This window comes from Mesoplodon bidens (assembly GCF_964165515.1).
Source record: "Mesoplodon bidens genome assembly, chromosome: 14".
Taxonomy (NCBI): domain Eukaryota; kingdom Metazoa; phylum Chordata; class Mammalia; order Artiodactyla; family Ziphiidae; genus Mesoplodon; species Mesoplodon bidens.
Window position 1 is genome coordinate 12,210,368 of NC_138170.1, and position 63,169 is coordinate 12,273,536.

The 63,169-nt window shown below is 48.6% G+C and overlaps 2 protein-coding genes, 1 long non-coding RNA gene and 3 pseudogenes across 8 annotated transcripts in view; 3 read left to right on the top strand and 3 right to left on the bottom strand.

Moving 5' to 3' along the window:
- Nucleotides 1–1,907, bottom strand: part of SLC20A1 (solute carrier family 20 member 1) — a 15,039-nt gene extending 13,132 nt beyond the window's left edge. Inside the window, exons 1-4 of one of the 3 annotated variants that reach the window (XM_081253546.1) lie at nt 1,737–1,897; nt 594–1,209; nt 285–425; nt 13–98 (exon numbers count right to left, since the gene is read on the bottom strand). In XM_081253546.1, coding sequence (XP_081109672.1) covers nt 13–98; nt 285–425; nt 594–939 — 573 coding nt within the window. In that variant the 5' untranslated portion in view covers nt 940–1,209; nt 1,737–1,897. Of the gene's footprint in view, nt 1–12; nt 99–284; nt 426–593; nt 1,210–1,662 lie in introns of all 3 variants that reach the window. The other 2 variants (XM_081253545.1, XM_081253548.1) reach the window with 2 other exon arrangements.
- Nucleotides 1,908–2,379: 472 nt separating this feature from the next.
- LOC308627421 lies at nt 2,380–10,899 on the top strand. Its single transcript, XR_014017404.1, has 3 exons — nt 2,380–2,465; nt 5,456–5,525; nt 10,741–10,899. It is a non-coding gene; the product is annotated as an uncharacterized lncRNA (long non-coding RNA).
- A 10,696-nt stretch (nt 10,900–21,595) lies between these two features.
- LOC308628050 (cleavage and polyadenylation specificity factor subunit 5-like) lies at nt 21,596–33,138 on the top strand (annotated as a pseudogene). Its single transcript has 4 exons — nt 21,596–21,625; nt 21,739–21,800; nt 31,402–31,626; nt 32,611–33,138. The product of its transcript is annotated as a cleavage and polyadenylation specificity factor subunit 5-like (transcript).
- On the top strand, nt 31,581–32,503 carry LOC308628007 (large ribosomal subunit protein eL21-like; annotated as a pseudogene). Its single transcript has 2 exons — nt 31,581–32,120; nt 32,498–32,503. The product of its transcript is annotated as a large ribosomal subunit protein eL21-like (transcript).
- A 7,763-nt stretch (nt 33,139–40,901) lies between the features above and the next one.
- Nucleotides 40,902–43,986, bottom strand: LOC308628247 (axin interactor, dorsalization-associated protein-like; annotated as a pseudogene). Its single transcript has one exon. The product of its transcript is annotated as an axin interactor, dorsalization-associated protein-like (transcript).
- Nucleotides 43,987–47,357: 3,371 nt separating this feature from the next.
- Nucleotides 47,358–52,322, bottom strand: CHCHD5 (coiled-coil-helix-coiled-coil-helix domain containing 5). The gene is made up of 4 exons (XM_081255055.1): nt 51,793–52,322; nt 50,521–50,661; nt 50,257–50,422; nt 47,358–47,755 (listed from the first exon to the last, which is right to left on the bottom strand). Coding segments are annotated over exons 1-4 (333 nt in total). The 5' UTR covers nt 51,795–52,322; the 3' UTR covers nt 47,358–47,731.
- Nucleotides 52,323–63,169: the final 10,847 nt, after the last annotated feature.

Sequence of the window (63,169 nt, forward strand, 5' to 3'; positions counted from 1 at the left end):
GAGAAAGATTACCTTACGGAGGATGAATGCACGAACAAGGAAGAATAAAATTCCAGACATAATACCAGAAAGCAGCGGTGAGACGAACCAAGACAGCACTGGAATAGAACACATTAAGAAAAAATGTCAACTAATGGAAATCAGGAACCAAAACACACTTTAAATGTTAGTTCTCTCTTTTCAAAACTTTAGCCCACCCCTCCAATTTGACACCATATTCTCCCATACACAACGCCATGGTAACACGACAAGAAGAATAAAAAGCCATTTAGAATTAAACGCACCAATTTTTATCAGTTCTGACCACTTGACCCCCTCCTGCCCCTTCGCCACCAGGGAGAAACCAATGGTTGCACCAACGATACAATGGGTTCCAGAAATGGGAAGCTTCAAAAACGAAGCCGCTAGTTGCCACACAGCAGAACCTGAAACACATCAAGTTTTATTAAGTACGTGACAAATGCCGCTATGTACGAAGTGCATTATTACTGAATGTAATCATCTGAATCAAGGCAGAGCACAAGAATGGAACTACCCACGATTAAGAATTCCCTCACCCGCCACTATCAGGACAATACAAATAAAAAACTTACCAAACATCGCACTGACAGAGCCGGCCATCAGCAGCTCTTGGGTCGAGTTGTACATCTCCACGTCAATCAAGCCCTTCCTGATGGTTTCGCTCACTTTGGCCCCCAGCAGGACGGAGCCCACTGTCTCAAAGATACTAGCTAGGATGCAGGCTTGCTTCAGGGTCACTACACCTGATCCCACGGCTGTACCAAACGAATTTGCTACATCATTGGCTCCCACGGAGAATGCCAGGACAAACGCAATAACGAAGCCCAGGATGAGCATCCATAGGTAGTCCACCAATGGACCAGAAGCGGCAGTAGCAGCAATAGTAGTGGCAAACAGCGTTGCCATGGTAGATGCCATTCTCTAGAGTAGTGGTTCTTTAATTAATCAGAGAATTACTGAGCGGTTTTCGAGATGTGTAAACAGAATATGAGGTATCAAAAATGCTATAATAAATAATATATATTATATAAAATTAAATACTGTAAACTACGGCACAGAAACCGAGCTGGGGAGTTACTGCTATACGCTGCGTATGGGCATCTGTTGTCTGGGGTTTCTTTGGCTCTGGAGGGCTAGAAGCACGGAGCAGAATTCCATGGCGGAGAAGAGAAAGGACGCAAGTTCATCCTGGAAGGGGGATGGATAACAATAGCAGCGCGCCCTTGCGGTCCCGCACCCCGCGACGGCCCACCGGGGGAACTGGGGGCCCCGGCCGTGCCCGCCGCCCGCGATCCGGTGTCCCGCGCCCCAAGCAGGAACGCGCCGGGCGGCGGGCACGTGGCGCAGGGGACCACCTCGGCCCGCGCGCGCCCAGCCCGGCCCCCGCGCCGCCGGCCCGCGCGCGCCCTCCCCGCGAAAACCGGAAAAGGGCCGTTCCCGCGCGCGCCTCTCGGGGACCGCCAAAAAGGCCCGCGGGCGGGCGGACGGGGTGGCATGGGGTGGGGGGGGGGAGGGTAGCGCCGAAAGCAGAACCCCACCGCGCCGCCGGCCCCGGCCCAGCCGGCCAGCCCCCGCGCCGCCGCGTCCGCGCCGGGCCCCGGGGAGAAGAAAGAGCCTTTCCAAGGTGGCGCCGCCACTCACCAAAGGAAACGAGGGGCCGAGCGGGAGACGAGGTCCAGGCTGCAGCGGCGGGCTGCGGCCACGGACGCACGCACCTGCGGTCGGCGAGCACACGGCCTGGCCTGGGGCGGCGGCTCTGGGGATGGCTCGGCGGGGCTGGCAACCCACCCAAGAAGCAGCCGCGGACGCCTCAGCAGCCGAGAAGGAAAAAGCACTCAGCACGCGCCGGCAGCCATCACTCCAGCAACGCACTCCGCCGGCCTCTACTTATAGCCGGCGCCTCGCACCGCGTGACCGGCCGCGCCTCGCGCCGCCCAGGAGCCCCGCCCCCGGGATGACGTAGCCCCAGCCAACCCGGCGGCCCGGCCGGATGAGCCCGACCGCGGCGATCATTGGCCCGCCCAGCGCCGACGGCCACGCCCCCAGAGGGGAGTCTGTCCACGTGGGGAGGGCCAGCCCCCTCCCTGCGGCCTTGCCCTGGCGTACTGGCACCTTCTGGCCGCGCCTGCTGGTTAGCGGCGGAGGCCTCGGGGCGCCCTCACCCTGCCGCTGGAGGTCGTCAAGCGGGGGTTGTAGACGCCGCGACCAAGGTCATAGTTCCTCCCGCGCGAGCCCAGTTTTACGGAGCTGGCCGCGCCTCAAGCCGCACTTTCAGCGCACTTGTGACCTGCCGCATCCGGAGGCCACACCTGGCCGAGTTCCCTCCCTCCCGTCCTCCCGGTGACGCTGCAGGAGAGCCCGCGCCTCGGGGCTCCGAATGCAGTCCCGGCACGTTGTCGCACCTGTGACTTGCCCTTGGCCAGACAGGCACTGTCCCTCGCCGGGTAAGGGAAAGGGCTCACGTGGTCGCTTTACTCCAGCAGTCATGCACTTGGGTGAAAACAGACTGAGCAGTCACGAGAACCAGGTCGTCTCCCAGTTATGGCGCAGAGCCCCAGGGCGGCTGCGAGTCGTCAGTTTCCCCATGGCAGACCGTTTTCTGCGCCGCAGCTGTGGCGCGTGGGGAAGGACACTGCTCCGGATTCAAATCCTGACTCCTGCTCGCTGCAGCGTGTCACCTTGAGCGACTTCCAGATCTCTCTGACTGCACTCTCAGGAATGTAAATTGTTAACAATCCCTACCTACCTGGTAGCGGGGATTAAGTGAGTTAACGTGTGTGAATGTGACTAGAGCTCAGTAGGAGTTCAGTGAATGCTAATTTCCATCTTGCTCTTTCCGTGAATATTCCTGTTTTAGAATGTAGAAGGTTGTAAGGGTGTTCTCTTTGCATCCCGGAAGCTTTCCTATTTTGAGACAGATTGATTTCTGCTCCCCCTACATGGTATATAATGTAGTTTTGACATTAGTAAGATTTGCTCTGCACATTTAGGGGCATTTCACTATTTGGCTTAAGTTCAAGACGAACCAATCATGCCAAGGGAGATTAAGGTCATGGTCTCTTGTCAGGGTTGTAGTGAGATTAAAGAATTCCCAGCAGAAATATTTACCAGGCTTAGAATGTTCTGGAGCCCTCCCGACCTTTTGCCATCTCTAGCAGCTGGGCACTGATTAGCAGGAACGAAGACGTTGTAAATCGTTCCTATGTCCGGGTCATCTGTGGAGGCTTAAACTCTACCGGAGTATCCTCTGACCTGCCTAGAAAATCTGGTGGAGTTATATGAGTAACTTACAAAGCTCTAAGTCCCAAGGTCATGTCCAAAAAAAAAGAAAGTGCGTGTCCGGGAGCACTGACCCTGGGGTGCAAATCTGATGTAATTCTGACACCTTAAATTGTACTCCTCCCTCCACCTTTACTTCATTTCAAGGTTATGAAAAAAAAATAAAGAACTGGTCTGTTAAAGGTCCTTAGAGTTATGCCACTGAAAACGATAATTTTCAAAGCAGTCATTAAGGCAATTGCCTGGAACTTTTCCCAGTGTGTGTTTTTTGCATTCTGTCTACTTTTGCTGGTCTGTGGCACTAGCTCTTTCAGTTGGCAGACACTTGCTGGACCATGTCTATTGAAGGCCGTGGGGCAGCCATGGTGCATATCTATGAAGGCAAGAGCACAGTCCAGGCCTCCTGGGGTGGGTTGAGGAGAGTGCTAGGGCAGAGATTCAGGAGATACCCCTTGCGACACAAATGAATTCTGTGAACATCTTCAGGCTCTAGAAGGGTTCTACTCTTCCTCCTTAGGAAGACACTCAGAGTGAACCAGGCTGTAAAGGGACGTGGGGGGTGGGGTCCTGGCTGCCTCACCTGGGGAGAGAGGATCTGTGGGGTACAGCCCTTAGAGACCTGGACTTACCATGGTTGGGACGCCTCATCCTCCCATTAGGGAGGAGAGCTAGGGCTCTGCCTAGGGAGAGAAGTTACAGTGCCTTGGAAATGGAAAAGGATGGAAAAAATGAGGACCGCCAATTCACACACAAATGGTGCTGGTTCTGACCTTACAGCTGAACACAGGAAAGAGGGCAGAGATCCCAATGATAACATCTCTCTGTTAGAATCAAGGCGTTGGACACACTCTCTTGGACCCTAGCGAAGCCAGTTGGTCTAGTGGTTAAACGTATGGACAATAAAGCCAAACTGCCTGCTCTGCTACTCACTAGTCACATGACCATGGGCAAGTACCTTCTATGCCTCAGTTTCCTCATCTGTAAAGGGGAGAGGTTAAGAGTTGCTACTTCCTAGGCCTGTTGTGAGGACTCAATCAATGTCCATAAAGTCCTTTGAAAGGATGTCTACTCCGTGGCTGGTGTGATCTCGGCGCTCTTACTGAATTCAGTATCTAGCTGAAGGCCTACTGTGCAGAGCTCATGTTTAAAAGGAACTGTGTGTCACATGTCAGAGTTGCCATCCAAGCCAAGCTCTTTCAGACTTCTCCCATTGCTGATAAAGAATGGGGGGCCACGAGAAACTGGGTCCCTCTGCCGGGGCCCTGGCGGGGTGGGATGGGGTATAGTGTGTGCCTCAGGGCACATGAGTGGGCTTGCTGGCCTAGGAGTGAGAGGCCTGGCCTGGCTCAGACCCTGACTGCCCCCAGAATCTTTGGTGAGTCCCTGCCACAGAGCCCAGGAGCTTAAGGGTCCTTTACCCACCCTCACCTCAAAGAGAATTGAACAGGGAATTCCCTGGCAGTCCAGTAGTTAGGATTCTGGGCTCTCACTGCCGAGGGCCCAGGTTCGATCCCCGGTCAGGGAGCTAAGATCCCACAAGCCATGCAGTGCAGCCAAAAAAATAAAAAAGAATTGAACAAGACAGCCTGCCGTGTGCCGCTGAACACCAACCTGGGCACTATGGGTTTGGAGTTTTCTTGGAGATGCTTCCATCTCTCACTGACTCCATGGGTGGAGTCAGCCCCTCCAGACCTGCAGAAGCATGGACAAAAGGAAGAGGCAGTACCACTTCTGCACTTTCTGAGCTCAGAGACGCTTGCAGTCGGAGCAATGCATCTGAGGTCACCATTCACTGAGCAGGAAGGAAGCATCCTGGAAAGGGTCTGCTTGGAGGAGGGGGGACTGCAGTGGGGAATGGGAACACTGTGGAGCCAGACCGGGATCCAAGGAAGTGTCAGAGGCCATCCATTAGGACTTGGATGGGAGAGGGGAGAGGAACATTCAGGGAGAAGAAGGTGGGAGCCTTTGAGTAAAGGAAAACCACCTCTTCTCTACCCACCACTCCCCTCCGCTTGACTGCAGTCACAAACGAGTGAAGTAGTGGTAACATCTCCCACGGTTACTCTGCGCCAGGCAGTGTCAGATGCACTACATGCGTTAGCTCACGTGATGCTCTAATAAACCTCTCTTGACCTACTTTTACCTTATTTTACAGACGAAGAAACTGAGGCACAGAGAATGAAGCAACAGTTAAACCAGTGAAGAACCCCACAAACTTCGAGTCTGTAAGTGCTTTTTCCCTGGCTGGCAGTAAGGGCGGAGGCAAATAGGGTGCCCTTAGGTGGTAACTCTTCTTTGCACTTAACCCGTTTACTTCCCCCGTCTTTCCTCTTTATTTTTGTTAATTCCGTTGCTTTTACAGCCTGTATTTTAAGCCTCTTCCAACCCTGTCAGAATAGAAAAGGGCATTTCTAGGAGACCTGACTTCAAGATTGCCTTCCCTTTCTCCAGAGTAAGAGGCAGGAAGTCAGAGCACATGTTCTTCCCAAAAAGAAAGTTGATGCAATGGCCTGACCATAGCTTAGAGTTGCTGACAACTCTGTTCTCTTCAGACTTCTCAAGAAAGGAAACGTGGGGGAGTTCCCTGGTGGCCTGGTGGTTCAGATTCTGGGCTTTCGCTGCTGTGGCCTGGGTGCAATCCTTGATCGGGAAACTGAGATCTCATGCAAAAAAGAGAGAGAAGAGAAAGAAAGGGAACCTGTCTTGTACCCAGCTGTAGTCAATGCCTACAGAAATAGGTTCAAAATAATGATTCAAGTAAGGACCACACATCACCATCCCGCCACCACACTCCCACCTGCTCTGGATGTGGCTGGCTTCCGTCGTCAAATACTTCCTCACTCCCCGTCAAACAGGACTGGCCACCCAGTATCCATGGCTCTGCCCCCACGAGGTCCAGGGCCAGTTCTGGAGAGAGAGGGAATGTAGGGGAGGGACGCTTTCAAGCACCCACACAGACAAGCTCTGACGTGGAGAGCTGCCTCAGGCCAGCATCCCACAGCCATAAAGAGCTGGATTTTGTTTGGCCCAGACGAACGGGTCAGTCTGTTCCTCTGCCAACACCAGGGGTGGGGGACTAGTCCACCCACTCCAGACTTTATGTGCCTCCTTCCGACTGCTCATCCCTGGTCTCTTCCCTTTGGTTTTGAGTTCACACACTTGGTCGTGATGTGGCATAGGACCCAGACAGAGCGGGCAGCCCCGAAGACCCAACGCAGCCAAAAAAAAAAACCAAAACGAAACAAACAAAAAAAAGAATTCATATTTATCAGATCTGCATTCTATTTAGTTCACAAACCGCGGTCACTAAAAAAACGATCAAGCCCGTTGTTCCTGGACACGTCTTCAGAAAGGCCTCTCCGGAGACCTCAACCGGGACTCCGTTTTCCCCAAGGCCCAACTTTCTCAGCTCTTATCAGGAAAGCTCGGAAGAAAGGCAACTTGCTGGAAACTCAGGAACTGTGTGTAATGACACTCCTGTGGCAGAAGGGACAAGGGGTCAGCTCGCTGTCACTATGCCCCCGGACACATGGCTTTAGGCTGAGAAAGTGAGTGGGCGGCAGGGTGTGAGTCATCCCCACAGCCCTCCCACACACTGGGCAGAGGGCAACGGCCTCAGGCGCTCCACTGCTTCCCCGGCTCTTCAATCTTTCACTCGTTGAAGAAACGTCTAGTACGGACCTGGCAGAGCAACAAGATTGACCAGCCCTCGCCCGCACAAAACACAAGCTCCTCACACCCAGAATGTCACACCGGGGACCAGCCCTGAGCACAACAGCCAAGAAGGCAAAGTCGACCTTCCACCCGCTTCAGACCTCCCACCCCTGTTCCGGCCCACACAGCTCATCATCCAGGTCACTCTGATTCATCGCTCTTCTCTCAGCAAACATTTCCAGAGCACAGGAGGCTGCCCCCGGCTCTCCATGGGCGTCCCCCAGCTGGCTCAGGGTCCCTCACTCATCCCCTCGGCAAGAGAAAACTCCCCAAGAAGAGCCTGCCAGGGCTCAGTGGGTAAAGCTGGAGAAAAAGCTGTCTGTTAGGGGAGCGACCGGCCCCGCAGGCCCAGAAATACAGATGTTTGGGGGCTCGGAGGGGCTTCAGCTGTAGGGAACTGCCTCACGGGAGACTGAGGTTCTAACAAAGCCCAGTTTCTTCATTTTCAGTGGGGAGATCCATTTCCAATTTCCCTCTTGCCCTCTGCCTAGAGCCTTGCTTCTCCAGGTGTGGTCTGCAGACCGGCAACAAGGGAGCTGGCAGAAAACCTCAGGCCCACCCCAGACCTGCAGAATCAGATTCTGCGTTTTAAAAAGTTTGTTATTGAAGTGTAGTTGATTTACAACGTTGTGTTGATTTCTGCTAAACAGCAAAGTGATTCATTTATACATACACATACATTTTTCATATTCTTTTCCATTATGGTTTATCACAAGTTATTGAATATAGTTCCTTGTGCTATACAGAAGGACCCTGTTCTTTATCCATCCTATATATACTAGTTTGCATCTATTAATCCCAAACTCCCAATTCTCCTCCCACCCCGCTTGGCAACCACAAGTCTGTTCTCTATGTAGAATCTGCATTTTTAACAAGGTCCACATGGGACTCATAGGCACGTTACAGTTTGAGAAGCAATTACAAGAAGTATAATGATTCTTGTTATCTGGACAGTTTAGAAACAATATGTTAATACCTTCTTTTTCAGCCGGATGTTGAAAAGCCACCACTACTTTCTACTTCAAATCTGATCTTCCTGAGCAAGCACTCCGAGCATTTTAGCTACGCAGTAGTTCAGCACCTAGGCTGACTATCTGAAATGAGAATCCTGCTCTACCATTTCCCTGCTATGACCTTAGGCAAATTACCTCACTTCCCTGTGCCTCACATTCCTCCTCTGTAAAGTGGAGATAATAGGGTTGATACAAGGATTAAATAAGTAAAGTGCTTGGCTCATACCTTGCATTTAGCACTCAATGCACTTGGATACTAATTGGATTTGGGTGTCCCCCAATTTTCTATATACTGCACTTACCATCTGTTAAGATGAAATGCTTCTGGAGTTGGTGGTCTCATCCACTATGCACAGATGCTTCCCAGTTTTCTTTCTTTTTAAAAAAAATTTTTATTTATTTATTTATTTATTTTGGCTGCACTGGGTCTTTGTCGCGGCTCGCGGGATCTTCATTGCAGCCTACAGGATCTTTTAGTAGCATGTGGATTCCGTTGCGGCATGCATGTGGAAATCTAGTTCCCCGACCAGGGATCGAACCCAGGACCCCTGCATCAGGAGCACGGAGTCTTACCCATTGGACCACCAGGAAAGTCCCTGCTTCCCAGTTTTCTTTTCTAAAAGTGACTTTATTCCTGCAGGCAACCTACTGTTACCCCCGAATATATTCATTTCAGGACTGTCCATTTAATTTGTTCCATACCCTCCATCTGCAGGGAATTGAACTTTTTCACCGTGACCTTGGATAATGCCTCTGACGATGATTTCTGAAAACCTTGAATATTTGTGTAGGGCTCTTACCCTCCAGGTACCTTCAAAAACATTGTTTCATCTTCACAACTGTGTCATGTAGGCAGAACGAGTATTATTACCCTACTGTACAGGGAAATGAGAATCGGAGAGCCCATGGCCACACGGTAAGTGGCGGAGCAGGGCCTGGAATGCTGGCTGTTACAGGATGCCGTGGCAGGCCCTGGATGAATGACTCAAAACCCAGCGTTCTTCCCACCACCCAGGGTTGCCTCCAATGTAAACCAGAGGAGCGATTTTCAGGGGTGAGGCTTTCAGGCCAGATAAGGGAGAGAGAGCAAAAGGAGAGACCTCAATTTCAAATACTCTGTTCCATTGTCCCCATAAGAATTCATATTTGGACTTCCCTGGTGGCGCAGTGGTTAAGAATCCACCTGCCAATGCAGGGGACACGGGTTCCATCCCTGGTCCAGGAAGATCCCACATGCCGCGGAGCAAGTAACCCCGTGCACCACAACTACTGAAGCCCGTGTGCCACAACTACTGAAGCCCGCATGCCTAGAGCCCGTGCTCTGCAACAAGAGAAGCCACTGCATTGAGAAGCCCGTGCACCACAACAAAGAGTAGCCCCCGCTCACCGCAACTAGAGAAAGCCCGCCGCATAGCAACGAAGGCCCAAAGCAGCCAAAAAAAAAAAGAATTCATATTCATATTTATCAGATTTTCCTTCTGACTATTTAATTCACAAACTGTGTCACTAAAAAAACGATCAAGCTAAATAATACGTTCAGATGTTAAAAACTACACTGTACATGGTGGGAGTGTAAATTGGTGCAGCCACTGTGGAGAACAGTATGGAGGTTCCTTAAAAAACTAAAAATAGAGCTACCATATGATCCAGCAATCCCACTCCTGGGCATATATCGAGAGAAAACCATGGTTCGAAAGGATACATGCACCCCAATGTTCATTGCAGCACTGTTTACAACAGCCAAGACATGGAAGCAGCTTAAATGTCCATGACAGATGAATAGATAAAGAAAATGTGGTACATGTATACAATAGGATATTACTCAGCCACTAAAAAAAATGAAATAATGCCATTTGCAGCAACATGGATACCTGAGATTATCATACTAAGAGAAGTAAGTCAGACAGAGAAAGACATATCATATGATTTCACTTATATGCAGAATCTAAAAAAAAAAAAAAGTGGTACAAATAAGCTTATTTACAAAACAGAAACAGACTCACAGACTTAGAGACTGAACTTATGTTTACCAAGGGGGAAGGATGGGGGAAAGGGATAGCTTGGGAGGTTGGGATTGACATATACACATTGCTATATTTAAAATAGATAACCAACAAGGACCTACTGTATAGCACAGGGAACTCTACTCAATACTCTGTAATAACCTAAATGGGAAAAGAACTTGTAAAAGAATAGATACACATATATGTATAACTGAATCACTTTGCTGTACGAATACAACATTGTTAATCAACTATATTCCAATATAAAATAAATTTTTTTTAATTTTTAAAAATTAAATTTAAAAAAATACACCATACAGAAGAGTTTCAAGTTAAAAGTGCCCCTACTTAGAACCCCAATTTTCTAATCTAACCCCCAAAATAACTGCTATTAACAGTTCCTTGTGAACTCATGACATCATTTAATATAATTAAATATGTACAGATTTTTGTATGTCAGTCATACCTCAACAAAGTGGTTTCTTAAAAAATTCCTGTGATACACACATAGAAAGTATTTATGTTTTTCTATAATATAAAATACATACCATGTTTCTTTTTTTAATCAAGTGAAATCCTACCACGCAGTTATACAACTGGTTGTTTTCACTTAACATTTTTAGATACCTTTGCATCTTTTCTCTTAACATTTTTAGATATCTTTGCATATAGAGCTCCCTGATTCTTTTCTCTTAAAATCTGCATAATAGGGCTACCCTGGTGGCGCAGTGGTTGAGAGTCCGCCTGCCGATGCGGGGGACACGGGTTCGTGCCCCGGTCCGGGAGGATCCCACATGCCGCGGAGCGGCTGGGCCCGTGAGCCATGGCCGCTGGGCCTGCACGTCCGGAGCCTGTGCTCCGCAGCGGGAGAGGCCACAACAGTGAGAGGTCCACGTACCGCAAAAAAAAAAAAAAAATCTGCAAAATAGTCCATCATAAGGTGTATGTGTCCGTGCGTGTGTGTCCTAGCATGCGTGGAGTAGCTGGATCATAGGCTATGTGAGTGTTCTCATTTATAGGGTACTGCGAAACTACGAGTTAGGTGCCCACCTGTAAGCCTATAAGAGAAAATGCCAGTTTCAAGGCTCAGGATGTTTTAGATCTCCTTCAGGTCACACGTGGTCAGTGGCCTAATGGCCCACCTACGTCTCCTTCATCAATATCAACCTCCCTCTTTAGCATCTCTGAACTCTCTGTCAGAATGAGACCTTTTTTTTGGGGGGGGGGTTCCCAGTGCACCTAGTCATGTTTACGCTATACTGTAGTCCATTAAGTGTGCAATAGCACTGTGTCTAAAAAACAATGTACATACTTTAATTAAAAAAATACTTTAGGGCTTCCCTGGTGGCACAGTGGTTGAGAGTCCGCCTGCCGATGCAGGGGACATGGGTTCGTGCCCCGGTCCGGGAAGATCCCTCATGCCACGGAGCGGCTGGGCCCGTGAGAGCCATGGCCGCTGAGCCTGCGCGTCCGGAGCCTGTGCTCCGCAGCGGGAGAGGCCACAACAGTGAGAGGCCCGTGTACCGCAAAAAAAAAAAAAAAAAAAAAAAAAAAAAAGAAAGTTCAAAAAAATACTTTATTGCTAAAAAATTCTAACCATCATCTGATCCTTCAGCAAGTCATAATCTTTTTGCTGGTTGAAGGTCTTGCCTTGATGTTGGTGGCTTTTGACTGATCAGGGTCGTGGCTACTGAAGTTTGGTGTGGCTGCAGCAGTTTCTTAAAATAAGAAGACAATGAAGTTGGCCGCATCTATCAACTCTTCTGTCCAAGAACAGTTTCTCTGTAGCGTGCAGTACCGTTTGATAACATTTTACCCACAGTCAGAACTGCTTTCAGAATGAGACCTTTGGACCCTCATCCCCAGCAAGTAGGCTTTTTTTTTTTCTCCTTCCAGCTCTTTACTTGTCATTCCTGCCGTGCCTCGCAGTGTAGACCAAGACCCCTCTCCCTCATCCATCCGTCTTCCCTTCCTGCCCTGCGGTCTCTAGAGCCGCCTCTCCAGCCCAGCTGTGAACACGCACTGCCTTCCCCCCTGGGGGTGGATGTTTGCTTTTCCAGTGAGGTCATCCTCGAAGTCACCTCCGTGCTTGTTGATGTTCCTATATCCACAGGGCCTGTTGGCCTGGTGCTCGTCATGGGGTCAGCGTGGGTAACCAGATCCTGAGGAGACAGACTCTGCCACTGAGCGAACTTGAAATCTGTAGTTACTCGCCACCTCAGCAAAGGCTGGCTGAGAACTTGATGCCAAGAACTCTGATGATTAACCCAGGCCTCACCCCGCCCCCACTTCCTCGTGGTTACCCACTTTTACTTCCTGTCTGTCTGCTTGTGCCTGAGGAGCCTAAAATGGGGGCCCATCACAGGGCTTCACGGACGTTTCCAACCCTCTGGACAAGAGCTACCAGTTCTCATGGGGGCCTCTGATAGAGAAAGGAGAGTGGAATCCAGGGCCAGAGGGACAAGGAATTGATGCTGGTGCTCTGGGTCCCAGTGCTGAGCTAAGAACACCCTCGCCTTTCCCCAAAAGTGCCTCACCTGGCCAGCTGCCTGACTTCCCTCTGCTGCCCAAGCCCGAGCGTGAGGGGCACAGACAGTTGCGGGGACCCAGGACCGGGCCCGAGATGAGGGGTGAGGGCACGCAGCCCGTTGTGAAATCCAGGCTTGGCATCTCCATCCACCCCCTCCACTGCGTCTGAGCCCTTTCTTCATTTTATCATCTCTCCGTAGCAGATTCAATACTTTTCTCACCATTATCTCCTGCCTTCAAACTTCCAGGACTCCCCTTTTGTTCTTACTGTCACCGAAACCGAGCAGGACCCTATGGGGCCCTCCCAGATTCAAAAGCCCCTCTGTGTCCCCCACTTCTTGTTTGTAGAAAAAGGCTTTAGTCTCCTAGAACTTGCCCGAGTTCCAGAGCAGGAACAAGGAGTTACTTAGCAGGGAAGTGAGGGAATGCAGAAACGAAGGAAAAGCAGTTAAACAAGAAAAGTAATGACAACAGTTCAGCGAAAAAAACAGAGTGCTGGTTCTATATCCCAGTCCTAGCCCTATATCCCAGAGTCCTCAAGGGATATACATCTCAGTGTGACACTATCTTCCGCTGAAACTAAGACCTCCACCGCCCACTCCCCCTGCCACCCAGGTGGAGGATGGTGGCTACGTGCTGAGCCCAGGCAGTAGACCCCAGACTGGTTGGAACCTGAAGGTTGACGATTAAGATTCCCGAAACATCCCCCTGTTACCTCACCACCAGCCAATCAGAAGAAAGTCATGCCCCCGGCAGTTCTCATCCCAAATGTTGCCTTTCAGAATCCTACCGTGAAATCCAAGGGATGGGGGGAGTTGAGGTCTCTTGAGCACAAGTCGCCAGTACTTCGCTTGGCGCCCTGCACATGAACGCTGTTCCTTCCTTCACCACGAGCCGCTGTCGGTATCGGCGACATCACTTGTATCTACCACGAGCTCCGGCGCTGTCTCTCTGATTGTGACATATGTGGCCGTCTTCTCCACACCTGCCCAAACCTCTGCCACTCCCTGGCTCCGAACCCCAGCTTTTGCTCTGCCCTGCCTTTCCTGAATCCTCTGCGCTTGATGATGTCAGTGGACCTCTTTCTTAAGGTTGTCCTCTCTGCTGACATCTGTGTGCTCTCCCTCTCCGGTTCCACGCCCGTCTTCTTCCCCAATGCCTCTCCCTCTCTCTTCTCTCTCTTTTTTTTTTTCCCCCCTCCACATCTCCCTTGGGATTCTTGCTCTAACCCCCTGCCGCCCTAAATCACCACCTCCGTCTCTGGGTCCACGGTTCTAAATGCCTGCTACCTACGTCATCCATCAAATGTAACACATTTCAATCAAAATTTCTCAACTTCTCACCCCACCCCAGGCAGCTGCCTTCTCACGACTTCCCCATCTCCAGGATTCAAGAGCTTTGTCTCTGTGATGCTCTGAAGCTTCAAGCTTAGTGTCCTTGGGTCCTTCAGCTTGCACACCGCCCAGTCTTTACATCCTTCAAACTTCCTCCCAAATTGGTACTCGTATAGGCTCCCACCCCTATCCCCACCCCTGCTACCCTCCTTGGATTGTTCTGTGCCTTCATCATTGCTCCCTTATGCAAACACCTCAGAGGTGCCCCCTGCTGCGTGTGGAATGAAGCCCAGCCAGGTGAAACTTCTCCAGGCGGTCCCCTCCTGTCCTTCCCCTTCCTGGAACATTCCTCCCTAGTCTCCATCCCAACATTCCTCTTCCAGCGAGGCTCAGTGTGCAACTCACCTCCGTACATTCCTCTGTCATGACCTCCGTGGGAGATCTCTCGTCTAAACTGCAAAAGTAGGATGGCTGTCCCACACACTGGGTCTGGCACGCTCAGTCCTCTTGGCCTGTATGTTTGTCTTATTTTCCCAGCCATGTCAGAAGCTCCTGGAGCATCTTTGTGTTTCTTAGGATGGGGTTGGTAAATGAATAAGCTCAGTGGCGAGACAAGGAAGGCAAATACAGGAGACAGAGAGGGGACAAGGGAGATGTGTAATAGAGTGAGAGGGCCTGTGTGGGCCAAACAAAAGCCATCTGCAGGGGGGATGGCCCTGTGGGCCACCAGTTTGAGACCCTCACCCAGGTACCTTGCCCTGGCCAGCTAGTCCATGAATATTTCTTTGATGCCCCAGAGGCAGCCGTCGGTGCCTCAGCATCTAGCAGAGGGAAGAGGGGCAGGTGACCTGATTTCCTTGGCCCTGGGTAGAAGGAGCCACCGGCCTCAGCAGCCCAGAGGCGTCACCTCCCCGTGTCACCTCCCCTTCTCACCCAGCCGGCTGTGCTGCACCTGATGTCAGGTGCTACCCTTTGGCTCGAGCTTCCTGTGAGGTGTGGCCAGCATGCGCTCTTCTCACTCACAGACTAAGAAAGGGTGGCATGCCCCTCCCGCTCATGACCCAGTCAGAGCCAGCCTGGCCCCCTGCACCCAGGGAGCACCCACTGGGCAGCAGCTGCATTGTCTGAAGCGCTGGCTGAGCCTCACGTACGCACTGACCTGGGTGGTAGGAGGACACACAGGGCGGATGTGGGGAGTAGGGGTGGCGTGGAGACAGAAGGACCCGGAGGGGGACTTCTCTGGTGGTCCAGTGGTTAAGACTCTGCGCTCGCAATGCAGGGGGCTGGGTTCGATCCCTGATCCGGGAACTAGATCCCGCATGCCACAACTAAAAGATCCTGCGTGCCACAACTAAGACCCGGTGCAGCCAAATAAATAAATAAATGAATAGTTAAAAAAAAAAAAAAAAAGAAGGACCTGGAGGAGAAGGGCAAAGACAGAGAACAAGACTTGGAGGGGGGGAGGGGGCTGACAAAGAGCACAGGGAAACCCAGTTTTGAGTCCTCCCCATGGCCACTCTCACACCTGCCCCTCCCCTCACTCTCTCCCCGCTCAGTGCAGCCACTCGCCCCTACTCCCCAGCCCCCAGCGTCACCCCACGTCCAGCCGAGCTACACAGGTGCCCAGACTAATCTGTTAGGCCATGACTTTCACGAAGGCTCCCCGCACGACCAATGCCAGGACACACTCCGGACGGTTCTGGCTGGCCGGGGCCCTTCTCTGTCCATCCAGCTCTCTTTTCCACTGATTCACCACGGGAAGAATCCAGTCGGCCCAGTCTGGCTCTTCGCTACCACCTTGCTTCCGCACTCGGAAGGCAACGGGCTCCAAGGTCACCTGAGAAAGTTACCGACTTCTCACAAACCTCAGCTGCTGCTACCTGTATCCCCTCGTTTCCCTCCTGCCAGCAGGCCTGTGGGCAGTACAGTCATCCTAATTCCAAGGCCGAGAAGAAACGGGGGCTCAGAAGGTGTCAATCCCTTCCCGAAACCACGGGGCTGAGACCCCTCTGTGCCCCTCCCCTGGAGGCCTTCCCACTTTACCTGTCCTAAAGGAACACCACGAGCTCCTGAGGAACGAGGGCCAGGTTCTCTTTTTTGTGTGACAGACAAGGCAACAACGAGAGGACGGAGCTAGGTAAACAGTTGAGAGGAACAGTCATTAGTTCTGTGTCTGTTTTTAATCTATCCTGTTGCTGAAATTCATTTCAAAAAAACCTGAACTTCGTCCCCCTTGGCAGACGGCACGATGCTGTCCTCCTAAAAGGCACTGAAAGAGCAAAGACACAAAGCAAGTGAGGCCCAGACGCAGGCAGCAGCCAGCTGGAATGTTCTGGGATGTGGTCACCCCGGTTCCTTCCTGAGGTGGCGAAGCCTCTGCGGAGTGGAGCTCTGTGTTTGTTGTTTCTTTCTGCGTGGAAGATGTGTGCTTACCACCAGCACAGGACCAGCAGAACCGTGACTTACGTTTTCCGACATAATGTGATTGATGTATTATTTATGTTTCATGATCTGTGTCATTCCTGACAGTCCCCAAAACACTTTCTACCCGGAATATGGGTACATTGGCATGGGAGGTGGAGACACAGCACTGACTGCCCTCCCGCACAGTTTTATACGCATCATCTGCTCAGAGCGAGGCACAGCAAGAGAGAAGAGGAAGCTCCAAGGCCCCGGGGTTGACCTTACAACAGCGAGTGACCTGGGTCACATTCAGACTCTCAGTGCCAGGCCCTGAATTGGTCACCCGCCATTGTAATCAGGACTCCAGGAACCCCAGTCCTCAGAGCCTGCCTCAGCACCAAAGCTCACCCTAAGCCCAGATTTATCGTCTTGATTTCTTAAGTTGCGAGCTTTCTGGACAAAGTGAAGAGATAACCGAGTTTTGGAAATTCACTGTTTTTTGTTGTTGTTGTTTTTTGTGGTACGCGGGCCTCTCACTGTCGTGGCCTCTCCCGTTGCGGAGCACAGGCTCCGGACCCGCAGGCTCAGCGGCCATGGCTCACGGGCCCAGCCGCTCCGCGGCATGTGGGATCTTCCCGGACTGGGGCACGAACCCGTGTCCCCCGCATCGGCAGGCGGACTCTCAACCTCTGCGCCACCAGGAAAGCCCGGAACTTCACTGTTGAATTCCAGTCGCTGCCCATAGCAGCCTGCGCCGGCCTGCCCTTCCTGCAGCAGCTCGGAGCCTTCGGCCACTCCCGACCCAGCAGCCGTGAGGAAGAGGTGACACCTGCGGACCCCCTGAGAGCAGTCCTTCATCTCTCCTCATTCACACAAGGCAGTCCTGTTGGGTGGCTTTCCCAGGCCAGGAGCCCTCCAGGCACTCAGCTGAGCAGCCAGCCGCGTGAAAAGGAATTGCATCACAGGCCAGTGTGATAAGACCAATCACAGAGGTATGCACGAAATATAGGTGATGCCCCAAGCCTAGTGAGAGGAAGTCTTTGTGAGGTGGAGGTGGCCCTCTTGAAGGAATGAAGGAAAGATAGAAAAGACTGAACGAGAAAGCTGCAAAGGGCACGCCCAGGCCCAGGTACTGCCTGGACGTCCAGCATGGATCCACTAACCCTACCTGGGCCTCTGCTTCATAATGAGGCCAAGACCCTGGTCTGCACATCAGAGCTGGCTGAGGCCCTCATTTGTTTACACTTTAATCCTAATCTGATCCTGGCTGGAAGGGAAGCTCTTCTCCTTTCATGCTTTCGGACAGTGGCTTTCCACCTGCCGAGTCTCAACAAAGCATTTAGGAATAGAATGAAATAAAAGAGCAAATATCAGAGCGCATCTAACATAGTATTATTTCTTGAAACTCTTGTTGCAGTTATATACATGTATGGATGAGTGTGTAAATTGGATCATAATGTAAAAAATATTTCTTACTGAGGTGGTGGTTTTAAGTTTAAGAAACATTGCTTTGAGGGAAAACATCCATCAACTATTAAACAAAAAGTCTCAAAAACTGTATCTTGTTCTAGGGTAGAGAAAAAAAGCAAGGCTTGGTTCCTGCACTTAAGCTCTGGATCCGGGGGTGAAAAGACAAACACACCACTAGGACAGGATGTGAAAAACCACACTGACAGAGGGGTGTGCCCAGCGCCTGCCGAGCCACCGCCTTGCCCAGGGTCCCAGTGCTCCCAGCTGGGTGTTGGGGTGTGAATACAGAGCTGCAGGGGTTGGTGTGGCGACCCGGGGCCAGGGGCTTCTCAGCAGGTGCTGGGGAAGGACTCAGGGGCAGTGGTGCCAGGCAGGAGTGGAGAGCTCAGAAGCGGCCGCTGAGGATGTACCCCTGTGGGAGGTGTGGGATTATTCCTATTGTTTCAAAAAGGGGATGACATGGGGCAGGGGCCCAGGCGGGGTTGGGGGAGGGCAGGCAGCAGCTTGAGGACCAGACGTTGCATTTGTCCCTGGTTCAAGGATTCTTCAGGTTTGAACGTTGGTCCTGATGAAAACTTAGAAATACAGTTAACTGTTCATAAGTCTGATAGGAATATCCATATTTTGCTTCTCTTCACGTTTCTGCCTTGCTGTCCAGCTAGACCCAGGGTTGGTGTCTGCCCACCAGGCTCATTACCAGCCTGCTTTCCTCTCATTGTCCCTGCTGAGCACCAGGCCCTCCAGCCAGGGAGGGGACAGGTACAGAGAGAAGTGCCTTCCCCTGATACCTCTCCTTACACACCTCGAGGGCTGCCTGCAAGCTGGCCGAGAAAGATACAGCAGGGCCGACAGGTCTGATTTTCAGCTCAGCAAACAGGGAGTGACCTCTCTTTCTGCTTGTAAAAGTGGAAATGGAAGAGAAAAGAAAAGCAACTGAAAGAGCTAAGATTTTATTTCCCCTTTATGCAAAAACAGTTTTTGTCTGTAGACCCAGAATATAGTGTCTGCCTTTTCCTAGTAATCTCTCTGAGCCCAATAATTGGAAAGGGACTAGGCAAATACCAATATGCAGCTAACCGAAGGGCTAACTTTTTTTTTTTCTTGGAGTATAGTTGATTAACAATTCAGAGGGCTAACTTTTAGAGGCTGGGAATCTGCTTGCTTTCCATGATATTCACCTTGACTTTGAACTCTTTTATTTATTTATTTTTTGGCTGCACCGCTTGGCACGCGGGATCTTAGTTCCCTGAACAGGCATTGAACCCGTGCCCCCTGCAGTGGAAGCATGGAGTCTTAACCACTGGATGGCCAGGGAAGTCCCTGAACTCTTTTTAAGATGTACCCAAGAGAGTTATAATGTGTCCTGCTGTGTTGTCCATTCTTCTGCAAAGGCTCGTCTCCTTGGCTCTCCATACACCAAGCCCCTCTCTACACCTCTGCTACCAGTGTGTTCTGCTGCCTGGAATTCCTTTACCCATGTACTACACCTACCTGAATCCTACCTACAAGATGTGGTTCAAATCTCATCTCCAGGAAGCCAACCCACAAGGAGGACTTAGAATTCCTAAAATCTTTATCCTTTCAAATTGTTGTGAATAAGGGACTCATTCATTTCCCGATTTTTATAGCCTCATCGTGTTAAGTGTTTATCACTGAGATTGTAGATTCCTGGAACCCAGGGACACTAACTCATACTTCTGTGCCTGGCATGGAGCTGAGTACATAATAGGATCTCAGGATTGATCTAATGCAAATATGATACAAAATATGAGTTCAAGTCTCTGGGACCTTGGGAGGTTCCTTAATGCCGCTGGGCTATAACTTCCTCTCTTGTAAGACTAGGATAGTAATAGTACCTACAATTTAGAGATGTTGCAGAGGTTAAATGAAACTATAGGAAAATGTTTAACACACAGCACAGGGATCAATTATTTACTATAAATTGGTAAGACAGAAGTCAAAGGACATTCTTTTTTATTTGCTTGTTTCTATATCTATTTAATTTCAGGGTTTTCCCCATCTTTGGGAGTTTTATTATATTTTTACTTATTTTTGAAATTTGAGATGTTACAATGGTTCCAAAGGCAAGTCAGAACAAAAAGCTATTTCAGAGAAGTGTCATTCCCCCCATTTCCTTTATTCTTTCAATCCTGTTCCCACTATGCCATGCAGGTAACTAATCTCATTAGGGTTTTTTTGTTTGTTTGTTCCTTTTTCTGGTTCTTTTTCCTTGAATAAATAGGTTATTGAAAGTTATTTGAGTGGAGGTTATTTCCTCCACTCAGGTGATATTCTTAAGACCATGTTCTTTTGAGACCAGATTCTCAGGACCCTAGTCATCTTCAGTTTGGGAGGTGTTGCAAGCAGGAGCTCCATGACAATGGGGTTAGTTGGTGCTAATCCTCAAGGGATTAGTCATGGTGAGAAGGAGGTGGCGTAAATCCTTGCCCCAGGTCCCAAAGGTATCTCTATGGCTGATAATGGGGCCACAGCCCCCATTCCTGCTACTTGGGAGTTCCTGCTACTCGGAGGCTGAAGCGAAAGGTTTGTGCCCTAATGAAGCATCCCCACCGAGCCCACTTGGCCTGCCGATTCTCCTGAGAGGGCAGCAATGCCAGGTTGCCTGAATAAAAATATAGAAGATTGGGGCTTCCCTGGTGGCGCAGTGGTTGAGAGTCCGCCTGCCGATGCAGGGGACACGGGTTCGTGCCCAGGTCTGGGAAGATCCCACATGCTGCCGAGCGGCTGGGCCCGTGAGCCATGGCCGCTGAGCCTGCGCGTCCGGAGCCTGTGCTCCGCAACGGGAGAGGCCACAACAGTGAGAGGCCCGCGTACCGCAAAAAAAAAAAAAAAAATAGAAGATTGGATTTTTAGAAAATCACACTCAGTGGTTTGCTTGCAAAACCACACCAAGCAAGTGCAGCATCCCTGGGGCCTTAGCTCTTGATGGGAAAACAGCACTTTATGCTTCTAATTCTTATTTCTCGGTGAGATCTGAGGAATCAAGGTTGGAAGGTCCCTGGATACTTCTCCGTAGGACCTCATGTCAAGGAGTAAAACCGGAGTAAATAAAAGTGCACAGCCAGAGGGAGATGGCCAGAGGAAGCGAACGCCACAGCTGGAGGTATTCTTTGCAAAAAGCAGTAGGAGGAGAGGATCCTGACTCGGGAGTCAGGCTGTCTGCAAGTCAGCTCCGAGGCTGTGACTCACCGCGAGGAAAAGGAGTGCCCTGTATTCCAGGGCGAGGCTGCTTGCTCCAAACGGGATCGGTGGCCAAGGAAGGAAATGAAGCAATCCAAGGCTAATCAGCAGCCGCGGGGCAGGGCGAGCTGGAAGCCCAAGCCATCCCCAACTTCTATAGCTTGATATTGACCCTGTGCCTCCAAGGGACAAACAACACGAAAGAGATGGGTGAGAAAGGGAGTCGGGCCCTATCCTGGGCAAGTAGTTCCCCCCTCTCTGCGCCCCTGAGTTTCTCACTGTAAGATGGAGGGGCAGACCTGGCAGTCAGGACCCCACCTCAGCCCAGGGCCATATTTTATTTTTTCCCAATTAGAAAAACAAGTGAACGGAGGCGCTTTTGCACAAGGCTGGGCTTCCGGTTCACCATCGCCGCTCTAATCCCCCACCGTCTCGCCCTAAATCGGCATCACAACTTGAGGCTCACCGCCTGCCTCTGAAGTTATTTGAAATGGCAACTGCTGGACAAGCAGCCCCCCGAGTTTTTTTTTCCAGCTCTGGGGCTCTAGGATTCTATGTCCTGGAAAAAACAGATTTTTGAATAGTAAATAGATACGGGGCAAGCAGGCTGCCCTGGGATGAGAAGGAAATGACCCTTCGCCCCAGCGTGCTAGAGCGGGTGAGTGTGGCAGGGCGCCAGGGCTGAGCATACGCCAGGCAGAAGCGACACAGCTTAGAGAGAATTCAAAACAGCATTTTTTTAGAGCCTCCTGGTGCATCCTGTTTCTCTAGGGCTGCCACCGCCGCCAGCAAGTGGGCATCACGCCCAAACTGCAGTGGGCAGTGAGGGATAGGTACCCATCTGTCCGGTTTCCTGAGCAGGTGGCTGGGATCCTGGTGCCCAGGCTCCGGCTGCCCTCTGCTGGGCAAGCACAGAAGCTGCTTCCCAAGGGAAGGAGACGCCCCTCTCCTGGAGTCCCCGCATCTGGGAGGTGGGAAAGGTCTTCCGCTTTTCTGCCACCTTCCCAGGAAGGCTGGGGAAAGTATCAGTGCCTCCTACAAAGTCTCCAGTAAGACAGTCTCAGGTCACTTAAGTCTTCTGCATTTAATGAGAATGATTTTTCTGACATAGGGTCTGACCCAATGATGTGCCCAATAAATATTAACGGAATAAATAACTAGCTCAGCAGTTACCCAAGGTAGAAACCGCTCCTGGCTTTGTTCGGGAGAACAGTTCCAGTTTATTGTCCCTCTTTGTGAAATTCCGGTCTCTAGTAGGTCCTTCTACCTGGCTCTTCCAGTTCCAAGCTGCTTCTACTGGAGATCCAACCTGGCCTTCTTCCTTCGGGATCCTGGAGGCTTCTCTCTTCTAATCCCTTAACCCAGCTCCCGGTTCCCAGCGGAGATGCTTACGAATCACGTCGGATCTCGTTCACAGCTTCTCCCCTTTCTCTCTCTCTTTAAATGTTTCCTTCTGTGTCCCTTTTAGACACCGAGATTCTCATCTGGCCTATAGTTCCTTGGACTTAGAGATTTTCTCTTTTTCCCGAAGCAGCCCCAGGCCGGGTTCTCTTTCCCTCATTAATTATTAACTGTTGTTACTTGACACTTGCAAATAATGTGGGCCTGGAGAAAGGTCTGGAAAGGAACTGTGGGACCCCCTGGAGTGAGCCTGGGAGAGGGCCTGGGGTAGGGCCTCAGGTCCAGGCCACTTAAGAGTATGATCAGTGAACACTGAACTTTTCTTCAAGCCTGTCTCAGGTGTTAACTAACCAAACCATACTCAAGTGTGTGTGTGTGTGTGTGTGTTCCTTAAGTTTTTTCCTATTATGCCTATTTCTCTTACAACTTGTTCTTCCTAATCAATAATAGGGATCTAACTTTTTTTTAAGCTAGGTGACATATGTGGTGTTAAAAAATAAACTGAGGCATATTACAATTTTTAAGAATTTATTTGAGCAAAACTCGATTCAAATCAGGCAGCACCCAATGTGGCAGATAGAAAGGAGCCCCAAGTAGCTGTACAAAATGAAAAACTTGTATAGGCTCAAAGGAGCAGGAACAAGAAGTTATATCGGGCAAAAAAGCAGATTGGTTATTGCAAGGTTACTTCCCTTTAGGGGTCGGCAGAGGTCAACTAGGCAGCTGACTTCCCTAGTGCTGGTCAGGCAATTCCTGGTTGGCTGGGCTAAGATTCCATTTCAGGGAAAGCCAAAAGTATAAATAAGTTTCAGTTTGGTGACGTGGGGTTTAGCATGAGCAACTCCATCTTGGGCATGTCATATTGTTTTGTTTTGTTTTGTTTTGCGGTACACGGGCCTCTCACTGCTGTGGCCTCTCCTGTTGAGGAGCACAGGCTCCGGACGCGCAGGCTCAGCGGCCATGGCTCACGGGCCCAGCCGCTCCGCGAGCATGTGGGATCTTCCCGGACCGGGGCACGAACCCGCGTCCCCTGCATCGGCAGGCGGACTCTCAACCACTGCGCCACCAGGGAAGCCCATCATCTTGTTTTTTTTTTTTTTTTTCTTTTTGCGGTATGCGGGCCTCTCACTGTTGTGGCCTCTCCCGTTGCGGAGCACAGGCTCCGGACGCGCAGGCCCAGAGGCCATGGCTCACGGGCCCAGCCGCTCCGCGGCATATGGGATCCTCCCAGACCGGGGCACGAACCCGTATCCCCTGCATCGGCAGGCGGACTCTCAACCACTGCGCCACCAGGGAGGCCCCATCATCTTGTTTTTAACAGTTGGTAGGAAAAATTCAAAGGACTGAACAGAGTCAGTAGAAAGTTGTGCTCACTCCCACTCCTTTCCCCATGTCCCTTGCCCACAGAAAACCTGCTGCCATTTTCTTGTGCATCCTTATAGAAATAGTACTATGAACATACAGACATATGAGTATAGTCAGTATTTACTGAGGACCTGCTATGATCCAAACACTGTTGTTGTCCAAAATATACAAAAATTCTTGCTCTAGGGAACTTGCATTCTGATGAGAGGTGAGGGGATCAGGCAACAAATGCAATAAAACAGTCAAATCTATGATATGTCATATGTTGATAAGTGCAATAGAAAAAACGTAAGCAGGATCAGAGAGCTGGGATGTGGTCCTGACTGCCCTTCTCCTCTGCTGCCCCGGCCACACCCTGAGAACCTGGGGCTGCCCTGGGTGGGTCATGCCTTCACCACACTCCTCGGTGCTGGGGGGTGTGCCCTGCATGACCAGGTGGGGCTGTAGCAGGTCCTGGGGGGTCAGCTGGAGAGCCTCCAAAGCAGGTGATGGGCTGGGGGCTGCTCATCTTCATTTATCCTGGGTCACAGTTTATGAATATTTTTCTGGCTTTAAGTAAATGTTACCAGAATTCTCTACATCAGTAGTTCTCAAAGTGTGGTCTATGGACCAGCAGCTTCAGGACCAGCATCATCTGGGAACTTGTCAGAAATGCAAATTCTTCAGCCCCCTCCCCCAGTCCCACTGGATCATATACTCTAAGGTTGCAGTCCCGAAATCTGTGGGGTTTTTGTTGTTGTTTTGTTTTGTTCTTTGGCCACATCACACGGCTTGTGGGATCTTAGTTACCCAACCAGGGACTGAACCCAGGTCCTCAGCAGTGAGAGCTCGGAATCCTAACCACTGGACCACCAGGGAATTCCCAATGAAATCTGTTTTAAATAGCCATAACATCTGCTCTACAGAAATGCTTTACCAATTCACATTCCTAACAGCTATGGTCATAAGCACACATTTTCTAGAGTTATGCATTTTTTTAAATTTATTTATTTTATTGATTTATTTTTGGCTGCATTGGGTCTTCATTGCTGCACGCGGGCTTTCTCTAGTTGTTGGTGGGGGGGCTAGTCTTCGTTGCAGTGCGCAGGCTTGTCATTGCGGTGGCTTCTCTTGTTGCCAAGCACGGGCTCTAGGTGTGCGGGCTTCAGTAGTTGTGGCATGTGGGCTCTAGAGCGCAGGCTCAGTAGCTGTGATGTACAGGCTTAGTTGCTCCACGGCATGTGGGATCTTCCCGGACCGGGGCTCGAACCCGTGCCCCTTGCATTGGCAGGCGGATTCTCAACCACTGCGCCACGAGGGAAGCCCAAGTTATGCATTTAAAAAAAAATCTTTTCCAAATTAAATCCTAGGCTAGGGATAGAGATGATATATTAACAAGTAAAAGATAAATCTACTTTAAATGGAGTATAATCTATAAAAATTTTGAATCATAAACATAGGAGTAAAAGATAAATCTTATAGCTCAATTATTTGAAAATAAGGATCAATTCATTTGCTTCTTGAGGACTTAATCTATCCAATCTGTCATGTAAGAAAATTCCTTCAACTTGATGGGTGACCTAGTCCTAAATTCCTATCCCTAAATTCTATGTTATTAAAAAACAACAGAAGTTGGAAATAAATGAGGAATAATTAAAAACTGACAATGTGGGTTATTAAAATACAAATAAATATAATATACATTTCTATTCCTCTTTACACTTTCCAGAAGAATAAGCGAATGGTATTGATGGTCGTTAGGCTATATTCTAGGCAGTGTGGAAAGCACTTGGTATGTAATTTTATCACAGCAGCACAAACAAGAAACTATCAGGCTTCCCTGGTGGCGCAGTGGTTGAGAGTCCGCCTGCCGATGCAGGGGACATGGGTTCGTGCCCCGGTCCGGGAAGATCCCACGTGCCGCGGAGCGGCTGGGCCCGTGAGCCCTGGCCGCTGAGCCTGCGCTCCGCAACGGGAGAGGCCACAACAGTGAGAAGCCCGCGTACCGCAAAAAAAAGAAAAAAAGAAACTATCAGAAGAATATTTTTGGCTTTAGTTTACAGATGAGCAAACAGGCTCAGGAAGCTTAAGGATCTTGCCTGGTGTACACCTAGCAAATGAGAGGATCTGGAATTGGATTATTTAATCTCAGTCTGGGCTCATTTTACTGAAAGCCACATTTGTAGATAATGGTGCTTATCTGAGCCTAATCCCTGGAGTACTAGGATTCTTTGGACAGAGAGGCTTAGGGAGGTCAGGAGGAAGATAAGTCTTGGCCAGAGTCCATCTCACAGAGGGTCAAGTGGGATCCCAGACACACCCTGTGGCTATTTTGCCAGTCTTGCTTCCCTTACCAGAGGAATAATGTCTATTATGGCAGGAATGGCCAATTGGAGTCCTGGAAAGGGCCTCCTACAGCCAAGATAATAACCTAAAAACATTTCTGTGCCCTGGAGGACATTGCAGAAATTAGTTCCATAAAGATCTGAAAGATACAGGGCTAGTGATTTCTACAGTATATGCATTTACCTTACCTGTCTGGTCAGTGTCACAGGCCAGCGGTGGTGGGGAATAAAGATAAGTCAACACAGACATCCTCTGGGTGTGGAATTGCCTACTCTGCCCACAGCACTTCTGCCAGCAGAGAGGGCACCCACACTCAAGGGGAGGGAGTTACACAGGGAAGGCATGTACAGCAGAGGGTGGACTCTTGGGGGCCACCTTGGAATTCTGCCTGCCACCCCTCCTCCCGCTCAGAGTGCGGCTGCCAGCTCTAAGCTGTTTAGCTGCGTCACAGCCTGGGCACCAGACATTATCCATGGTGCCACGCTGGACCCCTTTTGTCTTGGTATTGCCCTGCACAAGGACCACAAGGATCTGGCACCTCTGACTTTTCACGTTCACTCTCTGTGTGAGTAATAAACTGCCTAATCTGAAAATGGGCTCGTTCTTTCTTTTTTTTAATTCTTATTGGCCAGAGGCCATCTCACAGAGGGTCAGGTGGGATCCCAGACACACCTTATGGCTAACATTTACAATGTTGTGTTAGCTTCTGCTGCACAGCAAAGTGAATCAGTTATGCATATACATATATCCACCCTTTTTTAGATTCTTTTCCCGTATAGGTTATTACAGAGCGTTGAGTAGACTTCCCTGTGCTATACAGTAGGTCCTTGTTAGTGGTTTGTTCTTTAAGCCAGGCCTGATGCTTCAAAACTGCTTAGGGACGGCTCGCCACTTGACAAGAAAATACTGGGCCTGCAGAGGGGGGAAGGAATTGTCCACCAAAGGAACTGCAGGTCATGGCCAAAGTGTCCAGCAGGGGCTGGGGAACAGACACGGGACTGGATTAGTCTTGTGCTGCATCAGGTGTGACAAAACATAAAGCTGGATAAAGGAGAGCTCATTGATTTGGGAGCACTGCTGTATGGTACAGAACTTACACCCTAGCAAGGAGCTAGAGAGGGTGCTGACACTCTATTTCATTGGTTCATGGAAGCTTAGAAAAGCCATGGCTCCCAGTAAGTGAAATACAACTGCCAGAACCACCATGGCAAATAACAGGTGAAGGGCTCAAAGGCTCAGAGAAGTGGGCATGCTGGAGTAGATATACTACCGAGGACACAACACCCACAGGAGGACCTGGAGGACATCCTATTTAGCCAAGCGAAAAGGATGCGTTAGTGAGAAGGGCCACCAGCATCGGGGAGTAGCTCAGGTGGCTGCCCTCTCTAGGCGGGGCTGGTAGTGGGAGATGCTGTTACAGACGGAACTGCGCTTCTCTGCTAGTGGGGGTGATGGAATCCTGAAATAGAGGCCAGGTGACAACACTCCACCGCCAGAAGCAAGGTGGTGAGATGACTGAAACACATGACAAGAACAGACATAATACATGACAGCCGGAGGAGTCTCTTCCCAGAGAGAATTGCAGAGATGGTAATAGAGCATAGTATTCCCACGGGGCAGGATAGAGCCTACTTTACACAACTAAACGGAATCAGGGTGGATGATAAAGGCTCAAAGCAGCCGTCCCAATAAAAAAAAAAGTGATCTCCTGCCCAGTTTTCAGACCTTTGATCGAAAGGGAGGCCGGACTGCTTATGGAAGGATCCTACAGTATCATGGCAAATGTATACAGTAATGATCCCCTGGTCCTTCTCCAAAGGGACCTGGGGGTCATGTGCTTAAGCCACTAGAAGCTGAGGATAGGGGCATAACCAGATATTTCAAGGACTGTGGGATACAGGATCTGAGTTAACACTGAAATCCTGAGGTTTGGGATTTTACGATTGTGCTGTGGTTATCTAGGAGAATGTCTTTGTTCTTACTATACATATACTGAAGTATTTAGGAGTGATGAGTCATGATATCATCAGCTCACTCTCAAATGGTTCTGAAAAAGTCATGATTACATTAATATGTGCATATTTATGGAGAGAAATTATATGCGTAAAATGTTAACAATTATTGAATCTAGATGAAACATATAGGTATTCATTGCCTTATTCTGTTTTTTTTGTACTTAAAAAAAATTCAAAATAAAACACTAAACTATAAAAGAAAGAAAGAAAGAAATCCCGAGGTTTAGGAGTTCCCTGGCGGTCCAATCATTAGGACTTGGCGCTTTCACTGCCATGGGCCCAGGTTCAGTCCCTGGTTGGGGAACTAAGATCCCACAAGCCTCGAGTTGCAGCCAAAAAAAAAAAAAAAAAAAAAAAAAATCCCGAGGCTTTAAGTATCATCATTACAGGGGCCAGGTAATAACGGAGTCCTGGACCAGGCCTCCTTAGTGAGTCTACCATGTCCATGGATCCACCTGATGGTCATTTCCCCAATCCACAAATACAGAATTGCAATGGACATGCTTGACAGTTGGAAGAACCCCTACATGGTCCTTAGCCTGTGGGGAAGAGCTATGGCAGTGGGCAAGGTCAAGTGGAAACCTCGGAACCTGCTTCCCCTGACCAAAATCATAACTCACAAATAATCCCACATCCTGCGGGGGAGGGGAGTTGGGCCACCTATAAAGATGAAGGAATGCAGAGGTGGAGGTGCCTCTCAGACCCCTCTTAATCACATCCACTTCAAGCACAAACCAGATGTATCCTAGCAGAAGACGGTGGACAACCGCAAAGGCGGCCAAAGAACAGCCCCAGTGTTTACAGCAGCCTCCCACGAAGAGGTACCCAGGTGTCTTTCTTAGGCAGAGGAACAGCATATCAGGTATGCAGTATGGGTCAGTGATCTGGCAAATTGCTCTTTTGCATCTTTATCAGAGCCATTTGTAGTCTTGCCCCAAGGCCTAAATCTCCCACCTTCTGGTTCTGGTCAAAGAGGGCTTGGGGTGAAATTAGGGTCCCTGAGAGCACATCAGGGTTAGGTTAAAAAAATATATATCATGCAGTGCCATGAGCAGGAGTAGAACAACCAGAAGTGTTTACAAGGAATTGCATTCACATGCAACGCTTTTGGAACACAAACTCTGGGAATTTGTGTTCACTTCTGGCACCCCTTCTCCTCCCTCAGGATGGACTGGGCAAGAGACCATAACGACAATGAAAGGAGTTAATTCTGCAGGCCTTTCAGTCTATCTCCCAAGACCCAGCTTTCTCTCCTGCCCTGGGGCCTGATCACATCCTGTAGATATTTGCATTTATAATGTAAACCTTCCTCCCCAGCCTTTCCAAACAGGAAACCTGTTCCTTCCAGCCTAAAATTAAGCTGGGACCTCCAGCCTTTTCCTGTCTCCCCACCTGTTGGCCCTTAAGCTCCCCTCCCAGCACCGCCAGCATTCCAGGCGTCCTTGACCCTCAGCCTCTGAGGTTCAGCCTGTGCCTCCCACATTTAACCTGCCCTGAGGCATTAATGTGAGTCCAGCAGACACAGGCAGATGCTTCAGAGCTGCCCAGTTTCCTCTAAAGAATATTTTAACTTTTCCTCCTGGAGACAGCTTCTTGCTCATTTTCAGGCGTGAGTAATCTTTCAGGCAGTCGGGTCATGAGTTATAATAAGCAGGAAAGTCTCTGGTTGTTTGACAACCTAAGGTCTCCTCTTACTGTGTATTCTCGTTCTCCATCGTCTGTGCACAAGTACTTCGATCGGCAGTTAAGTCTGCCCATACGGGAGTCGACTGTATTCCTTGTAATACACCATTTTATATAAGGGACTTGAGCATCCCCAGGGGCTCCTAGATAGAACCAGTCCCCTCAGGACACCGAGGAAGGACTACAGAGGGTGTGCCCCCAACAGAACTTCAGGAAATTCTAAAGAATGTACTTTGGACAGGAGGAAAGCAATCCAGGGAAAAGATCCGGAGATGCAGGAAAGAATGAAGAACATTGACAGTGTCAAACACTAATAGTGTCCGCTGGGCTTAAAACAGCAAGATGAACACGGAAGAGGGAGAGGAAGTGGGGTTCATATATTCAGATATCCTTGTGTGGTTTGAAGGACCGTAAAGCTATTCCTTTTAGATTTTACTAAGTTAAATATGAATGTCAAAATATCAGGGTAAAAATTATTAAGCTAAAAATATGTCCCATACTTGTAAAAATTAAGGAAGTAATTAGAAAAAATATTTAATTGATCCAAAAAAAGCCAGAGAGGAATAAAAATAGAAAAGAAAGCAATATAAAGCACAAAATAAGATGGACAAAATAATCCAAAGAGAGTGCTGATTACCATGTAAATGGTAAAAGAGTATATAAAATACAAATAACTAAAAATATTAATTTGAAAAGGACAAAGAGGGAACTCCCTGGAGGTCCAGTGGTTAGGACTCGGTACTGTCACTGCAGGGACCGGGTTCGATCCCTGGTCAGGGAACTAAGATCCCACAAGCCACTCGGCCAAAAAAAAAAACAAACAAACGAAAAACAGACTGTCAGAATGGCTTATAGAAATCGTTATACTGCTGACAAGAAATATCTAAAGGTTTAATTTTCAGAAAGATCTAAAGTAGAGGAATGCAAAAGGATATACTTGTATTTAGACAAACTAAGGGAAAGAAAGCAGATGTAGCCATGCTATTATCAGGCAAAATAGAATTTAATGCAAAAAGCATTACTAGAGATAAAGAGGATCACTCCATTATGATAAAAGGTTTATCAGCCCAGGAAAATAAAACAAATACAAACGTGTGTGAACCTAACTAAATAGCCAAAATACTGTATATAAGTGAAAATGGAGAGAACTACAAAGAGAAATTCACAATGCTACTCTCCATGGGTTTTTTTTTTTTTTTTTAATTTGGCTGCCCTGCCTGGCTTGTGAGATCTTAGTTCCCCGACCAGGGATTGAACCTGTGCCCTGGGCAGTGAAAGCGGGAGTCCTAACCATTGGACTTCCAGGGAATTCCCTCCATGGGATATTTTACACATTACTTTCTCCAATATTCAGATCAAGACGTTACTCTATTGACTAAACTCTGCAACCAAGAAGCTTAACTTCTGGGCAGAAATAGAACAACAGTGACTCTCATAGGGAACTCTTATGAAAAAAGATCCCACAAGGTTATTTTCCTCAGATCTCAAAAGACTGATTCACTCTCTGATTCAATTAAATTAGAAAGTATTAACCAGCTCTTGCGCTCTCCTGTTAGTGAAGGCCGGCGGCTGTTCCGTGGAATGCAGATAACCTCTGCCGGCACAGGGAACACCTCTCTGTCTCTCCCTTTCCCCTTGTCTCCAGTGCCCGAGCTCGCCAGCATGTCCGTAGTGCCACAAATCACTCGCAGACCCGCTGGCCCCGGCGGGGGGATCAACCAGGTCAGCAACAAGTACATCCAGCAGACCAAGCCCCTCACCCTAGAGCACACCATCAACCTCTACCCTCTTACCGATTACATTTTGGTACAAAAGAGCCCCTTTATGAGAAGGACAGCTCAGGCCTTTTGGTCGGAACCACCCTCTTCCAGTAATTCGCCAAAATGACCAACACAAAGGGAAAGAGTAGGAGCACCTGCTACATGTTCTCTAGGCCTTTTAGAAAACATGGAGTTAGTGGTTCCTTTGGCCACATACATGCAAATCTACAAGAAGGGTGATGTCGACATTAAGGGACTGGGCACTGTTCAAAAAGGAATATCCCATTGGTATCCCAATATACCATGGCAAAACTGGAAGAGTCTTCAGGGTTACCCAGCATGCTGTTGGCATCGTTGTAAATGAACAAGGGCAAGATTCCTGCCAAGAGAATTAACGTGCCTAGCAAGCATATTAAGCACTCTAAGAGCCGAGATTGCTTCCTGAAATGTGTGAAGGAAAATTATCAGAAAAAGAAGGAAGCCAAAGAGAAGGGTACTTGTGTTCAACTGAAGCACCAGCCGTCTCCACCCAGAGAAGCACACGTCGTGAGAACCAATGGAAAGGAGTCAACTGTTGGAGCCCATTCCCTTTGAATTCATGGGTGTAAAGAAAATAAAAGACTTGGACTCTACAGTGCTTCTCTTAATTGACTGGAAATGTTGTGTCCCCTCCCCCAAAGAAATATTTAAAGCACTTTTTTTTTTTTTTTTGCGGTACGCAGGCCTCTCACTGCTGTGGCCTCTCCCGTTGCGGAGCACAGCTCCGGATGCACAGGCTCAGCGGCCATGGCTCACGGGCCCAGCCGCTCCGTGGCATGTGGGATCCTCCCGGACCGGGGCACGAACCCATGTACCCCGCATCGGCAGGCGGACTCTCAACCACTGCGCCACCAGGGAAGCCCTAAAGCACATTTTAATTGTGTTCAAATTCAGTGGGTGACGTCTTTAATTTTCAGATGTGGTGGTTTTGCTTCCTGAAAGATGTGAGGTAGTTTGTTGTGCAATATACTCCACTGGTTAATAAACGGCCAGATATTATTTATAAAATAAAATAATAATCATAAAAAAAAGAAGTACCGCTCTGTTGCAGCCAGATTTCAGCGCATGAGGGAGGAACTTGATAAAATTGGCAAAAGGAGGACTGTAGAAGGGGTTTTGACTGTCCCTGAGCACTGGCTACCCCATGTGTTGCTGCTACAGCGGGAACAACTCTCTTCAAATTAACTGGTGGTAGCTTAACCCAGGAGAAGATGAAGTCGACGGACAAAAATGCTTAATGACAGAGCTATTGGGTGGTCAAGATGGAGTCCTGCAAGGCTGGAACATTGATGACTGCACTAGTAACTGGTGGAGACCAAATTTTGAACCTGCTCAGTACCCATATATTCCTGCACATATTACAAAACCTAAGGAACATAAGAAGTTGTTTTTGGTTCAACTTCAAGAGAAAGCCTTGTTTGCAGTCCTTAAAGATTACGAGCTGGTAGCGGCCCCACTGTTTGAACTGTATGACAATACACCCAGATATGGACCCATCATATCTAGTCTCCCCCAGCTTTTGAGCAGGTTCAATTTTATACACAACTGAATTCCTGCACAGCAGAGAAGTAAGAGAAGCCGTCTTGGTGGGGAGGGATAAACTGGGAGATTGAGATTGACATATACACATTATTATATAAAAAATCGATAACTGGGTTTCCCTGGTGGCACAGTGGTTAAGAATCCGCCTGCCAATGCAGGGGACACGGGTTTGATCCCTGGTCCGGGAAGATCCCACATGCTGCGGAGCAACGAAGCCCGTGCGCCACAACTACTGAGCCCGTGCACCACAACTGCTGAAACCCACGCACCTAGAGCCTGTGCTCCGCAACAAGACAAGCCACCACAATGAAAAGCCTACACACCACAAGGAAGACCCAAAGCAGCCAAAACAAAAAAAGATAACTAATAAGGACCTACTGTATAGCACAGGGAACTTATTTGTTTGTTTGTTTGTTTGCACCGGGTCTTACTTGTGGCAGGTGGGCTTCTTAGGGAACTCTTCTCAATACTCTGTAATAACCTATATGGGAAAAGAATCTAAAGAAGAGTAGATATATGTATATGTATAACTGATTCACTTTGCTGTACAGCAGAAACTAACACAACATTGTAAATCAACTATACTCCAATAAAAAAATAAAATAAATTTAAAAAAAGGGAGAGAAGCTGTCTTTGCGAGCACAGCTATACACAGTGTAGAATAAACATGCTAGAAAAGATTTTTTGGTTTTATCTCTTTCCCAATCCCTAAATTACCACCTACTTTCTGTTGTTTGAATAGTAAAGTTAATATGAAAAACTAGATTGTGGTGTAAACAAATGTGATAATGTTTATTTTTGGTTCTACACATACTTTCTGTACAACATTAAAGAGAGTGGACTTCTTTCTTAAGAAGAGAAAAGAAAAGAATTAACCAAAAGAAAATTAGAAAAATACCATATTTGGAAATTCATGAAATACGTTCTAAATAACTGATGTGTTAAAGAAGAAACTCTTGTGGAAATCACTTAGTATGCAGAAATGCAAAATAATGGCAATATACTACCATGTCACAAACACTCTTTAGATATTTATAGCCTTAAATGGTCGTGTTAGAGAGAAATAAAGGCTGAAGATTAAAGATCCAACCTTTTGCAACTTAAGTTGCAAAAAGGACAAAAGAAATCCAAAGAAGCTGAAACCTTACTTCATGCGCTGGAACAAGCATTCATTTTCCGTGAACCAGGCCCTTGGATCCAGTAGAGCCTCAAGTTGCAAGTTGGCAACCCGCTCATTGTGAGTCAACGTGAGAAAAGGCACTCTTCATTCTACCCCTTGATTCCAGAACCTGTATATTCTGGTTATTGGTACAATGCATAGACTGCATCCCCAGAGGAAGAAGAATGTCCTGTCCCTGAATGTTGTTCCCAAGATGGTGCCAGGGCTGAGGTTTTAATGGGGCATTCCAAACATTTACCTGGCTGACTACTTTTGGATGGTCTGGTATATGGTAGAACTAGTGGATTCCGTTATTAGGTACCCACGGTTATGTGTCATTCAAATTCAAGGAAGATCGGGCATTCAGTGAGCCTTCACAGTGGTGCTGGCAGAGACACTTCAGGCAGTGAATTACAACCACGTGTGGAATAGGCATAAACTATAGTAAGAATGAATCACTGTCCCCTCCAGAATAGAAGAGATCAGATGTAATCAATTTGCCACCAAGAGGCTGGCTGTTTTCCTCCAAGGGATGGTACCACGTGGCACAGTTGGTGACATGGTAAATGTTAAGTTAGATCAGCCTTGGACAGACGGAGCCCATGCTGTCAATCACACAAGCAATGGAGTTAGACAGAGCCTAGCTGATATCCACCAGATATGTCATCCTGTCCACATGGCTGCTGAGTGCATCTTCTGATGTGGATGCTTTTGGTGGGCCCTGACTTGAAACACAAAGATACACATATCTTGTGCTCATGCACACAGGTTCATCCTCCTCCTCAGACCCCTTTGTCTCTAGTCTTCCCATCTTACTCCTTCTAGGTCCCTGACCTACTAGACAAACTACTCATCACAGCTCAGGAGTCCATACACATACCTACTTTAGACCTCTTCTCTTGAAATACAAAATATATGTGGACAAAACTTGTTTCCTGCCATACCAGTAAACTATACACGTTGCCTGCCATCAGACCATCAGCCTCTGCACAGTCCTCCCTGAGGGGAATTCTTCAGGATGGAGAAAAATAGACACTGGCTTTAGGTAGTTAAGATGCATATCAAACGAATGATTTCAATGATGCAGACCCTTGCATCTTCCCATACATAGAAAAGCACTAAATTCATTAACTTAAGTTGTCTGTTTTTTTGTGATTAGCAGCAATTTTTTGATGTTCAGCTACATGGGTTTGGTTTTCTTTTTTTTTCTCCAACAAAAACTCCTAAATATCCTGGCTCCTCTTACCTCACTGGAACAGTTGCTCAGAGCTCTCTGAGAGGCTGTCTCCTGTGCTATAGACCTCAGTATGGCCCCCGAATAAAACATAATTTCAGGTTGTATGTTTTGTTTTTTGTTGTTGTTTTTCAGTCAATATACACTATTCACAGCGCTGATTGCTGGGAAGATTGCTCCTCATTGCTATTTTTAAGGCCACCTTGAGTAGAGCTGTAATGTAGCAGTCCATTTCAGCTCACACTAAGAAGGCCCAAGATTTTCTTTCATCAGTTGATCAGACAGATCCCCTGAGGTTATATGCATGAGCTGAGAGAATGGTGTCAGTGCAACAGAGGTGGATGACATAAGGATCTGGACCATTTATCCATTTAACTTACTTGTGTTCTCTGGACCTGTTCATTTCCCTTATATGATGAACTGTTGCTGCAACTTGAAAGGCAGCTCCAGTTGCAAAGTCATCGGATGCCCCATGATCAATTTCAAAGTCCCTTTTAGGGCTCAGTGGCATTACAGGAGCTGCTTGCTTCTCAAATGAATGGCAAATAGTTCTTTGTTACAGAAGGTAGAACCTCGTTCCAGATCCCTAGAGGTCTGTGCTGTAGACCTCCTACTGGACCTTCCTGAGACTCCGCATGGCATCTTTACCTATCAAGGATACCTGGGCACCACAGGTCCTGCTAAGTTGCAGTGGCCAAGGAGCAGGCAATTTGCCCTACGTTCTGGATCTACTGCAAATCTCCTCTTGCTCTGGACATTATTTGAACTAGGAAATAAATGAATCAGTGCTGTATTGCCAATGTGGTGTATGATGCCTCAAATCCAAAGAGCTCCAAAAAATACTATTTTTCTTTTTTTATACTGTTTGTCCCTTTCATAGTGATAGGGGGTACATAAAGTGCAGCATCTTGTCCCAAACCAGTGGACCTCTAAAGATTTCACCAATGTGGCAAAGACTTTGAATTGTGAGGGAGTCTTTTTTTCCCACTAGTTGGCATCTGGGCATCCAGAGTACTTATCATATTTTGTTCAACAAAGTTCAGTTAGGATCCTGTTCTGTAGAATATCAAGATGATCAAGGTCTCTGTGGATAATATTGTAACAGAAAGCAGGAGAATTAATATAGCACTGGGGCTAGACAGTCGATGTATTCTTCTGGCCTTCCCACATATAAACAAAATGACTTTGAGCCTTTTTAATGATGGAGATTGACAAGAATGCATTTACCAGATCAATAGCTTCATACCAAGTGCCAAAATCTGTATTGATCTGTTCAGGTAAAGATCCAGCTCAGCGAAACTTGGTCCAGTGGCTAAGACTCTGCGCTCCCAATGCAGGGGGCCTGGGTTCGATCCCTAGTCAGGGAACTAGATCCCACATGCTGCAACTAGGAGTTCACATGACACAACTAAAGACCCCACATGCCGCAACTAAGACCCAGCGCAGCCAAATAAATAAAAAAAGAAAAGATCCGGCTCAGCAACTACAATTGGGACTATCACTTGGTTAAGTTGATGGAAATCCACAGCCATCCACCATAATCTGGTTTGTTTTTTTTTTGTGGTACGCGGGCCTCTCACTGTAGTGGCCTCTCCCGTTGCGGAGCACAGGCTCCAGAAGCGCAGGCCCAGCGGCCATGGCTCACGGGCCCAGCCGCTCCGCGGCACGTGGGATCTTCCCGGACCGGGGCACGAACCCGTGTCCCCTGCATCAGCAGGCGGCCTCTCAGCCACTGAGCCACCAGGGAAGCCCTATCTGTTTTTTTTTTTTTTCATATTCATGAGAACCAAATAGGTATATGATAGGGAGTCCTGCATCTTTTAGTCTGATATAGGTGCTAATCTCTGCAATTCCACCCGTTAGGATATTCTTCTTTATGTACTGTCTTGTCACTCCACCCTAGGCTTTCCCTAACATAATTGGTGAGGGAACCAATATGTTAGTTCTGCTACCTGTTAATCCATTACAGTTAGGAGACGTAACTGCAGGATGGATCTGTGGGCCCAGTAGACCCACAGTGAGACACACATGAGTCAGGATTTCATTTATTACCTTTCATCTCTCAGCCTCATTCCAGCCAGGGGAACCACAGTGGCATTTCAGATCCCCTGGTATTGGTGTCCCCTCAGAACCCAGTATTCCACAGCCCTCGAGAAATCTAGGAATTCCCTTTTCTGTAGTGGACAGTTTCTCTAGAAAATGGCCATGAGTCCCTTTAAGGAGGAGCTAGAGGAATATTGTGCATATTTGCAGTGGCCTTACCAAGTCCTTCCCCACAGGGAACTGGACTGCCCATCTGGCAGTCTGAGAACTGACGCAGATCTGGAAACTGGGTGAGGACTTGTGATTTTCCACCGTAGTAAAGGCCATCAGGCCTCAGCTCCCCAGCTTCCCATGTTTCCTGGTTACACAACCAAACAATATCCAAATGCTGTCATACCTGTTTCCCAAAGGCACTGTGGATCATTAGTCATCGCCACAGATCTCTGTGTATCAAGATACCCTGGTTGCTACCTCAAGCTTGCTGCCCATGCCAGTAATTATGTCCACATTTCTGACAGTGAAGTAACCCCACCTGCCTCTGCTTTTTCAGAATCCTGTTATTCCCAGTAACACAAGGCAGTCCAGTTCAGTGGTACCATGTCTTAGCATCACCCCAGCCTATGGAGGACCCCACCACTGAATTTCTCATTGCTACCAGAAGCTCCCTCACCAGTGCGCTTTGTATTACACCAGGAGTTAAAGGCCATGATGTTTGCAACTTATTCTCAAATTGTTCAGGGAAAAAAAAAAGTTAAGAACATACAGAGAGAGAGAGAGAGAGAACAAGCAATAAAGCAAATGAGGCAAAATGTTAGCAATAAGTAAATCTGAGTAAAGGATATACGGGTGTTTGTTTTGTTTTGTTTTACTTTTTGGTGTGCAGGATCTTACTTCCCTGACCAGGGCTCGAACCCGTGTCTCCTGCATTGGCAGGCGGATTCTTAACCACTGTGCAACCAGGGAAGCCCAGGAGATTTTTGTAATAGAGTGGCACACAGTAGTTTCCAGACAATTTCTGGTTACATTTCCTTTCTAATTTTTAATGCATCTCTTTTAACTTTTTACTTTCTTTTTCCTTAATCAGGCTCCTGAGGAAGCAACTTGGAATTCATCCTTTTAAGCCTTTTTTTTTTGCTTTTTTATTTCCTGTTTCATTAACATCAGATTTTAATTTTATTTATTCCTCCTTTCTGCTTTTTGTACCTCAAGAGCTCAGACTTGGACCAAGCAAAATCTTTTTTCCATAATACTGTCATCACTATTCTATGCATGACCTGCTTTATTTATTTTGTTATTTAAAATATAATAGAATAAACCCATGCACAGTCTGTGTCCAACTTCAGAACTAGAAAGAATAAACTGTATCTCTATGATCTTGAGCCGTTTAAGTTAAGGTGTTATCAACTGGATTGTACTTTAAATCATTAAGTTGTGTCTCAGATTTTTTTTTTTTAGAAAAGTCAATCTTTTTTTTAAAAATTTATTTATTTAATTTATTTATTTTTGGCCGCGTTAGGTCTTAGTTGCTGCACGCGGGATTTCTCTAGTTGCAGCGAGCAAGGAGGGCTACTCTTCATTGCCGTGCATGGGCTTCTCATTGCGGTGCCTTCTGTTGTTGCAGAGCACGGGCTCTAGGCACACGGGCTTCAGTAGTTGTGGCTCGTGGGCTCTAGAGCGCAGGCTCAGTAGTTGTGGCGCATGGGCTTAGTTGCTCTGTGGCATGTGGGATCTTCTCGGACCAGGGATCGAACCTGTGTCCCCGGCATTGGCAGGCGGATTCTTAACCACTGCTCCACCAGGGAAGCCCAGAAAAGTCAATCTTTTTGGACTGTAGATGAAAATAAAAGGATGACAACATGGCCTGAATGACTGTTATCAAGAAGTTCTTCCCTAAAGCTTTTTATACTTTACATGTTCACTGATTTTCCTCCCATTTTTTATTTTGGAAAACTTCAAACCTACAAAATGTTGCAAAAATAATACAGTATATCCCTTACCTTGATGTATCATTAACCTTTTGATACATTTGTTCTCTCTAGATAGATATGTTTATATATAGTATGTATATATGTGTACATATGTATAAATATACATATGTGAATGATAGGTATAGGTGTATATATGTATATACCTATAGTTATAGGTATATACATATGTACACTCACATTTCTTTTCTGAACTGTTTGAGAATAAGTTGCATTTATTATGAGACTTCACCCCTAGATACTGTAACGTGTATCTCCTAAAGAATTCTTATATAATTCTCATATATTAAGCAACTTTTTTTTTTTTTTTTGGCCACACCGCACGGCTTGTGGGATCCTAGTTCCCCAAACAGGGATCAAACCCGGGCCCAAGGCAGTGAGAGCTCGGAGTCCTAACCACTGGACTGCCAGGGAATTCCCTATAATTCTCATATATTAACTCAATATCATTATCAAACCCAAGGCACTTAACATTTATTGTCTCATATACAGTCCATATTCAAATATCCCCAATTATCCCAATAATGGCTTAGAGATGGATGGCCCAAACAATGTCTCTTTAGCACCAGTCCCTGGACTTTTTCTGTCTTTCATGACACTGATGTTTTTGAAGAGTCCAAGACAGTCATTTTGCTGACTGCCTCTCGGTGTGGATCAGCCTGAGGTTCCCTCTTTCAAGTGGGGCCACAAGTGAGATGCTTATGGCACTGCTGTGAAAACATCCAGAAGTGGAATGTGGCCTCTGAGGAGGACAGGGACAGAGAAGACTCTCTAAGGGACTCTGGGCTGAGCTCAGGTCTGAATGATGAGAAGGAATCAACTAAGCACACTGGCCATGGCGAGCAGGAGCCCTCCAGGCCCAGGTGCAATGACATGGCCGTGAGAAAGAGTGAGGGGGCCAAAGGAAATGACAGACAAGCTTGGGAAGATGACGCCTTTAGTTCTGGATGGTGAGTGTTCCCTTGGAAAATCTGAGAAAATTCCATGTCGTCGGGGGAAGCCTGTGGCAGAGGCCTGGGCTGAAGGAAACCATCTCTGACCCAATGAATTGTTTGCAATTCTCTATAAGAAATGTCACTGCAGAGAGCAGAGAATAGAAGAGGCCTGGTTCAAGCCTTGAAGAATACCGCCAGGAGTGGGAGTAGGTGGAGGGATGGCCAGAGAGGCAGGAGGAGGCCTGCAAAGCGTGTCCAGAAAGACAAGGGAAGACGAGTTTCAGGGAATGGTTAAGAGAGCAAGGTTAAAGGTTAATACTGACACTTGTTAAAATGGTAAAAAAAGGCTTTCCTCAGGACTGTTGCAATAGGAGTACTGCAATAGGGCAGAGAGATCCGAGTCAACGCTGAATACAAAGACAAGGGGGATTTAGAGCCAAGGGCAGCACTAAGGGCTCAGTGGCTGGAAAATGACTAAGGGGAGACTTCAAGGAATTCTTGCAAAACTGACCTAACAGAATTGTTGCTAAGGCAGGTGAAGGACTTAGACGTCAAAGGTGGGGCATGAGGAACTTGATCAGATGTCAAAGATGAGGGAATTCTTCCTAAACTAATATAGCAGGATCCTTTGCTGAGACTGGGTTGGGCAGGCCAGACACAGGATGGCGGCCAAGGTTGAGACCTAATCAAAAAGAGGGCCTGGGGGAAACTGACTCAAGTTTGATCAAGCAGAGAGTCTTGTCAGAAGGCAACCCGTCAAGAGCGGCCAAGAGGAGGACTGAAAAGTGCTCACTGCATGTGGAGGTCACTGCGGCCTTAGCAAGAGCTGTGAAGAGTTTGAGGATCCTTTGCATATAGTTCTATGTATATATGGGCTGGAAACACTTAATTTTAAATATAACTCATTTTTTATATCCATAAAAGGAAATATTATGTAGCCATAAAAAGAACAAGAGAGGGCTTCCCTGGTGGCGCAGTGGTTGAGAGTCTGCCTGCCGATGCAGGGTACGCGGGTTCGTGCCCCGGTCCGGGAAGATCCCACATGCCGCGGAGCGGCTGGGCCCGTGGGCCATGGCCGCTGAGCCTGCTCGTCCAAAGCCTGTGCTCCGCAACGGGAGAGGCCACAACAGTGAGAGGCCTGCGTACCACAAAAAAAAAAAAAAAAAAAGAAGGCCAAGTACTGGCACTGCGTTCCCCTCATGCTAGCATTGGTCATTTAAAATAGTGAATATTAAATATGTGGGCTCCACATCTAACCCACAGAATGCCCACCCCAAATCTTAATGTTCTGTGTATCAAATATCCACCTCATGTGTACTATGAAAGTTTTATTTATGCCCCATTATCAAGTCGAAAGAATGTAAATAGTCAAATTATAAAAAGCTCATGACCTGCATATTTCCAGATGTGAATGGCAGTATATCTACATAGGAAATAAATGGCAATCCTATCTACCTATATAAAAAAAAATAGACTACCTCCAGATTTGCATACTCACCACTGTAAGAAGAGGTAGGCAGTTTTAAGGTTTCACAATCAGTTGTCAGAAAAACAGCAGTTATTCCTGCGGTATCTTGTTAGCATCTGACTCAAATTATTTTTAGATTGCATGATTTAGAAGACATTATAAACCCACCAAGAATTCGTAATTATGCTGAGATGGTTCCATCATTAACCCCAGAATCACTATCAGAAAGAGTAACGATGTGATGTAGAAAGAAGCTAATCAACCTGACTAAAAATATGCTCACCTTCAGAAAAACGATCTGGCCATCTGGAAAAATCACAGCTACAACCTGCGAACACGCCCACATGGGATACTGATTTGGCCAAGACACACTATTTCTAAGCAGGAGAACCATGAGATCAGGGTGAATCAAGGCCATTTCCGAGGAGCAGCCTATACATTTCCAGACTGACCTTGGGCAGCATAATTGGTCCAATTCCTCTCAAAGGCAGTTTCATACAATCCTACCCACATCAACCCAAAGTTTGACATTAACTCGAAAAACCGAAGAGCATATTGGAGCAGAAGTGGACAGGTGTGTAAACTCTAGCACACTCTTATTGCTGTATTAAGTGTGACGGTGAGCACATTCCACCCACAACAGTGTCGTTCCAGGAAGCAGGGTAGGAGTAGTGGCACCTTAGAAAAGAGGCTATTCATTGCACAATTAATAGAAAAGTGAAAACGTTTCCAGATCTACAATAAGCCTGTATCCAAAGGAGTCTTTTACATCAGTGACGTGTTGGACTTTGAATTCTGTGCTACAGCTTTGTAATGGACTCACTCCGGCCTGCTGGCCTGGGTACGGCTTGCTTCCTGCCTGTTGAAGGGCCAATGTGCTACACACAGCTAGGATGGTTTCTACTGAGTGGTAAGATTCACAGAAGTTCCAGGGTATTCCTGTCACGATCATTTCTTGGGCAAAGTCTGATGCAGATGACGATAAAGTGGTTTCTTGGTCAGCAATTGCAATTTCTTTCCTTTAAAGTCAGTGGGTTTCTCGTATAGTTCTATTACAATTGGCCCAGGTTTAATTTCATCCATCTCCATGAAAGGAAAACACTTGGTGCTGGTAAACCTTTTTTTTAGGCTTGTAGTGTTTGAATTCAAAGAAAATAGCTGCACCTTTGGTTAGTTTTTCAACATGCTTCTGGAGCTCAATGTCCACATTAAAATGAACATACATATCTTCTTCTCTTGAAGCCACTGGAGTCTCTTGCACAGGAGTTAAATCTATGCCATTCAGATCTTTTACACTAACTGTGATATAGGGATCAATGCATTGCCCAGCATCTTTCAGGCCAATTTTCTCGATTCTGATCATGAGTAACGTCACTCCTGGTTCTGATGGCAACCTTGGTAATAAAGTACAGGGAACTCTTAGCAGGAAAGGCCTCAGGAGACCCTGCTCTAGCACCACGCTCGTCTTCATCTTCTTCAAATCCCAAATTCTCTTCTTCACCAGGTGCTAAAATTCTTAAGGGGACAGGCTGAAGGTCAAATGGGAATTCTTTATTATATGTAAGAATATTCTTTAGGATTGGTTCTAGCTTCTTCAGATCCTCCAGTTTAAATTCTTCTTGGGACCGTGTGGACTGTAAAGCTGCACTTCGTAATTCCAAGCATGTTGCCATTTTGCCTGTGGTCTTCTTTTGTTCTTCGGTGAATTCAGAATTGCTGTGCTGAGCTTGGGCCTCTTTTTGTAGGTGTCTTGCTAATATCTGATACTCCTCTGTTGCCTCCACCAGCTGGCCCCAAGAGTCGAAGTCGGGGCCTCTCCCAAAGCTGGCACCCCAGCGCTGTAGCAGACTTCGGGTCACCTCCGACATGGCCGGTCCCCACCGCATCCCCTCCCGCCCCTACCCCAGCGAGGCTGGGCTCTAGGGCGCCATCCTCCCCGGGCCTGGCCCCGACATTAACAGGGCCATGAGGAACCGCCAGGCCACCGCCACCACCCGCCAAGGAGCCGCCCAAGCCCATCTGCCGCCCGAGCCGAACTTTGCGGCTCTGAAGCCTTGACTGGAATTCTGCGTCCTCAGAACCCTGAGCGTTATCCGCTCACGCAGCCCCTTCCGCACGCACACGCGTCTCCCCAACACCGCCGTCCATCCCTCCCCACACGCTTCCCCCGCCTTCACGCCCACCACTTCTCACTGGCCTCCTGGGTTGAATGTAGCCATTCTTTGCGAAGGGAGTCAAGCATTTTGAAGGCATTCTTGTCATTTCAATACCTCCACCAACGGTGGCTATGATGGGATGTGGTGATGGCATCAGTAGTGACAGGCAGCAAAGGTGGTCAGGATGACGCTGGCTGCTGCTGGAGCAGCCATGACAGGTGCGAGCAATGGCAGCTGTGGCCACAGGTGGCGGCCACGGAAGTGAACCCAGTGGGTGAAGCAGGCAAGGCAGCTGGTCTTTGCTGGAGAGATTCCTCTCCACCAGAGCCCACTCTGCCTGGTGTGTGTGGCAAGCGGGAGTGGCAGGGAATTAAAAATCCATCCCCTTGGGACTCCCCTGGCGGTCCAGCGGTTAACACTCTGCGCTTCCACTGCAGGGGGCACGGGTTCGACCCCTGGTCAGGGAACCAAAATCCCGCAGGCCAAACTAAAAGAAACAAAAGACCCCACAAAAAACAAAAAACCCATCCCCTTACGTAGCCCTCCACCAAATGTAGGGTGTACCAAGGCCCTCACCACGAGAGTGGGAAGCTACTTCCACTGCTTCCCAGAGTTGCCCAGAGAATGAAGCTGTTGCCCACAGGAGATACCTTGCTTGAAAATGCACCTCTGATGGGCTGCCTTCCCTTCCCTGCCTCACGTCCCACAGCTCTACCAGTGCTTTCTGGGATCATCTCCCAAACCCTTGTCTCAAAGTCTGTTTCTGGGGGAATCCAAGCTAAGATAATGCATCATAAGCCAGGGATTCAAGCACATATGGCACATTAACAAAAACTGACCACATGCCAAGCCAGAAAGTCTAAACAGATTTCAAAAGACTGAAATCATATAAAATATGTTCTCAACCCAATTGCAATTAGGCAAGATAACTAGAAAAATCCCCATATGTTTAGAAATTAAAAAATTCAATTTTAAACGTCTAAATAATCTGAGATCAATGAAAAAAGCAAAATAGCCATGCTTTGGGGAAAAAGTGCATATATTAGAAAAGGGAAAAGGCTGAAAATCAGTGAGCTAAACATTCAAAAAGGTAGAAAACAGAAAATTAAATCCAAGGAAAGAAGGTAAAAATAAAGAAGAGATTTAAATTAAAAATAAATATATGAAATAGAGAGCACCAACAAAGCCAAAAGCAGATTCTGTTTAAAGATTAATATTGATAAACTCCTGTCAAGACTCATCAAGAAAAAAAGGAAGAGGACACAAATAACCAATGTCAGAAATGAAAAGGGGGGGAGTTCCCTGGCGGTCCAGTGGTTAGGACTCCACACCCTCACTGCCGAGGGCCCAGGTGGGAACTAAGATCCCACAAGCCACATGGCTCAGCCAAAAGAAGAAAAGAGAGAAATGAAAAAGGGGCCTTTGTTACAGGTTTGACAGACCTTAAGATAATATGAGGACATTAAGAACAAATTGATGACAATTTAAAAATTCAGATCATGTGAAAAATTCTTAGAAAAAAACATTTTACCCAAACAGATGCAAGAATAGAAACTATGGGGGCTTCCCTGGTGGCGCAGTGGTTGAGAGTCCGCCTGCCGATGCAGGGGACACGGGTTCGTGCCCTGGTCCGGGAAGATCCCACATGCCGCGGAGCGGCTGGGCCCATGAGCCATGGCCACTGAGCCTGCGTGTCCGGAGCCTGTGCTCCGCAACGGGAGAGGCCACAACAGTGAGAGGCCCGCATACCGCAAAAAAAAAAAAAAAAAAAAGAATAGAAACTATGAAGTTTTTATGGGTAAATATGGGCAAAAATTCTTTGCAGGCAAACGCCATCAAGAGGTGGAGTCCCTTCCCCTTCCAGGGCCTTTAATCTGGGTTGGCCTCATGACTTACTTCAACTAGTAGAATGTGGTAAATGCGGTGACTTTGTTTCCATTTTTGCTCTCGTGGACCCCTGGGACCCATCGTGTAAGGAAGCTGGTCTAGCCTAGTGGAAGAGAGGCCTGTTAGAGATGTTCTACAACATAGTCTCCACCTCCATTTTGTCTGCTCTTATCACTTCTTACAGTCACATGGAGGGAACCCCACGCTAGCTTACTCAAGTAAAGACAGGTTGGCTGAAAACATACACAGAAATCTGAGGGCTCAATCCACAGCCCAAGGAAACTGGAGCTGGGAACAGAAAGTCACCAGGACCCAAGCAGCCCTTTCAGGGACCACAGGAACTGATCACAATCCTCTCTCCACAACCTGGGTTTTCTTGTTTGGGCCACATGGCATCCAAGGGCCCCTGCAACCCTGACTGCATAGGACTCCCACCCTGGCTGCTAAGCCAACCAACAACTTCCTTTGTTTTAGGTGTCAAATCCCCAGGGGAGACTCCCAGCTCATTTTTCCAAGCCAGAGCACAAGCCTTAGATTTCAAAGGGCCAGTCCGGTCAGCGCTGACCAGTCACTTCCAGCTTCTGTAAGTCAGGATTACGCTCCAGGGAAGAGCAGCTTATCTGAATGGTGAAGCTGGGTGCAGGCTCTGGGCGCTCTCTGCACGCTTGCCTGTCTACCCTCTGCCCCTTAGGACCTGCCCCTGCAGGAAGACGGATCAACCAGCTGTGCCCACGGGGCCTGTAATCCTGCAGAGAAACATTAAGAAGCTGCGGCAGCCACTGCTGGTACCTACCCGATCCACTCAGCACCCTCTCCTGTGTGCTGAAGGCTGCTCACTTGACTTCCCACTGCTCTCAGCTCAGGGCCCTCTCTTGGTGGCAGGAGGGCACTCGACCACGCATAGGGCAGTCAATGCCCATGAAAACATCCCTCAATGTCAGATGGGGAGTTGGTGTACGTACACCCCAACTTCCTTGCCCCTGGGATGGGGGAACTGAGGTATGTTCTGTGCCGTCTCCCAGAAGTCCCAGGTGGGACCGAGCCTCAGTTGCCCACAGCAGTGACCAGCTTGATAATGCACCTTTTATTGGCTGCCTTCCTCTCTTGTCACACCTCTCCACTTCCCTACGAGTATTCCTGGAATCATGCCCCCAGATACTACCTGCACTAAAATTCTCCGGGTTGGACTCTGGAAGGATGCAAACCAAGACAGAAGAGAAGACCAGTGCAGCAAACTCTAAGCCACATCTGTCAATGCAGCTGTTTTCAATACAAAAGCCAGTGTTTTCACCTGCATTGCCTCATGCCCATGTCTATTGCTCAACTGGTTCTGAACTCAGGAGGGAAGGAGGTGTGTTATTTATTGCCCCCTAAGCCTCAAGGAAACACTCAATGAAGACTTGTAAATGCTACAGTTAAGGTGAGAAGGAGCCCTTCTCCGTATCCATGCAGCAGGAGACAGGAAATGGATGTTGGCAGAGCTGAGGGGGGAAGAGGGGTCGCCTTAACCCTGGTGAGCAGACAGAGCAGCTTGCCCCGTGCCCCAGGCCCCTCCTTGGCACACTAGGTGAAGCTGCGGAACAGGGCCCCGCAGGTGCTGAAGGCAGGAACCAAAGCCTGGTATAGTCTTTATTTATTGTGAGTCTTGATGTCCAGGGAAGCCAGGCCCATGTCCACAGCCCTCAGGACTCCACCTGGCCATTCTTCAGGGGTGCAGGCATCAAGCCCAGTCACTCACGTCCAGTTCTCCTACGGTGTGAAGGGTCCTCAGGAGGCAGGAAGTGGCTGTGCCTGCAGAAAAAAGCCACATCAACATCTACTAGCATCTTGTGTGCCTGGCCCTGGGACCACTGCTGGCGACATTCAGCAGACACAGCAGAGGCTGCCCTTGCGCAGCTCACAGCCTGGAGGGAGAGGGTGTCAGGTGATGACCTCGGGTGCAGCGAGCCGTCACTGGGAGCGGGGAAGGCAGCTTTCTGCTGGGTTTACACAGCACCTGCTGTGTGCCCAGCACTGTGACAGGCACTAGGGACCCAGCAGTGGATGCAACAGACACACATCTCTGACCCCAGGGAGGGACAGACAACAAATGCACAAAAACGTGTCAGCGGGTAAATCCTACGAAGAAAACCGCATCAGGGTAAAGAGCAGAGGTGTGTGGACCGGGAGGTACAAGCGGCGCTTTACGCTGTCAGCTGCGCTAACATGAGATGTCTTTATACCGTGTTTTACGAGATGAGCCTGTGTGTTTGCTATTTTGGAGACCAGAGGAGAGAGGAGGCCTGAATTTCACTGCCCCCAATCGGAGAGGGAAAGCTGCAGCTGGGGTGCCATTACCGGGAAGGGGAAGGCAGTCAGGAGGACCTGGGTGCGGGGTTAATGACTCTTGAGTGAGCTGGAAAACCACAGGCTTTAAAGGGGACAGATGTGACCCCATTTCCGTTTTTAAAAGCTCCTTTGGCTACCAGCGGGGAGACAGAGAGTAGCAGGGGGGCAGGGCAGGGGTGACCCCAGGAAAACCAGGGAGAGCCTTGGTTGCTCATTCCGGGAGGGAGGGAGCAACTGGCCCTAAGATAGGAAGGTGGGGTCTTTGTTCAGATGCTCAAAAAACTTGAAAGAAGTATCACCAAAATATAATTAATAAACTAGCATGAACAGTATGCAGTCTTTACTGAGTATTTTCTGAAAAGAATTAAAAGTCCATCTCACTGGTGTCTGCTCTTGGAACCTGAACCTTTCACTTATCTGTACCTTATTAAAAAACAAACAAACCAATGTCTACAGGGCCTAGTAGAGGGGCATTTCTCCAGTCTTTAGCCAAGAACTCCTCCGAAACAGGCGATGGGAGGGAAGCAGTTACCAGGCAGTAAAATATAAGCCATGGTGGAGGGAGCTCAGGGATCTTGGGAGGATGGAGATGGGCCATGACGGGATTTTCTGAGGGAGGTGACGTCGAAGCTGGGATAAGAATTAGCCAGATGGCATGGGAAGGGCAATCCAGGCAGAGGGAAAGTGAGATAAAAGCCTGGCAGCAGGAGAGACCAGCATTCGAGTAGCTGCATGTTCACTGGGGCACGAAACACAGAGCTTGAGGTGGATGTCGGGTAGAGGCAGGGCCAGAGGCCATGTCCTGCAGGGCCCGAGAGGCTGTGCCGGGGTGTAGACTTGGCCTGGTCAATGCGAGCCATGAAGCAGTACACAGAGTTCCTTTGGGATCACTCTGGGACCTTCACAGAGAACGGACTGAAGGAGGTAAGACAGACAGCATGGAGGTCCAAGAGAAGGCTTCTCTTCTGGGTGCAAACAGAGAAGATGGGGCCCCAGGAACCGAGAGAGGGGCAAATGAGAGGGGGTTGAGAGGGAGCTGGTGAAAGATGTGACTTTTGCCTTTGGAGCTTGCAGGCCAGTGGGAGAGACAGTAAACATCTAAACCAGCAATTCTCAACCTTTTTTTAAAAAAAATTATTGCCGGGCTTCCCTGGTGGCGCAGTGGTTGAGAGTCTGCCTGCTGATGCAGGGGACGCGGGTTTGTGCCCCGGTCTGGGAGGATCCCACGTGCTGCGGAGCGGCTGGGCCCGTGAGCCATGGCCGCTGAGCCTGTGCGTCCGGAGCCTGTGCTCCGCAACGGGAGGGGCCGCAATGGTGAGAGGCCCGCGTACCGCAAAAAAAAAAAAAAAAAAATTATTGCCCCCCCCAAGGAGTCTTTTTAGACATTTTTTAAAAATTGCACCCATCCCTGACACTTTAATACCATAGATATAGTGTATATCTGTTTAGGTACTGTATACATTAAAAACAGTTAAGACTTTTTTGCCCCATCCTTACCCCCATTGCCCAGACAGCTGAGAGGCAGTGAGGGCGAGAAAGGGAGAGACGGTAAGGGAGGAGGTGGATCAGGTCAGCCTGGGGAAGACCACAGAGAACCAGCAGGAGCCTGGGACTTTGTTCTCAGTGTGGATGAGAAGTCACCGAAGAGCTTTAAGCAAAGGTGTAATGTGACTCGTTTTCAGTTCCTAAATGTTCTCTCTGGCCACCGCATGGAGGCAAGGCAAGAGGGGATTCAGGGAGACCAGGGAGAAGGCTGGGGCAGGTACCTTGGCTGTGGAGGCGGGGAGGAGACGGCTGGACTAAAGCAGGGACTATGGAGTGGGTAAGAGGGGAACACGTTCTGATGTTCTGGAAGCGGGATGCATGGTAAAGGTCTGTGTGGGGCGGAGGCTGACTCCAAGGTCTCTACTCTGGGCAGCTAGGAAGATGAAGGGGTGGGATGAAGTGCTGAGCCGCTGTCTTACCTCTGCGGTAGAGGGTGTGTGTGTCGGCTGCACCTGCTCAGCACACTGCAGGAAGCGGCGCACATGTTCTGCACAGTTGCCCACGGCTGCCTCGTTCTGTCTAAGACATTCCTCAAAGGCCTCAAAAGGCTCCGCACAGGCCTGGCGGATCTGCCGGATGACTGGGCTGCAGAGGCACGGCATTTCAGGCCCGGGGAGACTTCCACCCCACTGCCCACCACCCCCGCCCCCACCACCACCTGCCCCTTACTTGCCCACACTCACTGGGCGGACGTGCACTGAGCAATGCTCATCTTAAGGTGGTGACAGTCTCGCTGCCATGACTCAGGCTTGGCTGCCACACACTGGCCATACTGCTCCAGCTCGCGGCCACAGTAGCGAGCAGTGATCTCCAGGGCCGCCTGCCTGTGGGACATGACAGTGTGAGGGTAATGCCAGGCAGCAGGCAAGAAAGGGGGTTCTGATCGGAGTCTGGGGTGGCACCCCAGGGGGTCTTGGGCAAATCTCAGAGTCTGAAGGGTCCTGGGATAGGGCCAGGGAGGTTTTGAGGTAAGGCATGAGCCTTGGGGGCTGTGGAGCAGGCTGGAAGCTTCTGGGGAGATAGTGGAGGTCCTGAAAAACAGGTCTGATTATTCCAAGGCAGGCTGTGGAGGTCCTGGAAGAAGGGTCTGGGAGTCTGGGCATCCCCCAGTTTAGGCTTGGGAATCATGCAGAGAAGGCTTAGGGCCTTAGAAGTAACACCTAGAGTCTTCCGAGAGAACCTGGGAGCCCTAAATGAGTTCGAAGGCCCTAAAAGTGAAGGTTAGAGGTCCAAGGGGTGAGGTCTTGGGTCCTGGGGAAGGGTCTCTTGACCAAAGGGTCTTAGAGAAGAGACCTGAAGACAGGGGTACTGAAAGTGAGACTTGAGGCCCTGGGGCAGGTTTGGGGGTCCTGAGGTGGGTCTCAGGGTCCTAGGGGCATGATCTGGAAGCCCTGGGTGAGGCTGGGGCTCTGGGGTAAATCTGGAGGGTCCTACAAATAAGTTCTTCAAGTTCTTGGGAACAAGGTCTGGAACTCCAGCGTGAGATCAGTGGTGTCTAAGAACAAGTCTGTGGGCCCTATAGGTGAGATCTGAGATACTCGACAGACCCGGAAGTTCCAAAAGGTAAAGTCAGATGATCCAGGGGGAGGAACCTGGAGCTCTAAAAGGACGGCTCTAGGAGTCCTAGAGGTCCTGGGAGAAGTCTGGAGTCGTAGGGTTGCAGGGTGAGGGACGAGACCCGGGGTTTTGGGGGGCAAGGCTTGGGGTGTTGCGAGACTGGACCTGAAAGTCCTCCGTTATCACCCGAAAGAGGGGCGGAGCCTAAACGCGCAGAGGGCGGGGCCTGAACACGCGCAGAACTGAGGCTCGTGAAGGACAGCGCTGAATCCCAAGGCTCGGATCTCCAGGGAACAGAGAGGCCAATCCTTCTTCCCGGAGTCCTGGCCTAAGTCCATATCACTGGGGAAGAGAAAGAATACGGGGGCAGGTACGGGGTAGGGGCTCCCGCTACTCACATCTTGAGGCCGAGGCCGGAGGAGGATCAATGAGGGAGGATAGCCCCGCCTTTTCCGGTATCAGGTTGTCATGGCGGCGCCCAGCCCAGCCCTCCTTGCCTCGTATTTTCCCGGTCGCAGAGCAGACAGGCAGCCCCGTCCCCTTTAGGCCCAACCCGTCATGGCGGCGCCCTACTTCTCCTTCCGGCTCCGACCTCTAATGGTGGCGCCTTGCGTAGCCACTTTCCGGCCCCAGCCGGCTCGGTACTTTGTGCCCTTCCATTTCCGGCTGGCCCTGGCGGCACCGGGAATTCACCGGAAGTACTGGGAAGAATCGCGGTACCTCCGCTCTAAGGCGAGTGCGGCGCCGGTGTGCGCCGCTCCTGTACTTGGCCGCAGCCGCACGCGCTTTTAGCCGCCTTACTGGAGCTGGTGGCCAGCGGCTGCCGCTGCTGCGACCCCTCAACATGCTGCCGTTCGCGGCTTGGTTGGGCGCTGTGGCTGCGGGCTGCTGGGCGCCCGGACACGGAACCTGATACTTGATGCCCCGCTGCATCTTCTGCTCTGCGCGTGCGCTCACTAGCCTCTGGGGACGCTGGTTGTACGCGAGGCGGAGCGGGCGGGAAGGGGGTCACCCCGGGAACAGAAGGAGGCCTGGACCTCTCGTCTACTCAGCCTGGGTTACCCAGACCGTGTCCCCTACACCTTGGCATAAATTATGAAGCCAAGGCGGCCGTGAGTTTTAGTCTTGGCTCCCTGCCACAGTGGGGAAGTTAGTTCTCTGTAATTCATCATATGACAACGTTTCCGCCTCCTCGGCAGTCTTCAGGTATGAGGCTTCGTGTGAGTATCCCTTGGTCAGAGAACTGAGCGTCAGTCCTGCTGTCTTGTGTGCAGAGCTTTTTCCAGACCCAGGGTGAGCCAAAATGAACATAAAATGTAGTTAATCATAGTGGCTTAGAGGAACAAGAGCCATTTGTGAGCAAGTGACAATTGCTTGGAGTCTCAGTACGTTACCGAACTGAAACAGCACAGGTCAGATGGGACTGGAACCCATGGGCTGGGACTCGAACCCACTGTCTTTTCATTGAGATCGCACACGTGGTTATCAGGACTTAAAGAAGCTCAGTTTTTTTCTGTCTGGTTGCCGAAAGAATTCAGTGAGACACAGTGATAGGAAAGAAGTGGATTTATTTAGAGAGATACACTCTGTAAGCAGAATGCAATCCATCTCAAAAGGGGGGAGTGGCCCGGAAATATGGGATGGTTAGTTTTTATGGGCTGGGTAATTTCTTAGGCAAGTGGGAGGAGTAGTCTTACTACTTAGGGGAAGGGGCGGGGATTTCCAGGAATTGGGTCCCTGCCCACTTATTGGCCGCCTGTGGGTCAGCCTCAGAACTGTCCTGGCACCTGTGGGCATGTCATTTGCATATGCTAGTTTCTAATGAGGTTCAAGGTCTCCTGGAAGTTGAATCTTCCTCCTTCTTGGGCCTAATCGGTTCTAGCCAGTTTTTGTCATACCTGCAACGGCTCTGTCATTCTTTTATTTTTCTGTTTGTTTTGGCCACGACACACAGCTTGAGGGATCTTAGTTCCCTGACCAGGGATTGAACCCGGGCCCAGGGCAGTGAAAGCACCAAGTCCTAACAACTAGACTGCCAGGGAGTTCCCAGGGAAAGGTTTTTAAAGACAGGGTGAGGGGGCTTCCCTGGTGGCGCAGTGGTTGAGAGTCCGCCTGCCGATGCAGGGGACACGGGTTCGTGACCCGGTCCGGGAAGACCCCACATGCCGCGGAGCGGCTGGGCCCGTGAGCCATGGCCGCTGAGCCTGCGCGTCCGGAGCCTGCGCGTCTGGAGCCTGTGCTCCGCAACGGGAGAGGGCACAACAGTGAAAGGCCCGCGTACCGCAAAAAAAAAAAAAAAGACAGGGTGAGGGAGCGGGGTTGTGGGGTTGTGTGATCAGCTCCAGACATTCTTCTCATTGGTTGGTGGGAGTCAGCATCATCAGCTTTCTGGTTCCAACCAGTCTGGGGTCTACGTGCCTCCACCTGGTGAGGGGTTCAGTATGTGCAAAACAGCTCAAAGGACACGGCTCAGAATATTATCTGTAGCCCCTGAGGAGGAACTAAAGGGCCTTGACTTTGTTTAATGGCTAAACTATTATTATTTTGTCTTGTTTGACGGTTTTCCTTTCTGCATTTTCTCACTTCTCTGATTAAATTTACTCTTTGGAACTCGGGGAAGGCCCGGGAGGCTATTTTTCTACAGACAGAAGGTAGGCAGAGGACATGGGGAGGAGGTGTGTTCTGGGAGGGCCCCAAAGGGTCCTGCTTGGTTGCAAGTGTGCTCGTCTGTAAAATGGGGATGATAACAGTGAAATTCTTCACATAAGATACAGTATATTTGAGCGTTTTAGCATGGAGCCTGGAAGAGAGGAAGGGAACAGCGTCAGCATCTCTTCTCTTTGGCTTCATATGTAGACTAAATTCTCAAGTTTTCCCTTCCTGGGAGAGTGAAACCTTAACCTGTCCCATGCCCTCCCCCTGAGTCTTATCCCAAAGTCCAGGTAATATGCTTCCTCCAGGGAAGGGTTTCAAACGTTTGACACTCATGCCTCCAAACTTCTAGTTGCCTTTTGGCCTGTGGCTCAAGAGTGTAACTTCCTCTCTAGGAATCAAAGGTAAGGGGGATCCAAGTGACCCTAGGGTTTGGAGCGAAGCAGATGTGGGCTTGAACCTGAGATCTCGGACAGAGTACTTCTCTCTGTGTTTCAGTTTCCTGAACTGAACACAGATGTTTCAGGATTTCCTGGTGAGTAGAAACAGATGACATATGCAAAGCACCTGGTATGGAGCACTTTGTATTTTCTTTCTAGCCTTATCAGAGTTTGTTATGTTGACCTAAAACAAATAGGCTGCCAGTTTCTTCTCCAGCAAAAGTGGGTTTATTCGAGATCAGTAAAGAAATACAGTTAACAGGTCTGCAACCATAGCAAGCCAGATGCAAGTCCCAGCATAGCAAGGAGAGGAGAGCTCTTTTAAAGAGGGGAAAAGGAAATGGGGAGGACTGTAGTAAAGAGAGGGATTGGGAGTTTGAAGTTTAGCGGCATTTTATTGGCTAAGTCCTGACAGTCTCCTTGGCTGAGCTCTTGCTAGGAAAGAAGAGGAGTCTCCTCCTGTTGGGTTCAGCTATGTGTGAGGGTGTGAGCGCGCCCCCTTCTGACCTCCCGACTCTTGTTTTAATTTTGGTTCTGTTTATTACTTTTTACAATTATTGTTGTATATATTTGTTGGCTTATTTTCTGCCTACTTCAAAGCCCTGTGAAGCCCATGAGAGAAGGGGCTTTGTATCTGTATCATGGTCACTGCTGGCTACCCCACAGCATGGGGCCTGGCCGAGTAATAGTGGAATGAATGAAACAGCGTGCTCATAGGATTGCATGAGGATAATGATGAAATAAAATTGTTCTTAAGGCAGGACAAGAAAATATTTAAACATAAAATTCTCAAAATAAAAAAAGGAAAGCAAAATTCTCTCTCTGCCCATTTGAGCCACTACCCCCTCCCTTTCATTGTGCATTGGGCAGCTGCATTATACCTCAACTAGATCCCCTAAAAAGATACAGGAAAAAAAAAAAAAAAGAGGATACAGAAATGCCTACTTGACAAAGAGAAAACAAAAAGCGGTTTCCTCCTGGCACCAGCAAAGTAACTCCTAGGAGATAACATTCCTTTCGCAATCCTGTAAGCAATCACGATGACCCACTACTCTCCTTGTTGGACTGTGTAAACTGTCAATATGTTACTTTGATGTATAAGCCTTTGTCTCAAAAATTTATATAACAAAGCAGTTATACTCCAATGAAGTTGTAAAATAATTAAAAATTAAAAAAATAATAAAATAAAAATAAATTTATATAACTGTGCCTTGACCTCTGACAAGCAGAACAGTCCTCAGAACTTCCTGAAAGACTGTCTCCTGGGTTATAACCCTCAGCTTGGCTTGAGTAAAATTTTCCATGTCTTAGATTGACCACGGATTAATTTTTTGTTGACCGTAACATGAGATCCAGTTATTCACTGTTGACGAAAAACTGATCAGTTGATCTAAGAGAGAATTGGAAATTTTTATTTTATTCTTAAAAAATATTTATTTATTTATTTATTTAGATTGTGCCAGGTCTTAGTTGCGGCAGGCGGGCTCCTTAGTTGTGGCATGTGAACTCTTAGTTGCAGCATGCAGGAGGGATCTAGTTCCCTGACCAGGTATCGAACCCAGGCCCCCTGCATTGGGAGCATGGAGTCTTACCCACTGTGCCACCAGGGAAGTCCCTGGAAAATTTTATTTGAGGCAAATTTGAGGATAATAACCTGGGAGGAGCATCTCAGAAAGTTCTGAGAACTGTTCCACTTTTAGAAGTCAAGACACAGTTTATATAAGTTTTCTGAGACAGGGCTGTACATTAAATGATGTATTATTGACAGTTTACATAATTCCAGATTTGAGCACCATCACAGTGGGTCGTATGACCCTTTATAAGATCAAGAAGGAATGTACTTTTTTAAGGAGTTGTCTTATTTATGCTAGGAGAATGTTGCTGTTTATGGTTGAGTAGGTATTTCTGCTGAGGGGGGAGGTTTGGTCAATGCATAATGCAGATGCACAATGCACAGTGCAGTGGGGAGAGGGGAGGCCAAAGGGCAGAGAAGAATTTTTATATTCACATTTTTCTTGGGTTTCCCTGGTGGCGCAGTGGTTAGAATCCACCTGCCAATGCAGGGGACCCAGGTTCTATCCCTGGTCCAGGAAGATCCCACATGTCGCGGAGCAACTAAGCCCATGAGCCACAACTTCTGAGCCCACAGGCCACAACTACTGAAGCCCGCATGCTCTAGGGCCTGTGTGCCACAACTACTGAGCCCACGTGCTCCAGCTACTGAAGCCTGCATGCCTAGAGCCTGTGCTCTGTGACAAGAGAAGCCACCTCAATGAGAAGCCTGCACACCACAATGAAGAGTAGCCCCCGCTCACCGCAACTAGAGAAAGCCCGTGCACAGCAACGAAGACCCAACACAGCCAAAAAAAAATTTTCATAAATATGAACTTTATTTCACACACTAATATGATACTTATTACGTGTCATATATGTGCCAGGAACTGTTCTGCCAGCTGGGGAGACAGCAGTGGATAAAACAGACCAAAAATTATACTGATAAGAAGTTAAAGAAGACAATTCAGGTGATACAAATTTTAACACTTCATGAAGCAGACCGTCTCCAGAGAACCACAACATGGGGTGGAAGGCAGGAGGCTTTTATAGGATAAAGAATAAAGAACACGGAAGAGAGAAACAGAAAATATCCGCTAGGCTCAGGCCACATATTCAACCTTGTTTGAGGTGAGAAGGAAGAAGGAAATAAGCCCAGAGTTGGCTTGGCATTTGGGGATTGGCTAACTGGACATACTGTGCTGGTCAAGTGGAGCATTACAGGGACATGAAAGTTACTTAAGTTTCGGTTTGCAGGCCTGGCACCCAGGGCTGGATTGGCTCTATCTTGAGCCTGTAAAGTTTTATTTCAACAGTACCAGAGTGGAACTTAACATTCTAGTGGGAGAAACAGACAGTCATCACACTAAGTAAGAAAAGCATATACTGAATGAGTGATGAATGTTAAAGAGGATGATCAAACTGGGAAGGGACTGGGAAGTGTTGAGAGGGTGACCACTTTCTCGGTAGAATGTCCAGGGAAGGTGTGATGATATGATTATAATAAACATAATATTTGGTCTTCATCCACTGTTCAGCACAGAGCTCCTGAAACCCTTGGCATTTCCTACGAAATGAGAGCAACAAAGGAGTCTTTTGTTCTGCTAATGAGGTGACTTTGGGGCCACACCTAAGGATGGGGGCTGGTTGCTAGGAGAAACAACCCTGTGATTAGATGGTTGGAGCTTTCAGTCTCACCCTCCTGACTTCTGGGGAGAGGGAAGGGGCCAGAGGTTTAATCAATTATATATGGCCAGTGATTTAATTACTCATGCCTATGTAATGAAGCCTCCATAAAAGCCCAAAAGGAAGGGGTTTGGAGAACTTCCAGGTTGATGAACATGTGCAGATGCGGGAGAGTGGCCTGTTGCAGAACTTGGAAGCTTCATTCAAGCCCTTTCCCCATACCTTGACCTATGCGCCTCTTCCATCTGGCTGTTCTGAGTTATATCCTCAGTTATATCCTTGGTCATATAGCAAGTTAAAATGTTTTTTTCTGAGTTCTGCGAGCCACTCTAGCAACTTCATTGATCAAAAGGAGGGGACTGTTGAAACCTCCAGTCTGTCGCCAGTTGGTCAGAAGCACAGGTGACGACCTGGACTCAGGATTGTCCTCTGAAGTGTGTGTGCGTACGGGGGGCAATGGAAGACAGTCTTGTAGGACTGAGTCCTTAACCTGTGGAATCTGATGCTATCTCTCGGTAGATGGAGAAACTCTGCCCTAATGGGTTGACAGAAACTGGTGACTAACAGAAATTCTTGAGCTTGTCTTACAGAACAGCAGGTAAGGGAACAGCGTGTTGAAAAAGTTTGCTTGGGGCTTCCCTGGTGGCGCAATGGTTAAGAATCCGCCTGCCAATGCAGGGGACACGAGTTCGAGCCCTGGTCCGGGAAGATCCCACATACCACGGAGCAACTAAGCCCGTGTGCCACAACTGCTGAGCCTGCGCTCTAGAGCCTGCGAGCCACAACTACTGAAGCCCGTGTGCCTAGAGCCTGTGCTCCCCAACAAGAGAAGCCACCGCAATGAGAAGCCCGCGCACCACAGTGAAGAGTAGTCCCCGCTCACAGCAGCTAGAGAAAGCCTGCCTGCAGCGAGAGACCAACATAGCCAAAAATAAATAAATAAAATAAATAAATTTTAAAAAGTTAGCGTGCCCAACGCACAGTAAGGCTAAATGAACCGAAACATTGAAGTTTGGAGCAAATAAAGGTTTATTGCTGGACCAAGCAAGGAGAACGGTGCCTTGTGCTCAAAAACCCCGAACTCCCCAATGGTTTGGGGGGAAAAGTTTTTATATTCAAAATTTGGGTTGAGGGCTGCAGGGTGTGTGACTTCCTTCTGATGGAACTTTTAGTTCCTGCTTTTGCCCCTCCTTTTTTGTTTGTTTGCTTGCTGTGCTGTGCGGCTTGTGGGATCTTAGTTCCCTGACCAGGGATCAAACCCAGGCCACGGCAGGAGTCCCAACCGCTGGACCGCCAGGGAATTCCCCTGCTTTTGCCCCTTCTGAAACGATTAATTGCTTGAGTCTCTTTTCTGAAACTTGAGAAACTAAGACGGAGGTGGAGGATCATGGAAGGGCCTGCAACTGGGACGGCCCTGCAGGGCTCCGCTCAATTGCATTAAGACTGATCGAGACCACTGACCCTAAAACTGGGCCTGCACAATGTCAGATGAATGACTTTTTGATATCAGAGCGCTGGAAACTCCACCCTCAGACCATGCTAATGATCTGAACTAACTTTTGAACGTGGATCTCATGAAGAAGCATGTAATTCAGATACGCCTGAGCAGAACACCTCCCTTTTCCCTGCCTGCAGCAACCCTTTCCCCATGCCTAACTAAGGCCACCCTGCTGCTTTCCTTTTTTTAAAATTAAGTTAGTTAGTTACTTTTGGCTGTGTTGGGTCTTTGTTGCTGCGCGCGGGCTTTCTCTAGTTGCGGCGAACAGGGTCTACTCTTTGTTGCGGTGTACAGGCTTCTCATTGCAGTGGCTTCTCTTGTTCTAGACCATGGGCTCCAGTCACACAGGCCCAGTAGTTGTGGTGCACGGACTTAGTTGCTCCGTGGCATGTAGGATCTTCCCGGTCCAGGGCTCGAACCCGTGTCCCCCACATTAGCAGGCGGACTCTTTTAAAAATTTTATTTATTTTATTTTATTTATTTTGGGCTATGTTGTGTCTTTGTTGCTGCGCGCGGGCTTTCTCTAGTTGTGGCGAGCGGGGGCTACTCATTGTTGCGGTGCGCGGGCTTCTCATTGCAGTGGCTTCTCTTGTTGCACAGCACGGGCTCTAGGTGCATGGGCCTCAGTAGTTGCAGCACATGGGCTCAGTAGTTGTGACTCGCAGGCCCTAGTGCACAAGTTCAGTAGTTGTGGCACGTGGGCTTAGTTGCTCCATGGCATGTGGGATCTTCCCGGACCAGGGATTGAACCCATGTCCCCTGCGTTGGCAGGTGGATTCTTAACCACTGTGCCACCAGGGGAGTCCCACCCTGCTTCTTTATCCCATAAATATCCCTTTGGGGAGGCAGCTCTGAGACTTGTTCTGCCATCTCCTTGCTTGGCTGCCTTGTGAGTAAACTCTTTGCTGCAAACCTCGGCATCTCAGTGCTTGGCTTGCTGCGTGTTGGGAAAATGAACCGAGCTCGGTAACAATAGGATCGGAATTCAGTTGAATTATGGGACAGCCAGCTGGTATCTGGAGAATTGCTTGGTGGTGGGGAACACTCCACCCTTTGGAATTGGGTGCAGAACTTTAGAAGACCTCCATGAGAGGGTACCATTGAGCAGAGGCCTAAGAGGGGGTGGGAGGAGCCGCAGGGACAAGTGTCCAGGCAGAGAGAACAGCCAGCGCAAAGGCCCTTACCTGAGGTGGGAACGTGCAGGATGCGTTCAAGGACCACGAGGCCGGGCCAGTGTAGCTGGAGCAGAGGGAGCCACATGGCGAATGAAGAGGGAGATAGGGCAGCAGCAGGAGGCCGCATGGGTGAGGCCTTCCAGGCCATTATAAGGACTGGCCCATACACTGAGTGAGATGGTGGATGGGGCCCTGGATTCTGCTTTTAGTGAGCTTCCCAAGGTAAGTCTACCCATAATAGTGTTTGAGGTTTCAGTGAGAAGCCAGAGAGGCAGAAAGGAAGCCCTTCCTTTAGGCCAGTTCATCTAGAATGGAGGTCCTAGTATTGCTGCCCTCTGAGGAGTGTCCTAGAAGCAGAAACACTCAAAAACAGATACACAAAAACAACTCCCCCTTGAATTAAAGATTCATTTAGGTTGGGCTTCCCTGGTGGCGCAGTGGTTAAGAATCCGCCTGCCAATGCAGGGGACACGGGTTCGAGCCCTGGTCCGGGAGGATCCCACGTGCCGCGGAGCAGCTAAGCTGGTGCACCACAACTCCTGAGCCCGTGTGATGCAAGTACTGAAGCCTGCGCGCCTAGAGCCCGTGCTCCACAACGAGAGAAGCCACCGCAACGAAGAGTAACCCCTGCTCGCCGCCATTAGAGAAAGCCCACGCACAGCAACGAGGACCCAATGCAGCCAAAAATAAATAAATAGATAAATTTATTTTTAAAAAAGATTCATCTAGGTTAAAAAGTACCTATTCAAAAATGCAGGCCCCTCTGAGCATGGTTCATGATTGCTTTCTTTCTGACGCTTAGCTGAGAATAGCACTGAGAATTGGGGGAGATTGAGAGGGCGACGAAGAATCCGCTGTTTGATTTTATGTGAGATTTGCACATTTCAGCAGGAAGGGAGAAAGGTGTGGTGAAAGGAACGGGATAGGGGAGCAGGTTGTCTGGAAGGGGACTGGCCAGGGAAAGAGGGATGGGGTCAGGGCACATCAGGGTTTTGTTTTTTTTGTTCCCCTCTCCCCTCAGCTTTAATGAGGTATGTATGACACATGAAAATTATATTTGTATGGTGTGCAATGTGATGTTTCAATATAGTATAGATTGTGAAATGCTTACCACAATTAAGCTGATTAACGTGTCCACCACCTTGAAACCACACTCATTCTCGGATGGAACTTGAACCCAGCCAGAACTCAGATTGGGACTTGAACCCATGACCCCTTACTTAGGAGGGGACTCGAGCCCCTGTCTTTTCATTAAAACTGCTCACCTGGTGTCAGGACTTACTGAAGCTCAGGTTCTTTTGTTTTGATGCAGAAAGAATTCAGCATGAGGTAAAGTGGCATTCAAGGAGTGAGTTTATTAGCATAAGACAGTTGTGAGAGAGACAAGCGGGCAGGCAAGGGAGCGCAGCCCCGAGAGCAAAGAGGGCTCCATTTTTATAATCAAAGAAAAAGTGGGGAGGGGAGAAGACCACCTTTTTCCTCATTCCTGGGTAGACATCAAGGCTTACGTCATTAGTTCCTCCTTTAACCCTATATGGTCTGAGACCGTCATGATGCTATTTGAATCCTATGTATATTAGGGTGGTGACATATACTAAAATATGGTAATTCATCTCAGGTTTCGGTATAATGTCCCCTTTCACCAAGTTTCTTCACCCTTTCACCTGTACAAAGTCCTGTCTTGGCTACATGCAGAAGTGATACTTTTCGAGGACCATTAACTCCCTGACTTCATGTAACAAGATATAGACCCCGTATCTATAGTCTTACGGGGTTTTTTGTTGTTTTTTTGGCCACGCCACATGGCTTCTGGAATCTTAGCTCCCCGACCAGGGATTGAACCCGGGCCCTCAGCAGTGAAAGTGCAGAGCCCTAACCACTGTACCACCAGGGAGTTCCCTATTGTCTTGTGTTTTCGCTATCAGGAGTTGTGGCTTGAGTGTGCCTGGCACTTGAATGCGCCTGGTGTTCCTTCAAGGTCGAGTAGATTGTTGCTAGATCACTGGATCCTTTTCTTGAGTGTCGTTAGCTTACAGGAGTCTCCCAGACTCTCTTAAAATTCCCTTTCTACCTTTAATCCCCTAGTGGGGTTTCTAAACCAACCATTTAATTATCCTTCTCTGTCCCTAGCAACCCCACGTAGTTACCATTGTGTGTGTGTGATGAGAACATTTGAGATCCACTCTCTTAGCAGATGTCAGGGACGTCATACATTATTGCTAACTGTGCTCACCGTGCTGTACGTTAGGTCTCTGGGACTCATTCATCCTGTAACTGGGTTTGTGCCTTTTGACCCACGTCTCCCCGCCTCCCCCACTCCCTGCGCCTGGCTACGCTGCTCCTGTGAGTTTGACTTTTTAATTAATTTATTTATTTATTTAAATTATGTTTTAGCTCCACAGTTTGTTTGTTTTTATTAATTTATTGATCCATTTATTTTTGGCTGCGTTGGGTCTTCGTTGCTGCGCGCCAGCTTTCTTTAGTTGCAGCGAGTGGGGGCCCCTCTTCACTGCGGTGCGCGGGCCTCTGACTGCAGTGGCCTCTCTTGTTGCGGAGCACAGGCTCTCGGCACACGGGCTTCCGCAATTGTGGCGCACGGGCTTAGTTGCTCCACGGCATGTGGGATCCTCCAGGACCAGGGCTTGAACCCACGTCCCCTGCATTGGCAGGCGGATTCCTAACCACTGCGCCCCCAGGGGAGTTTTACTTGTTTAGATTCCACATATCAAGTAGATCACGCAGTGTTTGCTCGGTGAAATAAGCTAGACGCAGG

Bases quoted from the DNA above. Each gene is read 5' to 3' on its own strand.
- CHCHD5 (XM_081255055.1), bottom strand. The intron at 50,423-50,520 runs GTGAGTGTGGGC...GTGCCTCTGCAG, and splicing joins GCTCAGTGCACGTCCGCCCA to CCCAGTCATCCGGCAGATCC. The intron at 47,756-50,256 runs GTAAGACAGCGG...TTTTTTCTGCAG, and splicing joins ACACACCCTCTACCGCAGAG to GCACAGCCACTTCCTGCCTC.